This window comes from Sebastes fasciatus, chromosome 13 (genome assembly GCF_043250625.1).
Source record: "Sebastes fasciatus isolate fSebFas1 chromosome 13, fSebFas1.pri, whole genome shotgun sequence".
In the NCBI taxonomy this organism is placed as follows: domain Eukaryota; kingdom Metazoa; phylum Chordata; class Actinopteri; order Perciformes; family Sebastidae; genus Sebastes; species Sebastes fasciatus.
The window spans coordinates 6,676,899-6,737,427 of NC_133807.1; the positions used below are offsets into that span (position 1 = coordinate 6,676,899).

At 39.4% G+C, this 60,529-nt stretch overlaps 3 protein-coding genes and 1 non-coding gene across 7 annotated transcripts in view; 1 reads left to right on the forward strand and 3 right to left on the reverse strand.

Moving 5' to 3' along the window:
• The window catches only part of nfe2l1a (nfe2 like bZIP transcription factor 1a), a 20,191-nt gene extending 13,290 nt beyond the window's left edge, over positions 1 to 6,901 (reverse strand). The window contains exons 1-3 of the mRNA XM_074655122.1: positions 6,790 to 6,901; positions 3,443 to 4,142; positions 2,275 to 2,460 (exon numbers count right to left, since the gene is read on the reverse strand). Coding sequence (XP_074511223.1) covers positions 2,275 to 2,460; positions 3,443 to 3,724 — 468 coding nt within the window. The 5' untranslated portion in view covers positions 3,725 to 4,142; positions 6,790 to 6,901. The remainder of the gene's footprint in view (positions 1 to 2,274; positions 2,461 to 3,442; positions 4,143 to 6,789) is intronic.
• Positions 6,902 to 13,027: 6,126 nt separating this feature from the next.
• praf2 (PRA1 domain family, member 2) lies at positions 13,028 to 18,236 on the reverse strand. Its single transcript, XM_074655123.1, has 3 exons — positions 18,031 to 18,236; positions 15,666 to 15,883; positions 13,028 to 14,445 (listed from the first exon to the last, which is right to left on the reverse strand). The coding sequence occupies exons 1-3, from the start codon at positions 18,207 to 18,209 to the stop codon at positions 14,306 to 14,308; spliced, it is 537 nt and encodes a 178-aa protein (XP_074511224.1). The 5' UTR covers positions 18,210 to 18,236; the 3' UTR covers positions 13,028 to 14,305.
• A 3,989-nt stretch (positions 18,237 to 22,225) lies between these two features.
• Positions 22,226 to 42,613, forward strand: copz2 (COPI coat complex subunit zeta 2). 4 transcript variants are annotated; one of them, XR_012596546.1, is made up of 11 exons: positions 22,226 to 22,380; positions 27,466 to 27,534; positions 28,526 to 28,610; positions 29,673 to 29,764; positions 34,131 to 34,186; positions 36,289 to 36,366; positions 36,631 to 36,682; positions 36,887 to 37,015; positions 37,995 to 38,033; positions 38,715 to 38,747; positions 41,407 to 42,613. XR_012596546.1 is itself a non-coding variant. In XM_074655190.1 (10 exons), the coding sequence occupies exons 1-10, from the start codon at positions 22,363 to 22,365 to the stop codon at positions 41,452 to 41,454; spliced, it is 570 nt and encodes a 189-aa protein (XP_074511291.1). In that variant the 5' UTR covers positions 22,226 to 22,362; the 3' UTR covers positions 41,455 to 42,613. The 4 variants fall into 4 exon arrangements, 2 of the variants coding, with proteins under 2 accessions (XP_074511291.1, XP_074511292.1); XR_012596545.1 differs by lacking the exon at positions 38,715 to 38,747; XM_074655190.1 differs by lacking the exon at positions 36,887 to 37,015.
• A 2,664-nt stretch (positions 42,614 to 45,277) lies between these two features.
• On the reverse strand, positions 45,278 to 45,350 carry trnak-cuu (transfer RNA lysine (anticodon CUU)). The gene has a single exon. It is a non-coding gene; the product is annotated as a tRNA-Lys (tRNA).
• Positions 45,351 to 60,529: the final 15,179 nt, after the last annotated feature.

The window sequence follows — 60,529 nt, forward strand, 5'->3', positions numbered from 1 at the left end:
ATAATCCAAAACCCAATGGAACAATCCCATTGGCTGCTAGCGGAGGGAACCAGGTAGATGATCACTTCCTGTTAGTGGAGGGAACCATGGAGATGATCACTTCCTGGTTGGACTACAAAAATAACGTCATCCCTGGAGCACTCTATGACCCGCTTGCTGTACATTGTCCTGCTTATTACACGGCTACTTTACTGAAGAAATCAATAATTTGACACAAAAATTGTTTCCGCCACAGTACGATATCAGAACTGCGCCCATAGCAACGGTTTGTTATACATAGCAACGGTCTGTTATACATAGCAACGGTCTGCTATAAAGAAATAACAGACCATAGAACACTGTGATTGACCAATCATAATTGAGTATTCAACAACGCCGTGTAATAATGGTCAACAATGGTCTAATTAAGCAGTAAGAGAGCATGTTTTTTTAACACTGTATGAATGTGCTTACATTTTAGAATTAGTTTACTGTTCAGCTGTGGAACACTTATTGCAATCTGTTCTTATTCTGTTAATGTTTGCATACAGTTTTGAAGGAACAAGGTTACTGCATACACCCAGCAGTTACCAGGTTACTGAGGTGTGGGAAAGGTCTGTGACTCTCAGGCTACTGTTCCTGTTTATGTGTGTTTATTTAAAAGCTGTATTCTCTCCAGCAGGGTGTTCCTACTGTATTTCAACTGCACTGACTGCATTGCTTCATTTTCCTGGTGAGGTCATCTGTGGTTCGTTGAGGTTTCATGCTGACTCATCTAGCTCTGACTCATCATATCACATGACAGGACGCTCAGTTTTGGTGACAGCCAAAACAAAAACAGCACTGTTGTCCACATAATGTAATTTGATTTATATAATTTATAACTCTATTTATACTGCTACTTCTGTGGCTTCTCTTGGGTAGGGCAGTAGTCTTCTAACAGACTTCTTGAGTGTTTGAATTCCGGCTGTGGAAACTAAATGACTTCCTGGAGCAGCTGTATCACATTTTAGAATCAGATCCAGTTGTAATCGGGCCGCATGTGAGCTCTAGTAAAAACGTAGAAATGCCGTTACAACACGTTAGTACAAACTAGTTTGTATCAAGCCTGCCCCAGCCTTTAGACCTACTGGCTGGAAACACTTTCATGAGCTTAAAGGCAACAACTTTTGTCTTTAAGCTCTCGCAGCAGTTGTGTAACCCGTCATACTGTGCATGATCAGGGCTTTTGCTCTCGATCCCACAGGATTATTATGGCATGGACAAAGGTCAACAGAGAGTGCTGATCTGAAATAAACGTCACCATGTCAACCCTTGTACCTGAACTGAACTCTGAAGTCTCCTCTGACATAGTAACATCATAAATAAGGCTGTCTTAGTTAACACGATAATAACGCATTAACGCAACTTGTGATTTTTAGGTTCTAGCGGCTCAGTTTAAAAGCTAGAGTGAAGATACTGGTCTCATATGAAACTAGAAAACCTAATGAAGCCATTGGTACCAACCATGTCATACTAGCTTGTCTCGAAGGAGGCTAAATAACTTACGCTATAATTTAGCGGGGAAAAACTGTCATCCATTTTCAAAGAGGTCCCTTGACCTCTGACCTCCAGATATATGAATGTAAATGGGTTCTATGGGTACCCACAAGTCTCCCCTTTACAGACATGCCCACTTTATGATAATCACATGAAGTTTGGGGCAAGTCATAGTCAAGTCAGCACACTGACACACTGACAGCTGTTGTTGCCTGTTGGGCTGCAGTTTGCCATGTTTTGATTTGAGCATATTTGTTTATGCTAAATGCAGTACCTGAGAGGGTTTCTGGACAATATCTGTCATTGTTTTGTGTCGTTAACTGATTTCCAATAATAAATATATACATACATTTGCATAAAGCAGCATATTTGTCCACTCCCATGTTGATAAGAGTATTAAATACTTGACAAATCTCCCTTTAAGGTACATTTTGAACAAATAAAAATGTGTGATTAATTTGTGATTGATTGCAATTAAATATTTTAATCGATTGACGGCCCTAATTACAACATAACCCTTTCTGCATAAATATATATTTCTTCTTGTGGGAATTAAAACTATACTGCATTAGCAGGCTACAATATGTAAAGGTTCCTATATTGATTAAATATTATTAAATATGGGAGATAGTCGTATCAGTTTCAGTCTTGTCTGAACGGTGAAGATTCTTGACCAAGTGCTCCAATCCTGACGAAAGAACAAGCTAAAACACAAATCCTTAATGTTTTTTAATAGTGTGAATGAAACAGCTGTACCTCTTTCTCCTCCTCTTCTTCCTGCAGGGTACCGAGGCCAGCTCTGGATTCCACAGGCGGGGCGGTTCGGTCTCGTTCTACCCCAGCAGGTGCTCTCTCCAGTGGGGAGGACTGGTCTGGACGTCCCATGGGGAGAGGATCTGGCTCCCGCTGCACCAGCCATGTCTCCAGTTCTGCCTGAGGAACCTGTGGAGAAAGGTATGAAGGGGGGAGATTTGTAAGAGCCTCTGTTAAAGGGGACATATACTACTCATTTCCAGGTTCATACTTGTATTTGGGGTATCTACTAGAGCATGTTTACATACTTTAATGTTCAAAGAACACATTATTTTTCTCATCCTGTCTGTCTGAATATACCTGTATTCACCCTCTGTCTAAAACGCTCCGTTTTAGCGCCTGTCTCTTTAAGAACCCCCTCCTGAAAAAGCCCAGTCTGCTCTGATTGGCTGGAGAGAAAAACATGGTGCACCTTTTCAAAGGTAGTTCTCAGGCTGTGGGCGATATATAGAGAGGTGAAGTCCCTCCCCTTCGACCTTATTTCGGAAAAAAAGACAAATATTTACTTAATCCCGTTTGAATTTCTCCATGAATTACACATATGATGTTTGTACATTTAAAAGATAATTTTGCAAGAGTCGCTGAATAAAACACGTTAAGATAACGTTACATTTGTGTGTGAAACATAGCTTTATAAGTTTGCTAGCGCTAGCTAGTGTTGCTAACATATGCTGTGTGAGACAACAGTTCACTAACTAAACTAAATGATACGAGAACAAACTGAGACTTTCTTCACTTGCAAAATTATCTTTTAAATGAACAAACATCATATGTGTGATTAAAAAAAACACTTGTCTCTCTCTGTTGACTACCAGGGGACTTAGGCTCTCTATTCTAATGAGCCTGCATGTGACATAGGAAGGGGAGCCAGATCTGATTGTCTTGTTGAATCACATGTTTTCTGATCTAGACAGCTCACAAAAAACTGACTGGGTGGTCTTATTTCACAGTTTGTGGGTCTGAGGAACTCCAGAGTTCATCATGATATGTCCCCTTTAAATAAAAACTATATTGTAGCAGCTAAAATGCTATAACCTTTAGTACCATATAGTTCTAATTCCATGTCAGTGAGACCATGTAGATAAAGATGGAAATAGACGTGTTTTCCTACCTGTAGTCTGTCCAGAGAGCGGACAAAGCCCAGCAGCCTTCGTGCCGTGAAGAACCCGTCCAGGTCCACACTCTTGGGGTGCAGGTCTTGGCCGTCCTCCATGCGGTTGCGGAGGTTGTGAAACTGCGTCTGGGTCAGCGCCGAGGTCGGACCCAGGATCATCTCGTGCAAGGAGGGAGGCAGGTAAGGCTCCAGTCCCACGTCGACCCTCACTCCAACCAGGCTGAGCAGGATGGCCATCTGGATGAGGCCCTCCGTGAAGTATTTCTTTAGGTACAGCATTGTCTTTTGGTACGTCCGAGGACGTGCAGAGTGTCCAGAGGTCAGCTCAGTCACCACCACAACAAGTGTCTCCTCTGTCTTAGTGGCAAGTCCCTAGAGGATCTGCTGATCTCCCTGTGGAAGGAGAGGGGCTCGAAAAAACCCTCTGGGTCCAACAACAAAAAAGTCTTAAAAATATCCTCGGTACTCTAAAAATAACCGGGTTTCCCCTTTTAAATTATAATGTAAAACTGCTCTGACAGAGAAGAACAAGACACTACACAGTTTCACACAACTGCTCCATTTGAGTTGCTCAGAGTCCAAGTGTAGAAGAAGGAACTTAAATCCCCAAATCTAAAAACAAAGATTGACGGTGAAACTTCCTCAGGTTCATCTAAAAACCTGTCGCTCTTCACGGAAACTCCAAGAATGTCTCTTCCTGCGAATGTAAGAGAGCAGCTTACTTCAGAGCAGAGGACTGACAACACAGGTCAAATATTTCACAAGTTAGAGCAAATATCATTTGTGATGTTAATATACTTAAAGGGACAGTGTGTAGGGTTTAGTGGCATCTAGAGGTGTGGTTGCAGATTGCAACCAACTTAGTACCCCTAAGTTTTACTGTGTTAATGCATTAAAAAAGTTAAAACTAATTTGCGTTACTATCAGGTTAACTTTTACAGCCCTTATTATATTGCAGTTCTGATAATAGAAATGTTACACACTGTTCCTTTAATGTTTTGAACTATGTATATAGGGCTGCAATTAACTATCATTGTGCTCTTTGTTATAACCACAATAATAGTTAAAAAAAGTAACCCTAACTTCTGCTACGACAGCTGTACTAGAGATAATAATAACGACACTAAAGTTATCAGAACTAATCTTCCATTGTCAGCGCAGCCTGACCTGCAGAGAGGAAGCAGTTAGTCAGGAGGTGTGAGGAGATAAGGCTCACAGACTATGGTATCACCGCTCTCTCTCTCTCTCTCTCTCTCTCTCTCTCTCTCTCTGTCAGAAACTTCTACCTCCTTCTAGAAAGGGTTTGGTAACCACCTGCCTGCTCCACACTGCCTTGCTTACTCACTGCAGCCACATGATGTAATTGCCAGTGTTTGCCTGGAAATCCCTTTCCCTCCCTTCCTCCTCCCTCCCTTCCTCCTCCCTCCCTTCATGCTATGCAAACCTGTTTACAGACGCTGCAGTGGAACAGCTGACGGGAACTTTTCAGCACCACCTTAAAACCGAGGGAAATAAAGACTAACTATATTCTATAGTTCAGTGTTGTGTACTGTTATCCTCTCATACATGATGTAGTCAAGTATAATCTTGTACTGTACGGTCTGGAGGAAATAGAGTCTATTGTAACATTTAGGTGCTACATATAAGCAGTGATTTATCTCCCTGACATGTTCGATTCTTAAAGACTTCACTTTAATCGGTTTCTGTTGTTTTCTTCGGTTGTTGTTTTCATCCGCTTTCCTTTAGTGTATTCTATTCCTGTCAGTGTTGTTGTGTTTTAATGAACTGTCAGATGGACAAAGGCAATCTTTCATCTTGGTTGACAGTAAAGTTTTATTCTATTAGTGTTAAACCTGCAGTAGGCAGAATGTTTTTGGCATCATTGGGCAAGTTAGCATCGCCCTGGTTCCCTCCACTAACAGGAAGTGATCATCTCCATGCTTCCCTCCACTAACAGCCAATTGGATTGTTCCGTTCGGTTTGGGATTATTGCAGAAAATCAGCTCTGTGGCAAATACACGTTTATGATACTGACACATTTTGTTCAGCAAGATAATCTCCACAAATGAACACCACTTTATGATTTATGAAGTGTGAATGCAATCACCAGAAGTAAAAAGCTAACGTTAGGATATAAACGAACTACACCACGGTCGCGTGAGCGCGAGTATACACAACGAGGCTGTAAAGGAGGACGAGTCGGCGTGATGATGTTTAGTAGCCTCATTTAGACACTTGTTAGCAACCGCTTTTTTTAGACACACAAAGAGTTAATAATTCACCAGTGAGGTATTTACTGATGTATTTTGTGTCGTAGAACAAAACGTTAAAATCTCTTCAGCTTGTGTTAACCGCAGACCTTATTTCAGACATCTAACTAAAAACCCATTCCTGTAGCACTCTATTTGGTGTCCCAAAGTGTCCCGACCGACCCCGCTCTCCCCTATTTACAGCTGTCAGATAAGTGTAGTGGAGTAAAAGTACAATGTTTTGTAGTGGAGTAGAAGTAGAATAACATTAGAGTACTCAAGAAAATACAAGTATCACAAAGTAGTACTGTCATACACGCCCCATAGCTCGGATTAACATTAAGCTAATGTAAACATTAATACACTGTGTAGCAGCTGATTGTCCTCTATTTTATTATTATTATTATTATCTTTATATGATCATGTGTCCTGATGTTGTCCTGTATATTATTATTATTATGTGTCCTGATGTTGCCCTGTAGTATTATTATTAGCGTTATATGATCATGTGTCCTGATGTTGTCCTGTAGTATTATTATTATTATGTGTCCTGATGTTGTCCTGTAGTATTATTATTAGCATTATATGATCATGTGTCCTGATGTTGCCCTGTAGTATTATTATTAGCATTATATGATCACGTGTCCTGATGTTGTCCTGTATATTATCATTATTATTATTTTTGTGGTGGTGATCACGTGTCCTGGCTCTCTGCGTGGTGTGAATATGAGCAACAGGTTACACAATGTTTTCATCTCTCGCCCTCTGATAAACTGAACTCATGTAACTCCACATTTATGACCAGGAAGCTTCACAGAAAAATATTTATCACGCGACGTTTTCACTACATATTTCTAAAACGAACGAACTGACAGTAAAAACACAGTCAGACTATTATAATAATATATTATTATAATAATAATAATAGGAGCATTACGGGGATATTGTAGTGATTCCACTAAGATCAGCTGCTACTGAACAAACAGCACCTTGGGGAGCGGATCTGTTGGTTATTAGGTTAATAACAAAGTCATGTTAGTTCATTCAGCTGACTGTACTTCAGAATACTGAGAGAATAATATGAGCGTGTCTTACCGGCAGAGAGAGTCCAGCAGTGTGCTGCTGGTTCACCGTCCCGGCTTCTTTCTGTTCTGCCTCACTGAGAGGAGAGAGGACCTAGTTAAACACACCCAGTGATGACGTAGACAACTCCTCCCTGTGTGTGTGTGTGTGTGTGTGTGTGCAGGAAGTATTTATTAACCACCTAGGCTAGTGAAAGTGCCAATATCACCATGTAAAAATACTCCATTACAAGTAAAATGTTCTCTATGGAGGACAAAACCTGCCAAAAAAACAAAAAAAAAGTAATTAAATGTAGCAAAAATAATATAAAAAATAAATGTAGATAATGTTGATAAAATGTGACATAAATTGATTACATTTTTTATTCATTTATGTTTGTATTAAAGCAGCAGTGGGTAGAATTGGAGTAAATATGATTAAAAAAAAATATTTTTATAAAACGGACACTATATCCTGACAGTCTCTGACTCTCCTCAGATGTTTTCAGAAACATCTTGTTGTGTACTGCTTAGCTGTAAAATGAGAAAGTGTGCTTTGGCTGGTGGGTGGTGCTTGGTATTTCCTCAACTGTTCTCAACATGGCTGCCGGGTCAAACACTTTCTTATTATACAGCTAAACAGTACACTACAAGATGTTTCTGAGAACATCTGAGGAGAGAAATAGGCATTACAGTAACAAAATATTTATTCATATTTGATCAGCGCTGCCTAGTTTGACTGTCTGATCGGAGTTGGCGAGTGATGGACAGCTGCCTCCGTTGAATGGATAGCCAATAGGAACTCACTCTCTCTCTCTGAAATGACCTGTGATTGGCCAAAGTCTTCCTTCACGGGCTAAATTTTCTAAAGCCTGAAAACAGAGACATGAGGAGGTGCAGATCTCTAGTTTTCTCTCAGAACACTTGAATTACAAAATGCTGAAAGGTTATTATGGAATTTTTACCCAATGATGCCAAAAACATTCTGCCTACTGCAGCATTAAATTTGGCAAAAATAATATAGCTATTAATTAATTGATAAAATGTCACATACATTGATATTTCTGTTTTAACTTGCTTATTTTTTATTTATCTTTGTATTAATTCCCTTATTTATTTACTGTTTAATTCCCCCTTTTATTTATTTATGTATTTATTCTTTATTAATTGATATAAATATATTCACATTTATTTTTCATTTTTTTAAATGTGTGTATTTATTTATGTTTTTATGTATTTCTTTCTTTATCTATTTATTTATTTTTGATTTTGGCAGGTTCTGTCTTCTATAGCGAACATGTTACTGCGAAATCACCTTTTACTGTTGACACTTTAACTATATGAAGCTAATAATACCTCTTCCCTGACTGGTATCTGATTTGATGTGACATTCTTGCGATATCAAAATGATTCCAGAAAGCAAAAGACAGAAGGAGAGAAAGAGCAGAAAGATTCTATTGTTACTGTACTAGCTGTTCATGAGATTTGTGTGCATGTCAGAGTTTGTTGCTGTGTGTGTGACTGAGAGAGAGCACCACCTGCTGTTGAGGCAGTAACCCCTCCAATCCTCAATCCTTCAGATATTTTAGTAGTGAAGCAGCAGGTAGCTGCTTTATAAATCTCGTCATTTTCATTCCCAGAATTCGCAGCATGTCAGTCTTCATTCAGCGAAAGGAACTGGCTCTGGTGTCATCATGTGACCTAAGTGACCTCAGTTTTAACTCTAACCACCACATATATTATAAAAGTTCAGTGAATCCTACATAGAGCAGAATGTCTTGCTGCTGAGGAGGAGGATAGAGACCATGTACAGTTCATAGTGTGGACCAAAACAAAATACAGCATTCTTGTTTTATTTAGAAAAAATGTTTTAAATAAATGTAATTACCAGCTTTTGGCAAAACAATCAAAGGTGAGTCAAAAATCAAACATTTTGCTGAATGGAAGGCAACACGGAACATTCAGAATCATCACCTGTTAAATTAGTCATACAGAAATATTCTCCTATACATTCTAGTAATTCAGCGAATCCTTATGAGTTACAAAGTGGACCAAAAAGCATTTATTTATGCTCTGATTTAAGTGTTTTTTCCTGACTTGTGTTTACAGATGCAGGGCCAAACCAAAGCGGCTATAGAGAGCCGTAACAGATAGGTCACATGTTCAAGTCCCATAACAGCCGTGTTCCGTGCTTCGCTCTGGTTAAGTACATCAGCTAAATGTCTAAAACATAATCGTACAAGGCAAATATCAAAACTGCAATGGCACATATACAGTAAGAAAATTGAAACCACTTAACATAATTCGTTTCTGCAGGGCCCTGAAGCTAACAAAGTTTTCAGCTGTCAACAATATGAAATGAATATCAAAAATGCACACATAAAAAAATAGGTTTAACCAAAGCAATACAATGCACAGTCCAAACAACAATTAGTCAGATCCCTTCACTCAGCTTTTAGTGTACAAAATGATTTCCTATAAAACTGCTAACGAACCCTTTTTACATAATAGTGTTTTCTAAATGTTTGTTAGCTCACGAGAACAACACAAGGGTGACTTCTTTTTAATCTTTCTTCAAAGAACAGCTGTCCTACATCATGTCTATATATTACAATGATGGACCACCTATTTCATGTAAACACTGTGGTCTAATGTGTTGACGTTTATGGAATGGAGGTGAAGGTTTAAATCCCATTTTGATACTGGTTTAGTTAGTGGTGATTGTGGACTTTTCAGACACTTAATAGATAAATAATAATTAACAAATACTAAGAGTCTTCAGCCATGCTAGCGATGCTGTGAGGTTGTATTTCAGCCTTGTCTCCTAAAAGAACGTTCCCATGAAACAAAACTGCTTTATTGATTTGTCGTTTCGAGGGAATGTTTTTTTCTCCCAGATTACGATTGTATTTGACGCATCACAAATACGTTTAATCAAAGTACGTGGAAGTCTGCGGTGGGAGGAGGTGGAGACCGGTGTTTCTGTCCCGTGTGAAACCAAAAGTAGCGCACTCACTTTAAGCCAAAACACGATATTTTACTAAATCTAACCAAGTAGTTTTGTAGCCTAAACCTAAATTGAGAATGCAGTTTGGAAACGGCAAAAGCACCACGAGCAGTTAAAACACTATAACACTGATATACACCAATGTATAGAAATGTTGATATGGATATTTTTTGTTCAGAAATGTCAAGTTTCAACGTCGTAGGCTATCTGTGGTTTGTAAAATTGTACAATGCCAACATTTTATTCTGGGTTGTGTATTTATAGGCATAGCGGTGCTGTGAGCTCAATGCTAATGTCAGAATGCTAACATGCTAATCACTAGCAGATCATTTTCAGCGTGTTCATTATCTTAGTTTAGCACGTTAGTACATAGAGTTGTTCCGATACCGATACCAGTATCGGAAATGCATCTGATACTGGGCAAAATTTGGGATCGGGTATCATCTAGTACGGCAGTCAATTCACCGATCCCTTACCATAATTTATTAACCCCGAAAAAAATCTACTTGTTTAACCGGAAATCAATTCTTCGTCTGCTCCAAAACAGTAGCCTTTAGCCTGGATGTATCATGACTGCCACTGGCTACTACTGACCACTATCCATACATGGTCAGTAGCAATCAGCTGTCTAATAATAATAATAATATGAACTATATATATTTTTTTATCGGATCGGTACTCTATATCGGTATCGGGAAGGAAAAAATGGTATCAGAACATCTCCATTAGTATAGTTATATAACATGACCAGACGATTGCACTAGAAATATTTTTGCCAATCCTCCCAGTAGATGTTGAAATATTTCAATGGATGGTTGGAAACTCTGAACTAATGGTGTCGCTAGAGGACAAGTCAAGAGGATCAGTAATGTCAGTAGGCTTCTTCTTCCTCTGGGCACCATAAATGTCTGTAACAAATTTTTGGAGATAGTTCAGTTTGGGCCAAAGTGCAAACACTGCCGTCCCTATAGCGCCACACCGCTAGCATGGCTAAAAACAGAGAAAATTACAAGGAGAAAATTGCAAACTGCAATTACCACAAGTGTTGGCACGGCAACCAACACACTTTATTGGTGAATGGCTATTTATGGTAACAAGGATTTAAGTTATAAAGGAATTAAGGGTGAATGCAAAGTTATTCATTTGTGGAGCCTCTCCCAGTTGCCAGCACTGGAAGAGCACCAGTGGAGGACTGGAATGGGACGCTTTTTTTATTCTGGATAAATACAGGCTTAGAAATGTGGTAACTGAAATGATTCACATAAAACAGAGGATGTGTTTCCTTCACATATCTGCTCCTGTTGGTCCTATATCAACTCTCTATTACTGTATGCTCAACAAAGAGTCTTAGATTAAAGGAGCTGATTCCATTTGTTCTTCATATAAAACCTCCCGTTTCCTTCGAACTTCACCTCATTTAAGCACTTCAGTAACTTTTCGATGCACAACATAAATAAAGACTTTCCGTAAACAATAAATGAAAAAGGAATTAATTTGAATTCAGTTAATGAAGAGTCAGGTTACTTCAATTAATACCACAAGAATGTCATGATTCTGGTCCTGCCTGTTACTGTTTCACCTCCATCTGCTCTGCTAAGTATGTCCATCTACACTAGTCATTGGATCACAAATCAAATGAAGAGTCTTCCAGTGAGGTGAGTTCATTATTTCAAATGCTGTTGGATGATTTTAGTGACAAAATCCTGAAATGGATGATAAAAATGATCCTTTTCAAATTAAGATGAAAAAGATCGTATATATATACGCCTTCCTGTGAGACTATATACCACGGTATAAATACCACGACATTACACGGACATTCCGCGTGTCATCAGTACGCATTTTTGCATGTCATTTGTACGCCGCTTTGTGCATGCCATTTGTACGCCACGCAAACGTCCACAGTTAGGTTCAGGCAAGAAGACCACTTAGTTAGGTTAAGGCAGGGGTCAGCAACCTTTACTATCTAAAGAGCCATTTTAGGCAAAGAAAAAAGAAAAAATCTGTCTGGAGCCGCAAAACATTTGAGCATTGTGATGAAGGTAACACAGTTTATAGTCTTAGTATATAGTATATAAGTCTAATGCAGTGAGGGCCCAAGTGCAAATGTACTACGGAGTATTAGGGCCACATTGAGGGAAAAAAATCGGAGATTTCCAGATTAAAGTCATAATATTATGAGAAAAAATTTCATAACATTACGAGAATAAAGTCATAACTTTACAAGAAGAAAAGAAAATAACACGTAAAATTACTACTTTATAATATTATGACTTTATTCTCATAATATTACGACTTTTTTTCTCGTTAACCTCCGACTTTATTCTCGTAATATTACGACGTTATTCTCAAAATCTCCGATTTATTTTTTTTCCTCAATGTGGCCCATCACAAACGTCAACAAAACACGTGACATTTGTCACGGTCTCGAACTCACACAGGTCACCTGGTTAAAAGTCCAGTGTTTGTTGGACCCATATATCTCCTGCCCACCATAAGTGGTCTAAATCTCTTTTTATTCTACGTCACTGACTCTTACCGTAGCATTTATACACGGAATCGTTTACATTGCAGTCAATCTAGGATACGTGGCGTACAAATAACACGCAGAAATCAAGAAAGGCGTACGCTAAACACCTTGCGCATTATTGTGGCATTTATAGGCCTTTTTGTGTGAATGGGATGTGGAGGGATGTAGCTAGAACACATACATGTGCAGCAGTCTGTAGCCATAATGGGTTGTGAGATACTTTGGTACTTTGTTGGACTTGTTGTTTTGCTCTGTATTTACAGTGTGGACATATTTCCTTGCCTGTCACACTGTGGTTCCACAGGAATAATATTCTGTTTCTCTTCACACTTGCTATGATGAGACAATGAAAAGGCTAATTACTACTACAGCTACCACATCCATGGCACAGTATCAATACTTTGGTTTTTCCCATTGTACATACGAAGTGTACGGAAGACAATTTGCTGAATCAGGCCACTGTGTATTAGGGGTACGGGAAATCAGTGATTTTAAGAAAAAAAAAAAGTCAAATAATTCCTAGAAAAGCGCCGTAACATTACGAAAATAAAGTTGTCATTTTGATGGGGAAAAAATGCTTATATTAGAATAAAGTCATACTACTCAAAAGAAAATATTTTGAGAGTAGAGTCAGAATTTTCGGAGAAAGATAAGTAATATTTCAAGAATTAAGTTGTATTTTTACATAAAAAGGAATAACATAAGATGTTGTAATTCTGCAGGAACATATTTAAAAAAATAAAATTGTAACTTGACAAGAAAAAGCTGCAATCGTATGACATAAAGTCAGAATACTGTTGTGCTTTCACAAGAGGAAGAGTTGTAAGATTAGAATAGTTACATAATAATGTGACGTATGAGTCCATAACCGGATGCGTCAGCTTAATAAAATAAAATTATGACTTCTTTCTTTCTTTCTTTCTTTTGACTTTTTCTGGCATAATTATAACGTTATCAACGTCGTAGCTCCACAGGCGCTGAGACGGAGCGCAGATCAATGTTTAGATAAGAGTACATAAGCACGAATCACTGAGACACCAATAGAGCACAAGTCAATGTGTATATACACAATGAATCTGCCACATTAAAGGGTGTTTCCAAGTCGGGTTGTATGAGGTACTTATCCATAGTAGGTGTATTACCTACAGTAGATGACAGTCGGTGTGTCCCCAGTTTGAAGAAACAGACAGGAACACAGCAAAGCAATGTACTGCTGTGGACGGGGCAACAGCTAAACGTATTTTAGACACCTAAAAGAATGGCTCGCCTAAAAAAAAAAAAAAAAAATCAATATCCGTTTAAGTGTGCGCTATTTTTAGAATATTTTCACCACTTTATCTTGCCATCAGACAGCCCTTTCCTTCTCCTTTCTGACGGGGAACTGAACTGAAAGTGAGACTTATCGATGCTCTCTCCTAAGCCGGCAGGCTCAGATGACAAAAACAGAAGAAATATGTTTCACTTTCAGTTCAGTTTGCCTTCGTAAAAATATTCTAAGTATAGCGTACACTTTAACAGATAGACATTTTTTTTCAGGTAAAATATATTTTATGCGTCATCTACTGTAAGTGATTCTCTGACTATGGAGAAAGTACCTCATACAACCCTTTAAGGTTCAATGTGACTCAATGTGAATACGCCCATACGGCTACGACACTGCACACTTGCATTAAACACAGAAATGTATCATGAAATGAAATAAATGAAACAAAATAATGTGCGCTTAAAGTGCAAAAGCAGATCAGGGATGATTCGATCACATGATGATTTCTATTATTTTTCTTATTGGACCACAGAATCTCCAATTAGTTCTTTTTGACAAACCAAACCACCCCTTTTGTTCCTGACTCTTTCTTTCTACTTCATTCCTCTTTCCCTGCAGTAATTCTCTCCTTCTCCTACGCTTTTCCTCTCCTCTTCCCACTTCACGTCCACTTCTCTTGCCATTACCCTCAGATGGCACCCAAACTATCCTCCCCACCTCTGCAGAGCTCCTCTTCCTGTTTGGTCTCTCTAGGATCCAGCCTCCTGTTCCTGCCCCAGGGCCTCCAACAGGAGTCCCATGGGTGTCCTCTTCAGACCGATGCTCTCCAGTTTGTTCTCCAGCTTGTTCTTCAGGCTGCGCAGTCTCACCGAGGCATGGACCAGAACCACTGTGAAGGAGCGACACACACACACATAGAGAGAGGGATGAAGGAATCACTTCAGCGAGGTTAACTGAGCTGACGCAGGTTGGCTCGTCTCAAATTACGACATTTCTCAACACTGCATGGCTGAGCCTTTATTTACCTCAACCGCAGTAAGAACAAGGCCTCTGAAACAAGCTTATATTAGAGACAGGCCTTTATTTCAAAATGTTGTATGAATATATTTCATCATATTTTAGGGAGAGGCTCCCTGGTGTGTGACCTGCTCCAGTTTTAATATGATGTTAATGCACTGACTGTACTTCAACAGCACTAATTCCATCAGTACATGTGACACTCACTGCTCTGCTGCTGTTTCTCTTCTCTAACAGAACAAATACTGTTTTCATTCTCAAATGATTTCCAATCGCTTCCACTTAGCTACAGCATATTCCATTTGGATATTCTGAATTAGGCCTCGTTCCGATTGGCGAATTTTCCAATGAAGACATGCGAGATGTACTGATATAATTCAGGTTTTAGGAGCATGCTTTGAACATGTGTACAGCACATTCAGAATATGCATCTCGATTGAGGATTTTTACAGCAGTTTGCGACACACTGACTCTTGCTTGTTTACAGTCAGCTCTGAGCGTCGTTCACAAACTAAGCAGTCAACGGTTTGAGAGGCTGCCCAAAAAAAAACACAACTACACAGGAGGAACATGATTTCAGTTGGAAAAGGAGGGAAATGTAAGTTATTCTTGGACGTACACCATTGGGGCGTTCTAAGTTAATCGCAGTATGCACAGCTGCATGTGAACGGGAATATTAGTGGAATATTCATTTTCATTAGCCATGTAAACAGCTTAATAGGAATATTTTCTTTTTCGGAGTAAAGGCAAAAAACGTAATATTTTGTGCATGTAAGCGTGATACGGCGGCATGTAAGGGCCATTGTAGGTAAAAAATAAATAAAAATGATGGAGCCGGGGGAGGGGGGTAATATTCCGAGAAAAAACTCAGAATTTCAGAGATTAAAGTCATAAATTTACGATAAAAAAAACTTGGCTATTCTCTGAGATTAATAAACCATAAATTTGCGAAAACAAAAAACATTTGAACACGAGATTATAAAGTTGGAAATTTACAAGAAAAAAACTTGGAAAAAGTATGTATGTATGTTAGGTGTTAATGTGTGTGTGTGTGTGTGTGTATGTGTATGTGTGTGTGTGTTCCTGACTTACTCAGTATAGGGAAGGCTATCCCGAACAGGAACACGGCCACATCTCCCAGCACCGATACGAAGAGGTAACTGGCCAAAAGAATTGCCAACACAGCGACCGATGGGTGGTTTCTACGGAAACGACGAATGGGAGCTTGGTTCTCGGCGACCCAGACAAAGCCCAGGAATAACACGGTAACCACCACCGCCCCGACAAACAACTGGACGGGCTGGAAATACCTGAGAGAAGAAGACACATTTACCAACACACAGGAAGTGTTATATCACCAGGTGACATACAGTAAGTGCAGAGGGGGAAGGTGCCGGGGGTATTCTGTATTTTTCTTATTGTCACCAGATCCCACATGCAGATCCAAAATAACAATCAGTGTATCTTTGAAACACTTCTGCAGAAACAGTCTCAGGCTTCTGCAGGCACGCTACTCTCCATGCGAAGCAACACGGGGTGAGTGATCGATATACAAATGGTCATTTTGGAGGGTGAAATACTCCTTTAAATCGCGAAACTAGTTCTCGTCCAAGTACACTAGTATTTTAGTGTCAGCTTCTCCGCATCTAGCATGAAAACAGTATATGGCCAACGGATAGCTAAGTCTGGAGACTCCCCTTTGATCGTACTTAAAGGCGGGCCTTCACAGACGGAGGAAGTAGCTACAGCTTGTATCGTCCAAAACAGGTTTCTGCGTTCCGCCAGATGCCACGTTTTTTTTAAAATTTTTTTGTGCATCTGGAAGCAGAGAGATAATATTAATACATGGCAGACAGAGGGGAGTTTAATGTCATTCATATGTTTTTAAAGACTTACGTCGTCAGTAGGAACCAATGAGCCACAGTCTAACATTAGTGGTGGAAAGTGACCAATTATATTTACTCAAGTACTGTACTTAAGTACAATTTTGAGGTACTTGTACTTTACTTGAGTGGGTCTATTTATGCTACATTATACACTACATCTCAGAGGTAAACACTCAACTTTCTACTACACTACTTTGTTTGATAGATTTAGTTACTAGTTACTTTTGAGATTCAGATTACTAGTACAAAATATATTCAACAAATAAATGATGATGTATTATTATGGATAAAGATAAGACATTATTGATCCCTCTGTGAAATCCGCAAGCTACCCAGCAGTATATACTGTATGATAAAATATAAGCCCCACCTTTACCAGCTGCAACATTAAATGGACGATGAACACATTAATGCATCAATAGTTATTATTATATAAATATATATGCAAATATTTGTACATATTTCTTATATTCTTATTTATAATTTTATTACTTACTTATATGTCTTTACATATATTGTAGCATTACATACATAATTTACATGTTACATACTCCTTCATTAATATCATTTTCATGTTTTTTTTTATTATAAAGCAGGCTTAAGTCCTATATAAATACTGTGGAAGTATCAAAACACTCAATCCACAGGGAAATACACACAGCCCGTATTCAAAAACTCTGCATTTGAAACAAGCTGTCAGGATTTCTGCCCATTCGTGATGTCACGAATATACAATATTTAGACCCTTTACACAGATTTAAATGTAAACATTCTAAATGTGTCCCAGTTTATTTCCTGGTTGCAGTGTATGTGAATGTCATCAGCTGACAGGAAGTACACATGCACCCAAGCTGTTGCCTAGCAACGCAATTCTGTTGCAATTCCCTCAAAATGCGCTAAAACGGAGCGTTTCAGACAGACGGTAAATATAGGCATATTCAGGCAGACACTATGAGGAAAATAAAGGTTTTTTTTTAACATTACAGCATGTAAACATGTTCTAGTAGAAACACAAAATACAAGCAAGAACCTGAAAATGAGCACGATATGGGACCTTTAACGCCAAAATCCGGGGGATTTCCGGGGATCAATAAAGTATTTTTGATTCTGATATATAATTCTTAAAAAAGGCCATTCTGCATAGTGACTATTTTTTACTTTCGGTACTTTAAGTATATTTTGATGTTAGTAATTTTACTTTTACCTAAACATTTGAAAGCAGGACAGAGTATTTCTACACTGTTGTATTAGGCTACTATACTAGGCTAGAATACTTCTTCCACCATCTCACAGACACTCAGTTTACTCTACAGAGGGGAATATGAACATTTATGAACCATCATTAGCAGAAAGTAGTGTACATGCCATGAACACTACTGTCTTTTGTTGCATTGTGTGAATGTCTGTGGGCTCTATACTGTAGTTTATAGAGCATCTATGTTACGTTCAGTATGTAATTACAGTCTCTACAGTGTGTGAGTTGTCAGTGTTTCCTGCAGATCTCCAGTACGTTAGAGACGGTATAGTGAAGGTCTGGAGGACCACGTCAGAGTAACGGGACTCGGACTCACCCCACCAGCAGTAGGAGGCCGAGCATCGCCACCAGGTAGTTGCTCTGGTAGTACAGCAGGTTGTTGATGATGCGGTTGTTCCAGCGGTCCAGGTCGCGCACATCGGGCACGGCGAACCGGGCCGAGCTCAGGAGGAAATCATCCAGGCTCCGGAGGGGTGGCGGCTGCACGCCTGCCATCTTTCCTCAACGATAATAAACTCAATTTACCAGAATGCAACGCGGGGGGACGGGACGTAAGCTAGGGATGTGTGTGTGTGTGTGTGTGTGTGTGTGCGTGTGTGTGTGTGTGTGTGTGTGTGTGTGTGTGTCGCTCGCTCAGTTTCTGGCGAGGCGCGTGCCCGCGCATCGAGAACGCGCGTTCGATCCCGCAGTAATGGGGGAATAGTACTGAAATATTTGTACCACTATATCTCTTAATATTACTCATTCATAGCGGGTTAAGTAAATAATAAATAAATAAATGAATAATTAAAAAAATTAATGAATAAAAAAAAATATATAAATAGAAATAAATACTAAAAACTAAATAAATAAATATTAAATAATAAATAGAATTGAAGATAATTATAAAAGAAAATAACTACTGCCTACAAACTGTATTCCAGAGAAAAACTGTATTTCAATTGTTTGAATAATTAGTCAATCTTCATAATAAAGAATACATGTTCAGGTCCATGATGTCATGGCTTATTTCACATTGAGCTTGAACCTTCAAATGTTTAATAGAAAGTGGGTGTTAAAAACAGGAAGTGTGGAATCTGAAAGTCAATTGTTCGTTAACATCAGCGCCCAGCAGCAGAGCTACGCTTCCGCCATTTTGGACTGAAAGCGACCAGCGGACGCCAGTAAAACAAAACAAAAAAAATAACAAAAACAAAAGTAAAACAACACGATTTCTATTCTATTCTATTCATATTCTACCAAAATGGTCTATGTTGAACAGTAAAATACTATAATTATAATAAGCATTTTCAGTCCAAACCACCCAACTGACATTTATCGTTTACTGCATGCAATTTTTGTTGCTTCCGCCTAACGAAAAAAAACAAAAAACATGCCACTCAGTGACCCGCTCTACTCTCGTCTTTGTTTGTCAGTGGGCGTGGGTTTTGATTTACATTTTGGGCGGAAGACAGAAAAATTGCGTTGTGAATGATGAGGTGAACAATCCACAGTTGATTATCAGAGCGACACTGTTTCAGATAAAATGTCAATCAAGTTCATCAAATCAATTGACAATTTATCGCTTTTTTCTTCACTTCACAATTTTCGATTCACATGCATTTTCATCACCTCCATTTTTATAAATGAATTTATTGTTATTTCCACCCCTCATAACCCAAAGCCATTGGTTTCTATACTGAAGATATGAATCTTTAAAAATGCCTCAGAATTTCTTTAAAATAAGCAAACAAACAGATGATCACTGTGGTTTCTAACACAACTCAAACAGGAAGAAATAGTTGCATTTGCTGGGGACTATATGTTCAGAGGCGGATTAAAACACGCTAGTGACATTTATGGCAGATGTACTGTATGTGGGATTGAATCAAAAATAAACTACAGTGCCCACGTTCATCGTAATGAAAGAACATGTGTGGCTTACTGATATATTTTTAGTAATAGGCTAATAATAATTAGCTATAGGGAATGGGAATGTGACGTCGAGGATAAAGGGTACTGTATACGGTGCCATCCGCTGGCTGTTTACTGTCAAAAGATGACACATATCACTGCACAGTGAATAAGATTCAAAAGCTAAATTGTAGTATATATAGTATACAGTCAGACACAATGGTAAGCTGTCAAGGATCAATATCATTAACTTATCTATTCTTAATATATGGCTCCTTTGTCTCAGTTAGCTTCTCTTTACATCGTTATTTGTGTGCACTTTACATTTACATTTCTGATGATGAACGATTGACAGCTGACAGATGAATAGACCGGTGACAGATAATGACAGTCCACCGTAGCTCTGTAGGCTACTCTCCAAAAATGGCGGCGCAACCCAGTATGCTTTGGTGCTACAGGAATGAGTCCTAAAACCCAGAAATTAGCATTTTAGCACTTCCAGTTCCCTTGTCTGGATGTCAGTGGGTTTTTAGTTGGATGCCTGAAATAAGGTCTGTGGTTAACACCAGCTGAAGAGATTTTAATGTTTTGTTCTATGACATAAAATACATCAATATACTGGATACTCCACTCATGAATTTTGAAGCCTTTTTGTGTCTTAAAAAAGGTTAACAAGCGGCTAAATGAGACTACTAAATGTCATCACACCGACTTGTCCTCCTTTACAGCCTCGCTGTGTATACTCGCGTTCATGTGACCGTGGTGGAGTTCTTCTGGTGATTACATTCACATTTCATAAATTATAAAGTGGTGTTTGGTGATTTGTGAAGATTATCTTGCTGAACAAAACGTCAGAATCATAACGTTTATTTGCCACAGAGTTTATTTTCTGCAATAATCCAAAACCCAATGGAACAATCCCATTGGCTTTTAGTGGAGGGAACCAGGGAGCTGATCACTTCCTGTTAGTGGAGGGAACCCATGGATGTATTAAAAGAACTGGATATAGCGTTGGAGATGGGGCCCCGGTCATTCCTATGAGAGTTGCTCATTGGCGCATGAAGCCTAAATGGCTCGACTTCCGTCTGGAAAAGTACCCGGATCTTGGCGGAGTAGCGTCCGAGATGATTGCCGGAGTAGCGTCCGCTCGGTCACATGACTTGGTCACGGGGTCCTAACGTCACGCCGTCGTCACGGCTTGCGCTCGAGCCTCGCTCTCGGTCTCACTCAAATGAGCGAAGGAAGGGAAATAACTCTGGATTCGGCTGTTAGTGTGTTTTACAACTTTAAAAACATATTTTTTTAAATAAGGGCTATTAAAGTGTTCGTACTGGGGAGTTGATTCACCTCAAAAAAATTATCCGTTGAGTTACAGACGTCTATTTCCCAATGTAAGTCTATGGGAAAAAGTATTTTTGGGCCCAATGCCTCACGTGACTGACACAGAAGTTGCAGTACCGCCGTTTTGCCACTACGAAAGTCGGTATCGACGACCGCCGCTCTTCCTGGGGGCTTGAGGGAACCAGGGAGATGATCACTTCCTTTTTGGCCTACAAAGAGTCGTGATTTTGTTCTTTTTATGGAATTTGTTGAAAATGTGAAAAATACAGAATGTAACAGCCTTATCCTTTAACATTATTAACCTATTCATTAACATTATTAGCCTGTCCTTAAACATTATTAACCTATTCATTAATATTATTAACCTATCCACTAACATTATTAACCTATTCATTAACATTATTAACCTGTCCTTTAACATTATTAACCTATTCATTAACATTATTAACCTATCCACTAACATTATTAACCTATTCATTAACATTATTAACCTATCCACTAACATTATTAACCTATTCATTAACATTATTAACCTATTCATTAACATTATTAACCTGTCCTTTAACATTATTAACATATTTATTAACATTATTAGCCTATCCTTTAACATTATTAACATACCCTTTAGCATTATTAGTCTGTCCTTTACCATTATTAACCTATCCTTTATCATTATTAACCTATCCTTTAACATTATGAGCCTATCCTTTACCATTATTAACCTATCCTTTATCATTATTAACCTATCCTGTATCATTATTAACCTATCCTTTATCAGTATTAACCTATCCTTTAACATTATTAACCTATCCTTTAACATTATTAACCTATCCTTTATCATTATGAGCCTATCCTTTACCATTATTAACCTATCCTTTATCATTATTAACCTATCCTTTATCATTATGAGCCTATCCTTTACCATTATTAACCTATCCTTTATCATTATTAACCTATCCTTTATCATTATTAACCTATCCTTTATCATTATTAACCTATCCTTTATCAGTATTAACCTATCCTTTAACATTATTAACCTATCCTTTAACATTATTAACCTATCCTTTATCATTATGAGCCTATCCTTTACCATTATTAACCTATCCTTTATCATTATTAACCTATCCTTTATCATTATTAACCTATCCTTTATCAGTATTAACCTATCCTTTAACATTATTAACCTATCCTTTAACATTATTAACCTATCCACTAACAAGACTTTTATTGTGAAAGACCAGAGAGCGAGAGGAAGAAGGCTGTCGGGAGCGCGCATCTGCTGCGCTCCTGTGGTTTTATCCGGTTGGCTGCTGCGGGAGCGGGATCGCGCCCGGGCGGCGGTGATGTGTGTGTGTGTGACAGCTCAGAGCTGTCCACGTCAACACACCGAGCGAGCACGGCGGCGGCAGCAGCGATGGACTCCGCGTCTCTGGTGAGCCTCTCCGCCGTTTCACCGGCTCGGAACACCGACACCGTTTAGTTTAGTTAGGGGGACGGGTGTTACGTGCTCGGCAGTCTGTGTATTTATGTCCTGCTTTCATTAGGACAGGGACATTTGTTGCATTATGTCAGTGTCGGTGGTGGGAGGAGGAGTGGTGGTGGTGGTGGTGGTGAGGCTGCAGACTGATCCCAGATCAGGAACAGGTTTGATTTCTTCTCTTAATTCATCACTGTGCTCCTGATCATGTTGTGAGACTGTGGACGTGCAGGCCTGATCTGATCTGGTAACAGTATCACATGCAGCCACAGTAGAACTTCTTCTACTGTTAACTTAACTTCATTACAACAGCTGCTCTCTCTCCACTCATCCAGTCAGAGCAACAGGACACAACTACAGGACACACACAGTCTATATGTCTATTATATGTGTATATGTGAGGACACGAGGACAGGTCGCGTGGCAGTGTCTCTAGTTAAATGTCTGCTTGTGTTCAGCATAATGTGCACGGATCGGTTGACGTGTAGAGCAGAGGAGGTGCCACGTCCACCGTTCTCTCTCTCTCTCTCTCTCTCTCTCTCTCTCTCTCTCTGTCTCTCTCTGTCTCTCTCTCTCTCTCTCTCTCTCTCTCTCTCTCTCTCTCTCTCTCTCTCTCTCTCTCTGTGTGTATGTATGACATGTATGTAAAGTAAACCTGCAGTATGCAGAATATTTTTGGCATCATTGGGCATTATTCCATAATAACCTTTCAGCATATTGTAATAAAAGAGTTCTGAGAGAAAATTAGACTTCTGCTCCTCCTCATGGCTCTGTTTTCAGGCTTTAAAACATCTAGCCCGTGATGGGAGACTTTGACCAATCACAGGTCATTTTAGAGAGAGAGAGCGTTCCTATTGGCTGTTCATTCAACCGAGGCAGCTGTCAATCAATCGCAAACTCCGATCAAACGGTCAAACTAGGCAGCGCTGATCAAATATGATTGATATTCTGTTACTGTAATGCCTTTTTCTCTCCTCAGATGTTCTCAGGAACATCTTGTACTATTGAGCTGTAAAATGAGAAAGTTTGCTCCGACTGGTGGGCGGTGCTTGGTATTTCATCAACTGGTCTCAACATGGCTGCCGGGTCACGGACTTTCTCATTTTACAGCTAAACAGTCGAATTCAACCCATTTCTGTGATGAGTATTTAAACCATCATATGTCATGTGTTTGGTGTTAGTATTGTGATATGGATGCTTTGCCTGTGTTGAACTGGACTTTTGACGGTGACTGTTATTGCGATCCTTGTTTTACATCTTTTTTCTTCATGTCACTATGACCTTGTCCTATGATTTTCTATAGGCATAATTAGGGATGCACCGATACCCGATACCAGTATCGGGTATCGGGTCCGATACTGTGCTCCGATACAACGGACTGGGGCGCACTGAGGACAGTCCGCCCCAGTCGACCTTACTCAGAGCTGGTCGTCCCGACCTAGAGCCGGTCGACCCGACCTAGAGCCGGTCGACCCGACCTAGAGCCGGTCGTCTCGACCTAGAGCCGGTCGACCCGACCTAGAGCCGGTCGTCTCGACCTAGAGCCGGTCGCGGCGCACCGCCTCGTATGCGGGTCGTGTGTCGCTCACACCCTCCAGCTGGCTGTTAACGAGGCTCTTTTGGTACAGAGAAGTACTCGTATCGGTACTCAGTATCGGCGAGTACCCAAATGTAAGTACTTGTACTCGTACTCGTTCTGAAAAAAAGTGGTATCGGTGCATCCTTAGGCATAATAAAGTGTTTCTTGCGTTAACCGTGCAAATATAGTAGACACTTACTCCAGGTGTAACAGTTATAGCTGTTCCCTCCCTCATTTTATATTCATGGGCTCAGATGTATAGATCCCTCCTCTATTTGTTCTGAGCTACATCCTTTTTGATATAGAGACGCCTTTATTCCACTCTAGCCATATAGAAAGTATGACAGCCAATGGCTTGATGTTATTCTTATGTGTTGAGAGGTACTTACCTATATTTAGGGATGCATCGATACCGATACCAGTATCGGGTATCGAGTCCGATACTGTGCTCATGTACTCGTACTCGCAAAACAGCTTCGATACAACGTCACTCCCCAGCCTGTTGTGTGTCGTTCACACCCTCCAGCTGGCTGTTAACAAGGGTCTTTTGGTACAGAGAAGTACTCGTATTGATACTCAGTATCGGCGAGTATCCAAATGTAAGTACTTGTACTTGTACTCGGTCTGAAAAAAAGTGGTATCGGTGCATCCCTACCTATATTATAAGTGTATATAGGAATTTCTGTATATATTTGAGATTTAAGTACTTCTTCCACCACTGCTCTTTCTCAATCTCTTGCTTGTTCTTTTTGGTGCATGTGTCTTTCTCATATTCCTTCTCTCGGCCTCTTTGTACTTTTGACCATTTAGTACAAATATTCCATTACAAGTAAAGGTCATGCATTCAAAACTTCAAATTCATGGATCATAAAGGCAGGGTTGACGATGTTATCCAGTATACACTATTTGTTATATTTGTTGAAATGGTCTTTACACCCCGACAGTGATCCATTACTTATGAGCTCTGAAAAAGGGCTGGAAAAGGGCCGTCACCTGTAGCTGCTGTAATCCTGTACACAGCAAGTGGGTCGCAGGTTCAAACCCCGCTTGGGGTCCTTCTGAGTGGAGTTTACATGTTCTCCCCGTGTTAGCGTGGGTTTTCTCCGGGTTCTCAGGTTTCCTCCCACAGTCCAAAGACATGCACGTTATGTTCATTGTTGACTCTAAATATCCCGTAGATGTGAATGTGAGTGTGAATGGTTGTCTGTCTCTATGTGTCAGTCCTGTGATAGTCTGGAGACCTGTCCAGGGTGTACCCCGCCTTCACCCAATGTCAGCTGGGCTCCACGACTCCAAATGGGATAAGCGGTTACAGATAATGGATGTAATATGCTTTTATGGAGGCTATTGTTGAAGAAACTGAAACAGGTCTCTGCTACCATCTCGTATTCTTTATCTCAGTATCAGCTAAATACCTAGAATGTCCTGGTTGTGCATTGTTTCCATAATGTGGTAAAAATCAAAATTGCAGTTTAGAAAACTGCCAAGTCCAAATTACAAGAAGCTTTGATTTTGTTTATAGTGAGCCGTCTCCAGACATCTAAATTGGTCCTCTGGTTTTGTCTGAATCTGTGACCTCCTTCTAAACATATACACTCCACAGAAAATCATTGTGTTTAAACCAAAAAGGCAATTTTTTACATTTTAGGCATTTAGCTTGTCATGTTGATCCAGAGTGACTAACAGGGAGTAAAACAAGCTCTCTTTTAACTCTCTTAAAGGCCGTGTGAAGGCAATTCAGAGATTTGTTTCTCAACACATTTTAAATGTTGGAAAATAATTACCGAAAACATGTGAAAAGACTGTGAAAATTGTTGTACTGGATTGTGGAGTTAGACCGTTAAACTGTTTTTCAACGGTTTTGTGTTCAGGATTCACATCACTGTTTTTGTATTGTATTTTTATGATTGTAATATCATGTGTATATGTATTCTTTTTCTGTAAAAAAATGTATGGTCTTTAAAAAAAAAGAAAATAACAAAGTGTCAGAGTATGGAGTACCAGGGCCACAAATGTCTTTGAGACTACCAGGACCACAAAAGCAAGCACTTTGTCCGGCGGAGGTGTGCTGTAAAGCTCGCGGCCGCGAAGCTGAGAGCCATCCTTGCCCCGAGCTATCCTCGCCCCGAGCCTTTCCACGCCAACCGACTGCCTCGGATAAAATGCACCCGGCGGGGTCCAGCCAGCACCGGGGAGAGGTCCCGCGAGGGGATCCTCCCACACCGAGTGGCCGTCCCTAACCCGCCGAGTTCAATCATTGAACTCATTTCATTTAGCATTTAGCTCAAAGAACCATCATGCCTAAGTGAAGCATCACAGAGCCGTTAGCGTGGCTGAAGACTCACACTGGACTAAAGTCTGAGATACTGAGTTCATGTTCTGTGATCTCTAGGCAGGTAGTTAAGGTCACTATGAATGAAGAACACAAAATAATTATTTCTCTATCACAAAAAGTGATTGTATACCCACGTAAACACTGTTTAGCCAATATAAGACCTGAAACGAAAGGTGATTAATCCAAATACGTCTTTGTCCTCATCATCTTCATCCTCCTGTAACCATGGTAATGCGAGTTGGGAAAATTGGACAGTGGATTTTGTAAGTTCCTGGTCTAAGTTCTGTGATACACTCTGACTGTGAATCTATGCTAGTCAGTGCATAACAGAACTTTGTCTCGGGTCTGAAAAGTCTTCGCAGGGACGGAAAAATGGATGGATGGACGGATGGATGGACGAATGGACGGATGGATGAATGGACGAACGGATGAACGGATTGACGGACGGATGAATGGATGGACGGGTGGATGGATGAATGAAGGGTTGGATGAATGGACGGATTGATGGACGGACAGACGAATGGATGGACGGATGGACGAATGGATGAACGGGTGGATGGATGGACGTATGAATGGATGGATTGACGGATAGATGAACATACGGACGGATGGACAGACAGACGGATGGACGGACGGATAGATGGAAGGATAGACAGATAGATGGATGATTGGATGGACAGACGGATGGACGGACGGATAGATGGATGGGTAGACGGATAGATGGACGGATGGCTGGATGGATAGACGGATGGATGGATGAATGGATGGATGAATGGATGGATGGATGTTATGAGCAGGAGAATGGATAATGTCTTTGGTCATTTCCATATCTGGAATGAGAGTGTAAAACAGAGCTGGATGACCAAACAAAAGAAAAGCACAAAAGTCTTTAGAGATAATACATGAATGTGGAAACTGGTTGGACTGGGCGTCTCATGTGTGTTCAGGGTGTTGCTGGAAAAGCCGGCTTTATCTGGATAGTTAAGGTTGATTCAACTCACTGGTGAGGTGTGGGAGGAGTGGCTTTGACTGTAGCTGGGGCGTTATGAAGTAGACCTCTAGGTGTTCTCCCGAGGCGACTCGGCAAAGCTCAGATATTTAAGATGTTCTGTGTTTCTTGTTGCAGGAACCCTCCCTCTACACAGTCAAAGCTCTTTTCATTCTTGACAATGATGGAAACAGACTTCTGTCAAAGGTAAGGTTAAAGCACCACACCAGTGATCTCATAGTTTTAGCCCATTAACTGCACATTAACCCTATAGCTTAATTTACTGCTGACCATCCAGAGCAAACGTCTAGCCCTTTTAGTGGCCCATGGCGGCCTCCAGAACCCTAACCCTAGCCCCGTAAACCGCAACACACATCAGACATCACAATGGTATTAAGACTGTATTTATTATAATATGAATAAACAATTGGTCCCTGATATTGTTGGCTTAAAAGTGTTTCGTCAGTCTTTCTACAATTTATTTATTTGTTCATTTGTTATCTCAATGCAGAAAATGAGGAAGGGCGTCCATCGGAATTTCTTTTTTGCTTGTTTTTAGTTTCAGTTTTTCAGAAAGGGTTAGTTTATTTTTATTTTTAGTTTGTTTTTGTTCGGGCCAGGTATAATGTCTCAGAAGTATGTAGCTACATATAGCCTATAACACATGGTTGGAGAACTGTGTAGGAACGGCCATAATGTTTAAATCTTTTGATTTGGGAATCAACTTGAGTCCTCTTTCACTACGACACTCAGAAGAAAACTTGTCAACTAGGGCTGCGATAATAACACAATAACGCAAATTTGTTTTGGTGCCACTAACGCATTTATTTAGATACGCATTTATGCGCATTTAATGCATATTTTTTATGCTAAATGCAGTACCTGTGAGGGTTTCTGGACAATATCTGTCATTGTTTTGTGTTGTTAATTGATTTCCAATAATAAATATATACATACATTTGCATAAAGCAAGCATATTTGTCCACTCCCATATTGATAAGAGTATTAAATAATTGACAAATCTCCCTTGAAGGTACATTTTGAACAGAGAAAAAAATGTGCGATTAAATATTTGAATTGATTGACAGCCCCTTTTATCAGTACCTCCTTACAGTACCATCAGTTCTAGTAGGAACAGCCCTGAAAGGAATGAAAGCCAGCTGATTCATCCAGCGTCTGATGTCTGTGTCTGTTTCAGTACTATGACCCTGAGCTCTACCCCTCCATGAAGGAACAGAAGAACTTTGAGAAGAACATTTTCAACAAGACACACAAAGGCGACAGTAAGTAGCTCTGCTCTGTGTTTCGGTTGTGGTGGCCCTCCCTCTCTATTGTACTGAACACTCACACACGTCTCCTGTGTCACCTGGTACACAGTCTACCTCCCAGTAGCCCAACACCTGTATGTGATACCAGCCTGAAGCGGGTTTTATAGCCTGGTCTCCGCTAATGGAGCCAAACCATGCTACAGTAAAAGTTAGTGTGGAAATCTTTAACATTGTGACTTTTGTATTTTCTATTAATGTTTAAACCAACAGCACATTTATTATATAGAAACATGACGAACACCTTTCTGCACTGCAGAATAAGTTTGATTTTCAGGATTTGTAGGAGTCAGCCAGCTGATACCTGAGTCTCTGACCCCGGCCTCCTTATCACCCACCCAGTATACTCCTCCTTTTGTTCTAAACTCCTCCTTCATTCCTCCTTTTCTCCTCTTCTTTCTTCTCTCATGTCATGCTATATCCCCTCTCCTTCCCTCCCACCTCATCCTCCCTTTGTCCTGCTCTTCCCTTCCTTAAAGCATCCCTTCACTCCCTCTGTTTCTCTCAACCTTCCTCACCTCCTTCTCTCCCTCTTTCCTCATTCTACAACTTCTACTCACTTTCTTTTTTCCTCTTTCCCCTCATTTCCTTCCTCCCTCTCTCTCAGGTTTATATCTTATTCTTCTCTCCTATCATCGTATCCTTTCCTTCCTTCAGCTCCCTCCTTGCCTTTCTTCATCCCCGTCTGTCCTTTCTCTATTGCATCCTCTCTTTGTCACCTTCTCTCATCCTCCCTTTCTCCTTCCCCATTCCCTCCTCCTTCTACCATTCATCCATTCACCCTTCATCCTTCTCTATCTTTATCCTTTTCTCTTTTCTGCCCTTCTGCTTAATCTTTTTTTTCCTTCTAGCCTCCCTGAATGAATGAAGGTCACTATAAATCTTTGTCATGTTTTTTGTTGGCCGTTCTATTAAATCTACTTTTGGATTCTGTTTGAACAGTGAAATGAAATAAGTGGAAGATGTGAATAAAAGAGAGGTACGCCTGAACTCATCCCTCTCTCCTTCTCCTCTCTGTAGATGAGATAGCGTTCCTGGAGGGGATGACCATCGTCTATAAGAGCAGCATAGATCTCTTCTTCTACGTGGTGGGAAGCCCTCAGGAGAACGAGGTGAGGTGAATTTAGATTTCTCTGCCAAAACAATATCTGTTCATCTGCAGATTGTTTTAGTAAAGGCTCAGTCATTTCCTAAAGCAGCTGGTCAGTGTAGATTTTACCGAACAAAAAGGAAATAGTTTACGTGTTGGTCACTGTTCTCAGCGGCGAATTAATACACATTTGGTGCAGCCGGATGGTGTATGTGGGACTGAGACAAAATTAAGTACAGTTTTTGGACAATAAGAAAAAAGAATAGATCATCACCAGCTAGGGGTCAGGGGCGTGTCCAGACATTTTTGATAGGGGTGGCACCAGTGGGGCACTGACTTATGCAGGGGTGGCATGAAGTGTGAGCAGGAGCGCCTGCGCACAGACATATACACTCACGTATGCACGCACGCACACACACACACACACACACACACACACACACACACACACACACAAGAAAATACACACCCACACCCAGGTGTCGGCATAGCATTAATTTACCATTTTTGTCTCCACAACCCATATCTACTTCATTTACTAACACTGCAAGCAAGAATAGACCTACTAGTCACAACATTCAGGAAAAGGCAACATACAAATGTGATTGAAAACTACCATACTTTATTCTAACCTCAAAACAACCTTCCAAGGTATGATATACAGTACATAAAAAAAAGACAATGCACTTTCTGTATAAAGTGCACTGTATAAAGTGCCAACAAAATTACAATAAATAAGCCTGTTTGGGCAAATCATTTACTTGACAAAACTTGTCACATGTGCCACAGTGTAGTAAGTTACTGTAGTATTCTCAGCAACAGAGAAACCTGAACTCCCAGGTATAAACAAAAGTCACATCCCTCCTCACATACCAACAAATCTTGTTTTAACATTGTAAAGTGAACTGTTAAATAATGCCAAAATAATTTGTAAATTCCCAAAGTAGGTTACATACAAAAGAAAATCCTTATTCTAAAACAGTCACTTTATAAAGTGCCAACAAAATTAAAATAAATAAGACTCTTTGGGCAAAATATTTACTTGACAAAACTGTGCAAAACGTTGCATGTGCAACAATGTAAATGGTTGGAGGTACAGACCGTGTAGAATATTTTATCAACAGAGATAGCTGACCTTACCAGAGCTTATGTGTGCATAAAAAAAGCTTACATCACTTGTAACAAATCTTGTTTCAACACTGATTTGTTACAGTAATAATGCTACAAAATAACCTGTGACTCCAAAAGCCAACATAAGAAAACAATGCACATTAAAAAACACAGTCACTCTCCGCCTATAAAGTGCAAACATATTTAGAATACATACGCCTCTTTGAACAAATTGTTTAACCAAACAAATTATAAGCTTTACATGTGCTACAGTGTTGGTTACTCTAGTATTACCTAGTATTACCATTCAAGAGACACAATCTATTTTGACAGTTCCTTCCTTCCTTGCTTCCTTCCTCCCTCCCTTCTTCCTGTCCTTCTCTCTTTCTTTCCTCCCTCTGTCCTTCCTCTGTTCTTCATTCCGTCCTTCCTCCCTCCCTTCTTCCTTCCTTGACCTGAGGAAAACAGGAGGGTTAAAACAGTGCAATTCGCCTGTTCTTGTGTTTGCTTGTAAACACTTTGATGTCTAGCATGGTTGTCCTCAAATGAGTTTTAATGAGCTTTAGAGCTGAAAAACTCCGCTCACATGCAGCACTGCTGACTGGGAGGGCTAGATGGCTAAATAGTAGCTTTAGCATCGTTGACAGTCAAAACAGTGTTTGCTAATGAGATGAGATGATGACAGCCTTGTGCCAATTACAATAAAAAGAAATAAAACAAGACAGGGTAAATGTTTAGCTTATTACCGTTACAGCTTTTAACTACAGGCACAGTAAGTGTAGTAAAATGTAGGCTACTCACATCTTTCACGACGACGCTCCAGAGACGTGTTGCTTCGATAGACTGAGTTTGTTTCACCTGTAGGTTCACCTGCTCAAACTTCTTCTTCTTCGCGCCTTTTTTTTTGCAGGCTACATACTACTTTAGTGCATCTCTGCCTCTCAGGTTTGAGAAGGAACTGCAACTCTAAACAAGAGCGCAGTTTACATTCAGTGCCGTGGCCCGCCTCTGACTGGGCATATAGCCAATCATATTTCAAGATATTGGGGTGGCACTTGGGGTGGCCAATCAGATTTCAGGGGTGGCCCGTGCCACCCTAGGCCACTCCCTGAACACGCCAGTGCTAGGGGTGTGACGAAATATCGCGATATAAAAACGTGACGAAAAACTGAATCGGGATATCAGGGCATAATAGGTTCTACGTACATACGGGCTCCGTGGCTAAAGCAAAGCTGCAGCCTCTTCCTCTGCAGTAACAGCTGCTCTAGAGACTGCTCGGCTCTGATTGGTTGTTTTCCTTCGGTGCTGTGAAATCTTGCAAATGCCATTAGGAGATATCAGAGGACACCGAAGCATTTTTTTTACAGATTATCTGTCTCATGGACTACTGTCAGGATATAGTGACCATTTCATAAAAAAATATATTTTATAAAAATATTTGCTCAAAGTTACCAACTTCAGCTTTAATGTTTTTTTAGGGGTAATGATCCACGATCCATGATCCACGCAGAAAACGAATTAAAAACCCTCAATAGATAAAAATCTTTTATTTCATTAATTAATTAACCCCCAAATTAGGAGTACACCTATTAAAATACCTGAATACTGAGTAAGAATCCCTTAGAGTAACATCAACAACCCGTAATGTAAACTATAGTGAAGTCCCAACATTAATAACCCCTTCAGTTGATAATTAATACACATGTCAAACATTTTAAATGAATGAGGAATAAAATTAAGGGGAAAGTCAGTATTTTTGAAATGAAGGGTTTGGTGTCACCTTTTAAAATTCATCGACCAATTACTGCCCTCTTTACCACAGCAAACTACTTGAGATGGAGGTGCTTAGTGCATCTTCAGGGGTGAATTAAGAATTAATTAAGGGTATTTTAAAGGATAGTTCTTGTTACAGTGTGTAGATGTGAAGATAGTCAACCTTTTAAAGTAAAAAAAACAACTAATAAACTTAAATGACCGGCAGGTGGCATTTATAAGCTCATAGGCAATCAAAGGACTGCCTCTTGAAGGCTAAATTATCCCAGTAAGACATACAGTATTTATTGGAGTATTTTCCCCCTATGAAGAGATGCTCTCGCTACATGAGATTAGAGGGATTGAAAATGTGACTTTAAGTAGCCTGGCAGTGATGCTAAATATAGCTGAAGAAGAAAAGTGGTAGGGCTTTTCTAGACTTCATGCAAAAACACGACTTGGCAGCTTCGCCTGTTAAGAAATTCTTAAAGCCAGCTGTTTTCAATGAAAGAGCTCTGATGAACCCCTGTAGTCCATGAGCCTGACCCCCACCCTACCGTACAATATCTGCCCAGCACAGAACAGCAGACTGACAAATGGAGCATTTAGCAGTTAAAGGGACAGATATTTCCCTCAGGAGTTGGTGGAGACCAAAACAGAGCTGGAATGAGTGTGCTAGCATGTTAGCCGTTACTACTGATAATATGTCAGTGTTGTATTTGTGTTCAATTTTCCCTTTTATTTATTTATGTATTTATTTTATTGTTTTTTACATTTATTTATTTAGTTTTGCATTTATTTATTTTTTATTTTTTTATTTTTTTATTTTTATTTTTATTTATTTTTGGATTTATGTTATATTTATTTTTTTATTAATTAATTATTAAATGTATTTATTTATGGACCCTGACCCATGACACAAGTTGAGTGACAGCCCCCTCATTTTGCATAATGAGACAGAAATGCATGAAGAAATGTGTGAAGAAATGTATAAAGAAAAGTATACAGAAATAAATAAGGGGTGGAATGCAAAGGGAAAATTGTGCATAAATAAATAAATGCAAAAATTAATAAATAAATGAAAAATAAACAAATGCAAAATAATAAAAAAAATAAAAGCAAAAATAAGTAAATAAAAAATAAATAAATATTAAATGAACAGAAGAGTAAATAAATAAGGGAATTAATACAAAGATAAATAAATAAAGAAGCAAATTAAAACAGATATCAATTTATGTCACATATTTTAATGACATATTTATTTATTTATCATTTAATCAGAGTAATTTATTAAAATTATTCATTTATTTTGTATTTTGGTTGGTTCTGTCCTCCATAAATGTTGCTCTGTGTGCTGGATATGTATACAGGCAATGGTTTGCTAACACGCCATATCAAATTATGGGTGTAATTTTTAGCTTGTTTTTTTTTTTTTTACTTTGAATTTTGCCCCCAAGTGACCATGATGAAACGGATTAATGCACCTTCAAAATCAAATGCTATTTTTTTTTTGTTATTCTTTCTAGCTCATGCTGATGTCGGTACTGAACTGCCTGTTTGAGTCCCTCAGTCAGATCCTCAGGTATGTTCTCTCATCGAGTCTCAAAAGGGACATGCTGTATCCTGTTGCCTCCTTGTTGAATCACATGTTTTCTGATCTAGACAGCCCTCTATAAACTGACAGGTTGTCTGATTTCACAGTTTGTCGGTTGGTAGGAACTCCAGATAGCCAGATGTATGAGCACAAGCACCTAGACAGTGAGTTTTTCACGACATGTCCCCTTTTAAAAAAGGTTACAGGAGATATGATATTAAAGTATTGTCATGCATACAGCCTCAGTGTCATCAGCGCTAATGGTAATCCACACTAACGCTACCATCCCTCCACCAGAGCCTCTCAGGTTACCTTAAAGGGAATCAGGAACAATAATGTTTGACAAACCAGGCAGGTGAATGATGACATGAAGACACCTAGTCCTCATTTTTCGATAATTATTTAACATTTCAGAAAGATTAGTTTACAAAGCCATCTGTGCGCGTGCGTGTGTGTGTGTGTGTGTGTGTTGCAGACCAGGATCCCTCATTGTTGACTGCAACATTATCAGCCAAACCGCGGCGGATGTGGTTGCTATGGGAACCGATGCAGTAGTAATGCAGAGTGTGAGCGACAGAGACATTGAGAGATTATATTATTATACAGTATGAGAGATTATAGGCTATTCTAAATTGTAAATGGAAATGTCCAGATCACAGCGGTGCAGTAGAACATCAGTGAAGGTTCTCCATGTAGGCCTGTTAATAATGGTAGACCTATTGTTTCCACATGGTGTACTCTTTACAAATTCTTAGGAAACAGGCATTGTTGTAACCTATTAAAGTAGACGTTACATTTTAATTACAATTTTTGTTCAATTGGGGACCTGATGGATGGACTGTGATATTAAAGGAACAGTTTGATATTCTGGGAAATACAGTGCTGCAGAAATGAGTCCTAAAACCCAGAAATTAGTTAGAATTTTAGCACTTCCTGCCTTAAGAAGTGAAAATCAACTGGTCGTTATATTGCAACATCAGCACCCAGCTTCCACCATTCTGGACTGAAAGCTAGCCTGGGTTTATCCATAGTCAACAGAAAATCTAGGGATGCACCGATTTGTCGCCCGAACATCGGTAAATCGACTTCGGAGACTGATCGGCAAATAAAATGACATTCTCCGATGGCAGTGGCCAGTGTTTGTGTTGTGTTGAGTTCATTTTGTGCCGGCTAAATGTTGTGTCGTAAGCTGATTTAATTACATTTATTTTATTTGTTGGGCTAGGTAATAAATTCCTCTCATTGAGTTGTATACAGGCTAAAGGGGCTTTTGAAGCAGTTATTTTTTTTTTATGTGAAAAAAGGTTATTTTAAAGCTTGTTTCATAAATTTGTAGGATTTAATTTGTGTTCATTCAAGATATGAATGAAGGGCTGAATCACTTTTAAAGTGAAGACGGTTCAGTATTTTTTTTTTTTATAATGAAGATGTCTTTGTTTCCCTAGCACCAAAGGGGGAATAAACAACAACAAAATATCGGTATTTTTGCATCGATTTTGCAATCGGTGCATCCTGAATATAATCCTTGCCAACACCTGCAATTTTTTCTAATTAATATGTTGTTTGTCCTTATTTAATCTGTACATAAACAGACCTGTAAAATGACAATTTGTGGTTTTAAAGGGAGTTGCATATTGGATCTGTTTCTTGCACTCATCTGACTTTTTCTCCAATGATTTCCAATACCCAAACTCAAGGAATGAGCCGATACTGAGTATCAATCCAGTACTAACCGACACTTTTCTTTTCCCCTTTGTGTAAAATCTGTAAAGTAGAATTAGTTCCACCAAATCCCACTAAAACCATAAATCATAATGTTTTCATTTGTAAAACAAACAGGATAAGAGCTGTTCATTCCTGGTATTTAGAGGTGTATCTTTGACTTTTGGAGTCCGGCTAGCTTGTTCCCCTCTGCCTTTAGTCTTTTTGCTAAGCTACGCTAACCGTCTCCCGGCTCCAGCATCGATCTTCTCATCTAATTTGAGACAAGACTAAAAGGGAATAACCGCATTTCCCAAAATGTCAAAATGCTCCTTTAAGTAAATGTAGAAATTGTGATTATTTATGGAGTGTTGTCTTTTTGTCTGCAGGAAAAATGTTGAGCGGAGGTGTTTACTGGACAACATGGAAGGAGTGTTCCTGGTTGTGGATGAAATCATTGATGGCGGGTAAGAGAGAATTAAGAAGAACAATATGTGCACATTTTTCCATCTATAAGATCAACTGCAACCCAAACTTTGTGTCAATTAACAGTCCATTCAAACTAGTTTACATATGAACTAGCTCACAGTTGTTCTTAGTCTTGATAAATCTGTTATTAATTTTTTTTTAATAATTGTTTAGTCTATAAAATGTCAGAAAATAATCCCAGAAATATCCTGCTTGTGCTGTACTCAATCCTGATTGGATGTTTTTTTTCCTCCTGTTGCCAGGGTGATTCTGGAGAGTGACCCCCAGCAGGTCCTACAGAAGGTCAACTACAGGGTAAGATGACTGTCAGTCAGTCATTCCCAATCATCATTGATTTGAATCATTGGAAAACAAATGTTATATTGTGAAGCGGCTGTTTGGCCTGTTGAGAACGATACTGTAGCCTCCCACAGCTTTTCTCATCAGCATCCTGCCTACTCTTACCTGCTTTACCTTTCTTTCTCTCCTCTCTGTTTCTCCTCTTCTGATTGGTGTCAGCTAATGTCAGAGCAAGCCTATGGCTTCGTCCTGTTTGATTACATCACCGGTAATGTAGAGGGACAAGCAGACAAGAGCCAGCTGCTGTAGACAGACAGACAGACAGACAGACAGACAGACAAACTGAGGGTGAGAGAGAGATGAGGAGAAAGATTGTGAAAGAGAGAGAGAATGAATGAGTGAGATAGAGACAGTGAAGGGACGGAGGAGGGATGGGCGAGACAGATGAGGTAAATGCATGGTGATAGAGCATGCTGACTAACAGAGAGGCTTAAAGTATAACGCTGGCATTGTTCTATATTTTAAAACTATGACCTGCTGGTGGCACTAGGAGGAAAAGTCGGGATCACCAAAGTCATTTTACGGCATCCTCTGGGGACCACAGTTGTGTGTACAAAATGTCACGGCAGACCATCCAATAGTTGTCCAGGTCTAAGTAAGCTGCAGAGCTCCAGGTTTGGCCCCAGCTCCTCCTTGGAGCTTGGAAAAGGAAGTGACGTCTGAAATTGTGTACACCAGAGACGATCATCGTGATACGATCAATGATCAGGTTACGATCAATCATCATGACACGATCAATCATCAGGATACGATCAATCATCAGGATACAAAAGCATGTCATGTCAAAGTATTGAGGTTGTATTGTTGACCTCGATGTTATTGGTGGAAGTCATGCGGCGTGGATGTGATACGACGTATTAAATATATGCTCAGTAGACCACTTTGTTTATCAACGATAAGCGTGATAAAACAGGTGATTTGGCAATGGAGATGGGTCCTCAGCACCAGAGCTGCCGGAGCCTCCGAAGCCTCCGAGCCTGGAGCTCTGTGTTACTATTGGAGGGACTGACAGACAGACCAACATTTCCAGCCCTAGAGCCACCAGCATGGCTATAAATCTAATATGAGTTGTGATTGGCTGAGCTAATCAGTTAACCAGCGTGTACTGAATGTCACTTATCTACATTATACAGATCCATTGGTGTTTGCAGTGCTCTGCTTTTGTATTGTGTGTGTGTGTGTGTGTGTGTGTGTGTGTATATTAAGTAGTTTGCATGATTTAAGCATTCTTCACTTGACAACTCAATGATGTCATTTTGTTTTACAGGCGGATGACAACCCATTATCTGAACAAAGCGTGGCCCAGGTAACGCACACGTACACTTAAATGACACTGAATGTGTGCACGCGTGCATGTTTCATACGCACATACATACATGTACAGAGACACACAGATTGTAGATAGCAATACTTTATGCACCTTATTATGTTTCATAATACATAACAACATTTAACACAAACATAATCGTATGGATACCTGCAGGTACAGTTATACACCACCACTCATACAGACCCACAATGCTGGTTGCACATGTTGCACATGTTAAGGTAGCAGCCAAGCCAGCTGCTACCTTAACATGCATACTAACGCTTTAGCTCTCCTCGCATGTTAAGGTAGCAGCTAGCCTGGCTTCAGCTCCAAAGCACTGTACAGCACTAACAGGCTCAACTGTGAATGAATGGATTGATGGATAAATAAATGCATTAACATCCTCTAAAGCACCGTAGCTCTCTAAATACTGGACAGATGTAAAACTACATCGCTGATCAGAGATGGATGGATGGATGGATGATCAGAGAGCTCTCCTGACATACAGATTGGATTTATTTTAACAGCATTCTAAAACAGGAGTGTTTTCTGATTTCTTCTTTAGCTGCTTCTTGCTTGTGTGCAGGAATGAACATGTTGGACGTGTGTCTGTGTGTGTGTGTCTACTCACGCTCATGCTCTAAGCTTTTCTTTTTCTGCTGCTTTAACCCCTGACAGCACATAACAGAGAAACTGGCGCTGACCACTAACGTAAGTCTCTACTACTAACTGTTCTAACACCAGCCCTACACGGCACCACACAGCTTATTCTACTGTAGCACTGTGAGAATAGTCTACCATAACATGATATAGTCAACACTGGAGCACTGCACTGCACTGTCAGAACGTTACAAAGGTCAAGGAAATTGATTTTAGAATTGTATTCCTTCCATATCTATATGTACATGTCACACAAAACATCAGATACAAGCTAAAAAGTGGTCATTTATTAGTCATGTTTGCTCCCGATATGTAATTAGACTGATCAAGATCAAGACTTTTTCAATTTACTGTACAGCAGTGCTCGAAGCTGTACAATAAGGCTGTAATTTATCAATACAACATTCACGTCCTTTTTGTAAAATAATTAGTAAACTGTTCATCATAACTTTTTTCTGTGAACAAATATAATTATTGAAACATTTAAATGTTTTCTGAATCTGCTCTTTAACTGCAAACATTTCCAGAATACTTAAATGCTCAGACAAAGGCTGTGATCTGTGTAAATAATAAAATAATTATTTAACTAGTAATAATAATGGTTCATAATGTTGGCAGACACTTATGATAACAATCTGAGCCTGAGTCAGTGGCCAAAACAAGCACTTTTAGTTTACATATCGTTGTATACGTTAGCGTTTTCCCTCAATACCGAATCAATTTCAGAAATTGTTGTCCCTATTGGTCCCTTGGAAAATAGGGCCCAGGTTGAAAAATACCGAAGTTACCCTTTAAGCAAAAAGAAAAAAAATACTCCATTACAAGTACAGTTCTTCATTCGATATGTCCCTTTAGTAAAGTATTATCAGCAAAATGTCAAAAGTAAAAGTAGTATCCATAATGAAGAAAAATATATATCATCATATTATACTACAACACTGTGTGCACCTGTTATACAGTAAGAGGCACAAGCAGCAGTAGAACACTCCATATGGGGCTGATATGACTGCATTTCCCAGGATCCCACTGCAGTGACCGTTATCTGAGCTCCATGTGCCCCCTGCAGTTAAGATGAGGAACTACAACCTCAGTGCAGAAGTGAAGTCTTGATTGATGTTGGAGGGATGGAGGACTATACAAACTGTAATGTTGATCATGAAAAGACCAACGGGGAGGAAACAAACACACGACACATTTTAACACTAAAAGAAAACACAAGGCTCCTCTGCTACGTTCATAATGAGCTCAAAAGTCTTCTTTGTATTTTAGATATTTTTCATTCCATGTCAAAAATCGATCCGTCTTTCATTTCACACATCATGTCACTTTGCTGTGTAAAAAAAACGTGAATGTTGATATCAGAACACACTTGTGTGACCACTGGTTCAGAAAAAAATAGATAAAACTTTATTTAATCCCGTAGGGAACTTCACTCAGATGAAAGAATTCAGCCGTTAAAAGTGTAAAAATAGATTCTTCTCTCCTACGATTGTTTTTTTTACTTGTTTCTGTGTGACATGTAAGCAAATGATTTGCTTTCAGAATGGGGTTAGTCTGTACACGTGTAGTCGTTGATCAAATGATCATTTTAATGATCAACGTACATAAACACGAGGCTGACAATTGGACGTCAATTTGGCCCATAATTACAGAGTTTTTGATAAATAGTTCCTGTAAACATTTCACAAACAATATATTGTGTTGTGTTTTAATTAGGGCTGTCAAAGTTAACCCAATAATAACGCTAATTTCACTAATTTCTTTAACGCATTAACGCAACTTGCGACTTTTAGGTGGTTTCAAAGCTAGAGTGAAGATACTGGTATCATGAAACTAGAGAACCTAATGAATCCATTGGTACCAACCACGTCATAATAGCTTGTCATGAAGGAGGTTAAATAACACTCTAAGGGGTCCCTTGTCCTCTGACCTCCAGATATGTGAATAAAAATGGGTTCTATGGGTACCCACAAGTCTCCCCTTTACAGACATGCCCACTTTATGATAATCACATGCAGTTTGGGGTAAGTCATAGTCAAGTCAGCACACTGACACACTGACAGCTGTTGTTGCCTGTTGGGCTGCAGTGTGCCATGTTATGATCTGAGCATATTTTTAATGCTAAATGCAGTACCTGTGAGGGTTTCTGGACAATATTTGTCTTTGGTTTGTGTTTTTAATTGATATACATTAATAAATATATACACATATATATGCATAAATCCATGCGATTAATCGTGAATGAATCTTTCATTCGATTGACAGCCCTAGTTTTAACACGGCCCCTATCCCTCTTTCAACATGGCGCCATGGAGCTCCACACAGAGGCTCAGTTGTCTGAACATGTGCTCAGTCTGACACCTAGTGGGTGAACGGTGGTACTGCAGCACTATACAAGAAATGACAGCACTGACTCCAAACATTTATTTTTTATCATCAAAATGATTATCACAGAAAAAAACAATCAATAAAACAAACATTTATTTCAGTTTTTCTGAGCTGAGCATGAAGGGTCTTCAAAACAAAAAGCAGGTTTTAATGAGTTACTGTACATGGCCTCACGATGATATAAGGCTAAAATATAAGTAAATATACTGTATTTTATTTCATATTTAATGGGGTTTATGTGTTCTTAATGTTTTATATTTTTGACTTCTGTTTTTGCTTCATTACATCACGCTAAATCTTGTTATTTTTTTCTGTTTTCCAGGTTCTGCAGTCGGCCAAGGAGCAGATCAAATGGTCCATACTGAAATGACTCTGACCAGACTCATTTAGGATTCTCAAGAAGAACATCTAGAGAACATTACTATTTTTTTTTTATATAGTAACAGACTAAAGGGAGAGTCATTACAATCTAGGCTGCTTTATATAGCAATTAATCAGCCAGTAATAGGATTTTATTTCTATGTGTAATGGCATTTTGTTACATTGCAATTAATTTATTTGGTTTTGAGAGTGATGCTATAATTCATATTCATATAGATTTGACATTTAACAGGCCAAATGACATCAGGAAAATTAAGGTAATTAAGAACCAAACTATGAAAATACTGGAAAACTGATTAGTGATTAATAATCTATTGCTTTTATTTTGGTGGAGCAGGATCTTCCACTCTTATTTACCGTAAACCGAATCTGACTGTGGGATTTATTTTTGCATATTGCTGATGTGTCAAATTTGAAAATTACACTGTTTTATAGATGAAGAACTTTTCCCCAAAAAAACGTTACATTATGCTAATCATTTTTGAAAAAAATATTTTAGGAAATTTACATTCATGTCATATCAGAAAATGAGACACAGAAAAACACACACTGCTGCAGCAAATATCTGCTAATTAAAGCTAAAAAACTGAATATGACATAACAAGAAAATGGAGTTATCATTTAAACCATGTCAGTTAACAAGGGTGGTTTTAAATTCACACACTGACATTTGTGCACTGAATTGCTCAGTTTAATAAAGTTTTTTCAGACTGTGCTCCTTAAATGAAGTACCTGGTACATGTGTGTTGTAAAGCTTATTTAAAGGAATGTAATGGCACCTTATGACACTAAACAATGTTAGCACCATGTGTAAGAAGAGGTGTAAGATGTTACGTCTGCACTGTCAGTAAAACCCTTATTTTCCTTAAAGTGGAATTGTCTCATGAAGGTTAAATTAGTATCTGTACATATAATTTGATTTTAGGAGTCAAAGGGACCTTGAAGATTATGAAATATTATAAAGAATAATGTCTATTTTCTGAGAGTTAAAGATGTTAATAGATATTAAATATTTTCTTAGTTTAAAAGATGAAAAAGCCAAAGACATTTTGTTTACATTTGGATGTTGTTTAAAACATTTAGCCTGATGTGGGACGTTTTGTCTGTCCAACATTTTGTGAAACTGATAATAAAACATTTGTCCTTGATTTTTTTGAGATTCCTGATTTTTTATTATTTATTTATTTTATTTATTATTTTTTATTTTTTATTAATCAAAAAACTTAAAAAAGACTAATAATGTCAAAGGTATAATCCATTTGCCCTCTGTGCGTCTTTTATCCAATCAGGATTCAGGTCTGTGACCCTACTGAATATTAATGAGCTCTACTGAGACAACTCAAAGTCGTGGGTGTGGTCAGGGATGTTATTGGTGGAGATCAAGCGACGTCATGAGACACGTGCCTCTACTCGTCCAGCCAATGGTTCGTTCTGGTTTTACTCCGGAGTAATGTGATTGGTTGGCTGCCTCATCCTCTTACAACTGATGCCTGAACAGCCCGAAATACATGAACTCAGAATAGAAATGAGGATTATCTTTATTTATAACTTTGAGAAGAGCAGAGAAAAGAACAGTGGCTGCTAAATTATTATTTATGTATTCATATTTATTCATAAAATATTAAAATAATTACAATATATATAAGTTACATTAATAATAATATAATACGTTTTATTACTAATAATATTATATATTTAATATATATATATGTTATATATTTAATTTATTAATAATAAGTATTATTAAATACTATTATATAAATTATGTTTGACTGAGTCAGTGATAATATATTAGAAGTAGGGCTCGAATTTTAAAAGAGAGGTCCTCTGTTCCTGATATCAATATTCAATCTTTGTTTTAAAGGTTTTTTTTCTGGTGGGACCATTTTGATGTTATGTGTAAGCTAATAATTATTAAAATAATAATAAATGGATAATTCTAATCAAGACATTAACATCGACCTATCGTTGATGACATCCAGTGGTATGCTATGAATGCTTTACTACTACACTATGTTCATACATGATGCCTATATGATAACTTATAGGTATAAATCTATCATTTATTTGAGTCGTGCAGCTTTTCTTTCTTCCATGTTTTCACAACGTGTGGTTTATTTGTCAGCCATTTTATTCCCTGTTCAGTCCAGATGTGGAAGTTAGTCTACACATCTGGAAGAAAAAGACTAAATATAGTCAAAGAGGTATCTAAGAAACTCAAACTGATCATTTATCTGACGATGTAGATGTTCAGAGGAGAAACTGGAATATAAGGGGGGGAGTTATGGCAAGATATTTGTAGATTTATTATTATCTCTGACTTTGAACTTTTTTTAAGTTTTGTAAGGTTCAACACAGTATATGAGAGAGAATATTTTCTAATCAATCTCATTATAATTGTCCCAAAAATTTACATTCACTCATTTTAATGTTTTTAAGAAAGAAATGGAACTTTATATTAAGACTATATCTTCTTTAAAAAACAAAAAGGCTACTAAAACGACGAGTTTGTGCTCCCATTTAAATGTGTTTACTTAAGTTACTATTATTTTATTTACATAACCCCCTGGCTTGTTTTGTGTTTTATTTTATTTATTTATTTTAGTTTTATGTTTTTGTTTTTATTTGTATTTATCCATTTATTTCCTCTATATGTATTGTTTATGTATGTATTGTTTCAATTGTTCTTTGTATTGTCTACAAATATAGAACAAAGACTTTTGAAAAAAAAATACAAAATGTATATATATATATATATATATATACATTTTTGTATTTTTTTTATATTATTATATATATATACATATATATATATATATATATATATATATATATATGTATATATATGTATATATATATACATTTTTGTATTTTTTTTATATTATTATATATATATATACATATATATATATATATATATATATATATATATATGTATATATATACATATATTTATGTATTTATATAAGGGGAAGTAAGTTGAAGGAAAAAAAGATAAACAAACTCGTTTCTCATATGTGATCATTGAGAGGGAGGTGAAGTCCCGCCCCTTCCTGTGGACCACCATGGGACCTACAATAATTTAAGTCCAGAAAGTCTCATTTTGTAGTAAAACTGTTGAAGTATCAGGCTGTGAAAATACATAATCAGAAAGACTACACCTGGACAACACAGCTTAAAGTGTGGTAGTGACGTCTCTCTCTCTGAAGCTACTGTGTCTGTGTGTTTCCTACTGAGATGAACTCACACCAGCAACAGGTCTGATCCTTCTTTCTCTTCCTGACTGATAGATTGATAAAACACATCAGGTCAGATAACGCTTCATCTGGGACTGGAACAGAGCTAAGTTAGCTGGCTATGTTCACGTTGGGCGCATATTTATGATCGATAAAAAGAGGTCCTAACATCACTACTGCATCGACCCCCATCAGTGGCACTGGAGTGCGTTATTGCATATGGAACAGCGAAATACCCGCATACTTTACCAATATTGTTCACACTGTGAGCACACTAGTATTACTATCTGCGTTATTTTGTATGGAATATTGGCGTTTGTGTGTTGTTGCTGGTGTGGCACGTTGCAAATGGAGGATTAATAGCCGCCTAAAGAGGCAGAAGAGCATGCGCCCACCAGTCTGCCTGACCTGTTCAGGTAAATATCACTATAATATGATAATATAATAATATAATGCACCTCCGTGTGGGATCCAGCCTCTCTCCTCTTGTCTCACCATTATCCTCTATGTGTGAATAAGGATAGAGGGTGTCGTATGCTGTGCAGATTGTAAAACTCTCAAATCAAAAATGATCATCGCCCAACGTGGGGCTCGAACCCACGACCCTGAGATTAAGAGTCTCATGCTCTACCGACTGAGCTAGCCGGGCATGCTCACTGCCCTCTGGTGGTGGCTTTTAATAGTTGTCCTTTCATGCAGTAGTACTGACAGTGGGACCTGTGATAAATATTGGTAGCCTACTTACTGTGAGTATGGCATGAAAGAATGTAGAATTAAAGAAATGAATAGGCCCTAAATGACGATTTGTATAAATGTATAAATAACTCCCAGATGTTGACAATGGTAGATGCATCAAAAAATAAAATAGGATTTGCATGGTAATATGAAGTGATGAATGTATGTGAGTATTTGGATGTATTGGCCACTTGTTTATTTTTCAGCTGTCAGGTATATAATCTACAACCTGCCACCCTTCAGATTATATCCAGACAGATATCTGCAGATTTGAGGAGGGAAATTATCATGTCGCCCTCTGGTGGTCATTAGCTGTCATAGCATCAACTAATGAGAAGCCATAAGGAGTTCATTTGAGTGTATTTGTCATTTCTACAGTAAAGATGGACTAACCTCTAATATATATAGCAAACTGTCTGTGAAGGAAAGCCCCCAGGACATTAACATTGTTGTCTTGAAGCCATTCCTATAGCTCTGGCTTCATGAATAGGGTGAAAAATCTTAAATGCACAACTAAAAATGTGTGAATCTGCGGTGAATGGCAAAGTTAAAATGTTAAAATGTTTTCATTTCACTATACAGGGAACACAGACAACTGTAACAGGCAGAAGGCCTATTAGAAGCCAATACATGAAACCTGGAGGATTGTTTTATTTATAAGAAATTGATACCCTTAATATTAAGTTTGTCTAAACACTGTGGAATAAGATACGGGCCGATACACGCGGCAACATGTGAATAAGGGGAGTACTGCCACTTCAAGCCCTGAATATTTATAGTTAGTTCAGATCACTTGATAGATATCTGTTCTCACTTGACACTAAAGTACAATAACATTAAATCTACTTTTTGGTGGTTTTGTTAATTGGGGGGGGGGGTCACGTTTTATATAACAGCCACTGCTGAGATGAGACACAGAGTCCTGCAGAAATACAGAAAAATGGAAAATATATGTTCATAAAAACTGGTGAGAGGTGGGATGACGTTAGTGTAATGATTGGATTTTGAATTGGTGCTGACTCAACAGAAAGAAATAGGTCACCATCATCATCATCATCATCATCACCATCATCACCATCATCTCTCTCAGGTGGTCTGGCTTTCATCAGAGCAGGTGTATGTTTTATAGGTCGGCTTGTGTGTCATGGTTAAAATGACTCACCCTGTTTGATTTGGCATTCACTGCTGAAGTGTGTGTGTGCGTTTGTGTGTGTGTGTCTCATTGAGAAGTCATCACCACAGCAGTCAGTAGGAAAAGATTTGTAAAACAAAAAGTATATTTGTGTGAATGCTGTGTACAACAAAAAGAAGTCAGGTAGTACCGAAATACTACTTTCTGTGTAACAACTTATAGTTTTAAAGGTATATTCCACCCAGATCCTACTTTCTAGAACTCTATTCCGGATTTCCGCATTAAGATTTCTGTATTTTCAGCAATGCTTTGCAATTAATTTCAGCCGCAATCATCTAATTTTCCTTTCTCTCTTGTTGTTCCTCTACTTCCTCTTCCTCTTGCCCTGCCTTTCCCCGAGACGACCTGTCAATCACATGTCATGGGCGGGACATCTCCTTTTATTTATGAAAACATAAAGTTATCAGTTATCAGGTTTTCTTGCTGTCCTGTTGTGTCCTGGTTTATATATGGCACTAACAGAGCCACGCTCACTGCCATTGGCTGGCGGGGGAGGGGTTAGCATACGGCAGCTGATTGGCCAGGGCTTTGACAGTGACAAAGTGGCCGCCTGGTGATTGGGTAATTAAATTGTGATGTCACTGAACGTGGGCTGGGCGAGAGAGGATGAAAAAGAGAGAGAAGTGGGAGGGATGGAAATGGTAAAGAGACCCAGCTCTTACATATGAGAGAGAGAGAGAGAGAGAGAGAGAGAGAGAGAGAGAGAGAGAGAGAGAGAGAGAGAGAGAGAGAGAGAGAGAGAGAGAGAGAGAGAGAGAGTGTATTTCCAGTCATCTACAGCTCTAAAGCAGAGTCATTATTCTGCTGGAGCATAAATGAAGTGATTGAATTACTGTTTACTGGCTGGTTGCACTTTGTTTGATTTTAAGTGAAAAATGGTGGTCAAATATCCACAGGCTCTCTCTCATTTATTTTCTTTAAATAAAAAAAAAGAATCTATCTAATTCCCCGTAAAGTTTATAACATTACAGCTATTTTATTCAATATGGTCAAATTTAGCTTTTGCTGTGTGGAAACAGTTCTCCCTGACGCCTTTATTATTGTAATATCCTGATATTATTCTCAGATAATAGTTTAAAACAGAGGACGGAATCGCTGCTTGGTTCTGGTGGTTCACATGACCGGTGACTTCTGGACATACATGTACATATAATTGTTTGTCTCTCTCCTTGTATATACTTATTTCTTCACTGAAATTCATTGAATGCTTTATAGACTTTGCTCCATACAGTATATTTGAGGCATGAATATTTGTTTTGTTAACTTATTCTATGTTGTTTTCCTTTTTTCAGTTTTCTGAACATTACTCATTAGTATTCGTTGGGTATTTTCAGTATCTTTTGATTTTATATTGACATCATATCAGCAACATTACTGCAGTTTCAATGTCTGTATCTGTAGAATATGTCACGAACATAAAAAAAAGTAAAGATTTATTTTTAAATCAACACTTCCTGCTTTCATTTCAAAATAAAAGCCCTCAAGCGTTTTTTTTTCTGTTGACATAATTCCTTCATTGTTAACACAAGGCTTTTATTCTGAAATATTTGCAGGACAGTGTTGTAGAACATGCAGTGACTTGCAGGGCTCCATGAATGAATATAGTACAGGGTTTTAATTGTGGATTATTACTATTATTTACAAATTACCACATGTTTATTAACCTTTTTCTGTCTAAAATAAATATAAATGACATTCATAATGAAATGAAATGGCCATTATGAAAGGGAAACTCTATCTAGAAAGAAAGGGCTGACAGCAGCAGAGACGCTGCCGGTATGGACGCCACACGTGTGAGACACGTAGCCGTTCAGCGATGCAGCTGCCACGCGCTGCTCACGTGTGTCCCAGCCGTTAGGTTTTCTAGCTTCACTCAAGCTTTAAAACTGAGCCGCTACAACCTAAAAATCGCAAGTTGCGTTAATGCGTTAAAGAAATGAATGGCGTTAAAACGAATTTGCGTTAACGCGTTATTATTGCGTTAACTTTGACAGCTCTAATTGAATAATTCTATTTTTTTGTATACTGATATCTCTCTGACACACTATATGCATGCACAAGGCCCTTGATAACGCTTTAGCACTTGGTTATATACAAGGCCTTATGAATGCCACCCACAGCTGGTATATAATCCTGACTGATTAGTTGTTTGTCAGACCCTGAAGAAGATCTAGAGTCGATACGTGTTGGTTTGTTTTATTGTCTATTCTCAGAAAACAAAATCACTATATATTTTTACACTTGAAGACTTGTGTGAGTGCCTTCGTCTTTTTCATGGTTGTCTGCACTACTTTGAGGACGATTTATCCAGCAAGACTTCCTGGATTCTGTATTATTATTCTAACCTAATCTTGGTTTTTATGTCTGTAGCACAGTTACCACATAGCTCCAATGTCCAAATGTCCAAATGTCCAAATGTCCAAAACCAACAATTTGTTAGTCCGTCTCTTCATACTTTCTGACTTCCCTACCCAGTCTGTGCATGGCTCTCAGGTCCAAGCCCGTCGGTTCGTGTTAAAGATGTAAATCTTTTAATCTGGGGGTCCATTTGTTTGCTGTCTTGCCGGGAGTTTGATGGAGGGTTGATATCAGGGTTGTACATGTTAGCTTGGCCAGGCTATAGAGACGTGGGGAGACAGCTAGCATCTACCATAAGAGGAGAAATGTGACTCCTGGTATTAAAAAATGTAACTCATGTTACATAAAAATGACATGTTGTGTCTACCAAGCTGTCTTGCTGTCTAAGTTAGCCACTGCCAAGCCTACATTTGGCCTCTCTCAGCACGACTACATGTTCTGGCCTGTTCAAAGATAGTTTGTGTCTCTGTTGCTGGGATATTGTGATGTCTTGCAGCATGAAATAAGCTTTATTCCTAAAGCAGTGGTGTACCATTACAGTGTCTAGGTGACGTTTCAGCTTTCCATTAGGCTTGTCTTTGCGTGGCCAAATGTTCTGCCTGCAAACCGTCACCTTTAATGTGATGTGGAAATGTAATTATGCTATTTTTCTACAGCAGGCTCCAGCTGGAAGCCTGGCTGTAAAAATTAATTAGCGCCTTCAAAACGCCAAGCCACCGACGCCATAAGGAGTCAAGTGACAGCAGAAGAGTCACTGCCAACGACAGCCGGCAGCCGCGGCCTCCGCAGACCTCCAGAGATCTCCAGAGAGACTCAGACACCCCAGAAAAATCTGAAAACCCCCCAGAGACCCCCAGAAGTATATCCACTAAAACAAATACTCCTTAAAGGAATAGTTAGACATTTTGGCAAATATCCTTAATTACTTTTTTTTTTTTACTGAGAGTTAGATGAGAAGGTTGACGCCACTCTCATGTTTGTGGTAATTATGGAGCTGGAGCCAGCAGACGGTTAGCTTAGCATAGCTTAGCATAACCTGGTTCTGTCCTACCAGCACCAAAGCTCACTAATGAACACTTTTTATCTTGCTTGTTTAATCTAATCCAGTAATTTCCTGGAGTCTCCACTGGTTGCCTGGCAACTCTTCCTGGGACTATAAACCAAGCCCCCAGGAAGAGCGCCGGCTTTGAAGGCAGTTTTACATAGTGGCCAAACCATGGAGAAATGACAACCTCCATGTCCGTGACATGATGCCATTGGGCCCAAAAAGACTTTTTCCCATAGACTTACATTGGGAAAGAGATGTCTGGAGCTCAGCGGATCTTTTTTTTTTTTTTTAGGTAAATGAACTTCCCAGTACGAACACTTAAATAGTCTTTATTTAAATCATTAGGTCCTTAAAGTTGTAAAATGCACTAATGGCTGAATACAGAGTTTATGTGAATGAGCCTCAGACCGATGCTCGACCGAAAATCTTTTGGAGGATCTTTTTGAAAGTTCAAACAGAATACAACAAAGCTTCGAACTAGTGACCTCCAAAAAGGTTTGACAGACAGAGAACATTTCTGAAACCTCTGACAACCTACGGAACAGAAATCTCCTTGTATCCAGAAACCTTTTAAAACTTCCAGAGATCTCCACTGAGTTCTAGAGATCTCAAGATCAGATCCTATAAACTGTTTAACTCTTCAACCCAGTATCACGCCAAAGTGTGTAATAGACCCACCTGTCCACCAGGGGATAGCGTGCCAGTGCCTCGCCGAGGAGTGAAATTTGCATGTGTGTATGAAGGTGCAGTACCAGTTTAGGTTGACTTAGGTTTAGGAAAAACGTCATGGTTGGCCCTAAAATAAGTACATAAACTAAGTAAAATACGTACGGAAACAATGTAACATAAGTACGGAAAACACGTCATAAACTAAGTAATGTAGTTTATAAAACAACGCCGGTCTCCTGATTGAATGTCCTGTGTTTTTTTGGCATATTTACGCAGATGCGTTAACATTGCAGTCAGTACAGACTACATGGCGTACAAATGACACGCTAAAAGCAAGACCGGCGTTCTTATTGCTTGTTTTTGCCTTGCGCATTCATACGCCTTTTTCGTGCAACCGGGCTGAACTCTTTCACAAACCTCCACCACGGATGACTCGCTGTCGGAGTCGGATCAGATCGTTCTAGATCAGATTGTACCCGGTCTCGTCACTCTTCCAGCGATGCTGTAAGAATCGGGCCTCATCGCCAAACTCCCATCATTCCTCATTCAGCAGTGAAAAGAGAAACACAACACATGGCCTTTATACCGCTGGGCCGCACGCCTCCTCTTCAAATAAAGACTGAGTAAATAAACAGAACCCAGGTCTGGGCCGGAGCAAACCAAGGGGCCTCTTATGCCACCATCTGGCCAAAGATCATCTACAAGATGAATCACTCGATATTAAAACGCCATCCCACCTTCCCGTGTGCACACCAACGTCTCTCCTTGGCTTCAAACAGCGACACACCTACTGTACTTAACCCCACACTGTAAACGTCTTTGTGTGGATGTCCCCCCTGACTTTAAAGTACTTAAGATAAAGCTTTAGGTACCTTCTGGGTTCAAGAGTTTAAACTAAACAACCTGGTACATACAGTATACCTGAAGTCTAAACTTAATGTAATTATAACCTCATATGTATATGAGGTCTAGAAAATAGTGGTAATTCTTCAGGATCTGCTGTACTTGGTGGGACATTTTAGACCCACGAGACAGCAAAAATGGGTCTCACACACACACACTCATTATAAATGATGCCCCTGTGCTTGGAAAAACAAACGGGTTCCATGCAGGATCTCAGAGCTCTGATTGGAGAAACACAAAACCAGCCAACAGAAAAACACGCAGCCGCAATTAGCAACAGAAAAACCATTTATCCCAGAGCGAGGGTAAACATATAGAGACAAGTTAGTGAAAATAGAGGAGAGGGAAGGTGGGGCGGGCCAGAAAGCAGGGTAGTCTCTCAGTCCTACAAAACCAAGTCCCCACAGCTCCTACCGTTCTTTGCCAGCCGTGACAGCGTGCGATAGTGTCACAACCGTACAAGACGCAGTCACGAAACTCTGCAGGTGTGTAGTTGAGATCAAAATCAAGGCTGAGACAGGGTTGACTAGCTCTGTTGTATTTCTATACTGTATTAGTGTTTTTCAGGTCATTGTGTAATGAGTGACAGCGTGTTTCTGTTGGGAGACCAATGTTGTACAAGAGTTGATCATCAAGTGATCTGTTGCATTAGTGATTGGCTGGTTGACTAGTTCTGTATCTGTAGCTGTCCTTTACTGAGTTCACTTTACCAACATGTAGCCCAACTCTGGTCCCAGAACACTGACCACGTCAGAACATCTGTCTCTCAACAGAAACACTTACCCAGTGTTTTAGTCATTTAAGCACTTCCTCCTTTTAACCACTGGGTGGTGCAGAAAGCCAGTCCACAGTCACCAGAGTCACAGAAGCTGTGTGTTCTACTACCTGTGTTCTACAGGGTTTCTATTACAACCTGAGTTATATGAACCAGATAAATCTAATCTAGATAACAGTTTTGTGGTGGACGTCTATAAATATGGTTTCAATCACTCCCCCTTTATCCAATATGCATTTTATTTGCTCAACAAAATAGCAAATTGAGGTTTCTGTTGGGCGATGTTCTCTAAAACCAAACTGCATTGGGTTCAGTAATCGAGTGATTTAGAATTTCACTAACACAAAGTGGGATGACTCACAGGGGATGGTCAAAGAAGCAGAGGCCGAGATGTTCTTACCCCTAGGCCCAACTCCAATCCGGTCCCTCCACCCTCCCACACACAGTGAACGCTGTCTGTAGTCACACTCACAGCTCAATGAAGCTCCTTCTTTAAGGTGGAGGGTAGAAATACAGCGGCCACTTCGGGACAAACTTCCCTCTCTCCGGCAAGGAAATAAATATCAGAATCAGAAATACTTTATTGATCCCCGGGGGGGAAATTGAGTTACGTTTAGCTCCCAATCTAGAATATAAATATATAAAAATAACAAAATCATGAGAAAAATATAAATAAGAAATATATATAACAAAAGTGCAAATAATAATGCTGAAAAATAGGATCTATGCAAATAACATAAATACATGCATTTATAAAATTGCAAGACTAGTGTAAAATAAGAATATTAGCTTAGGGGGGGGAAAGATATACAATATGTATATATATATATATACTGTATATATATATAATACACACACAGGAAGCTAGCAAACACCTTTTTTAAGACACATATAGGCTTCAAAATTCACCAGTGGCATATTTATTGATGTATTTACATCTTTTGTTAACCACAGACTTTATTTCAGGCATCTAACTAAAAACCCATTGTGCGTGCGTGCGTGCGTGTACGCGTTAAGGGAGGGGGGAGTGGTTTGTGAAAAATTGGTAGAATTAATCATTGCAGTGGTGTTACCATGATGTTGCTATGTGTTGTTGAGACAGCCGTGGCGCCTTGGTCAGCTTTGATCAAATGGTGACCACTCTCTGTCACACACACACACTCCCAGTCGTCTGGATGGCTGTCAGTTCTGCCTGTCTAAAATGACCAAAGGGTGTCCAGTACAATGGGGGAGTGACGAGCCTCTCTGATTGGTCGTGGCAGACTGTGACTGACATGTGATGGCAGCTGGGTGGAGTGTGTGGGAGCCGCCTCAGAGTTCAGTCTGGTGTGTGTGTGTGTGTGTGTGTGTGTCTGGGTGTGTGTGTGTGTGTGTGCGTGTGTGTTGCATTGTTTTTACTGAGCAGCACAGACCAATATAAAAGAAAGTGTAATATCAAATAGTTTTCATTTGATTTTACTCTGATATTGTCTCTGTGTATTCTGAATGAAGGGCCTTCCTTCCTGTGTGACACTGAGCTCTGTGTTGAGATGTCCAGACAGCTGTTGAACAGCTGTGGAACAACACATTCTCACTCCCAACTCGTCAAATACCGTTGCTTGGTCAGTGACCCTGTTCTTCAAACTATCACACCATAGATTCCCCTCTAGCATCAGTTTTGGACGTGTCAGGGACGGGATGTCAGTTTCCGCTTGTTACATAGAGTGTCTTTTCAAAATAAGGTTCCGTGTTCACAGGAATATACAGTTTCCGCTCATTACATGCAGCGTCTTTTCAAAATAAGCTTACGTGTTCACTGGAAATATACAGTTTCCGCTCGTTACATGCAGTGTCTTTTCAAAATAAGCTCATGTGTTCACTGGAACGACATAGTTTCCACTTGTTATATACATACAATCTCTTTTCAAAATAAACTTCCAACGTAGGTTTACTTAGTTTTTAGGTTTACTTCCACAATAAAACTACTTGCTATGGTTTAGGATAAGATCGTGGTCTGGGTTAAAATACGTACGTTTGTTATATGAAATAAGTAAGTAAATTTTTTACATAACTGGTGTTGCTTAAGTAACGTATTAAGACTACAGTACAGTAAAAAAAAGTCAACGCTGACTTGGTTTCACACGGGACACAAACAGCGGTCTCCTGGGAGAAAGTCCTATGTTAGTTTGACTGGCTGAAGTTTTCTTCTACACTAGACGGGGTAACAATGAAACAATGACACAAGTTGTGATAAGTCTCTGAAACAGATTCAGGTTTATGATCAAAGTTAAATCAATATTAACAAATTAAAACAACAAAATATACAAAAATAACAAATGTGCACACCTGCAAACTTGTCGGCTTTTAGTGACAATCGCTGTTTTTAGTGTCAGCCAGGTCATTCAGGTGAATCGTGTAGATCATCCGAAGGGGTTTCTAAAATGAGGGGGTGGGGTGCTGAGTGACTCCTTGGCGAATGTGTCATGAGGTAAGCTTTTATTTTTGTAGCGAGCATTAATGTGCGTTATTACTCTTGTCATGTTTGGACTTGTCATGGAGGCTCCTGTGCAGCACTTTATTTGCTCAGGCTAAGTGAATTATGCAAGAATGATTGTCCATGGCATGTGAGAGTTACCTGCGGCCTGAGCAAATAAAGTGTAGCTGCTGCCTTACAGAACATCCATCCATCCATTATCTGTAACCGTTTATCCTATTCAGGGTCATGAGGGGGCTGGAGCCAATCCCAGTCGACATCGGGTGAAGGCGGGATACACCCTGGACAGGTCGCCAGACTATCACAGGGTTGACACATAGAGACAGACGACAGTTCACACTCACATTCACACCTATGCGACATTTAGAGTCAACAATGAACCTAACCTGCATTTCTTTGGACTGTGGGAGGAAACCGGAGCACCCGGAGAAAACCCACGCTAACATGGGGAGAATATGCAAACTCCACACAATCGCTTGGTCAGTGGCCTTACGCTTCAAATTATGGTGCTCTAGGTACCCCTCTAGTGCTACTTTTGGACGTGTCGGGGACGGCGTGTCAGTTTTCCCTCGTTACATGCGTACTGTCTTTTCAAAATAAACCTCTGTGTTCACAGGAAATATACAGTTTCTGCATTCCACATTCATAAAGTCTCAAAGTGTCAAAATACATTTCCAACGCAGGTTTACTTAGTTTTTAGGTTTACTTGGATAGGTTTAGGAAAAGATTGTGGTTTGGTTTAAAATAAGTACGTTTGTTACGTAACTGGCATTAGTAAACTCTGGAAGTTGCGTAACAAAACTACGGTAAAATAAGTCAACGTTTACTTGGTTTCACACGGGACATGAACAGCGGTCTCCTGGGGGAAAGATCAGTGTTTAGTTTGACCCATCCAGCTTCCCCTCCCACTGGACTTTCTTGCTCTTACTACTAACTTTCTTGCTCTTATTATTAACTTTCTTGCTCTTACTTCTAACTACGTCAGTTGCTCTGACCGTTCTGATGAATTGGGAGTGACAGCAGGTTGGTTCGAGACCTTGTTTCTATTTCTTGAACTCTAATCTATACTAATCCTCCTCCCCAGCTACATGGCCTCACACACTGTGGGCGTTACTATACAGAACAACACAATTCATCCATCCGTATTCAGCATGAAACATCTAATCTTGATGAAATTAAAGGATGATAATGATGATGATGATGATGATGTGCAATGAAGATAATCGTGTATTTACACTGGACCTTTCCTAACAAAGTTACAAATTATAAATTAATAACTTCTTTTGATACATAGGCATATTATAAACTAACTACACAGAAACAAATAGTAACCTGAGCAGGTCCAATTGATGATGATGATGATGATGATGATTGTAGTGATAATGGTGGCTCTTGACGGTGTGATTGACAAATCTGTGCATACTGTGTGTGCACTTGTGCATGTGTCTGTGTGTGTGTGTATGAGTGTGTAATTTATGAGCAGAATACAGCTAATTGCAACCACTTGTTAAAGGCTGAGGTCTGCATCTCTTCTCGTGTCATATTACACACACACACACACACACACACACACACACACACACACACACACACACACACACACACACACACACAGTAAGTCATTATTCCCAGCATAGAGCCAATCATTAACCTACAACTCTTTGAGAGGCATATATCACACACACACACACACACACATACACACACACCATCATGTTCAAGCTAATCATGAGCCAGTGTTCATTTATAATCAATCTCAGACGCCCGACACTCGCTGTAAATAAACAGACCTATGTGTGTGTGTGTGTGTGTGTGTGTGTGTGTGTGTGTGTGCGTGTGTGTGCGTGCAATTTCCATATGTCTGGTGCGGAATGGGAAGCAGGGAAGTATTCCCGGGATCTATCCATCACTTTGACCGTGCCGCAATCCACGTGCCGTGATTTGCCTACTCAATCTGTGTGTGTGTGTGTGTGTGTGTGTGTGTGTGCGCGCATCACCCTTGATTGGTTGTAATGTTTAACACATGTCTGTATGGTGAAGCTCACTTTCCCACCAACACACACACTCACACACAGTTATGTTAAAGTTTTTGCTTGTCACAAAGCTTCACATTCAAAAATATCTGACTATAATCAGGCATCCACAACTGGTCACTGAGCAGTTAGATGTTAAGGTGCCTTGCTCAGGGGCAGTCACAAGCAGTCTTCAAACCTGCAACCTTCCAGTCCAATGCAGTCTCTACATAATGCAAAATCCCATGCATACAGAATTCAAGTTGAAATCGTGTCAAATTCCGATCACAGGCACTTTTACAACAAGTTTTTTCACACTTTCAGCGCAGGAGGCTCGGTAAATCGTTCCTCCCCCCTGATGTTAATGCTCCAGAGGTAAAACTTCCTGATGGTCTAGAAACTATAGCTTGTAGCCAATACATCAGACCGGCACATACGGGTATACTTCTCTAAAAGTTAAGGCCGCGCCCCCTTTTGGGGGAAAGAAAACAGAAGATCCCATAGACTTCAATGTGATCTGACGTATGTTTGGATTGTAATTTTGACAAGTTCATATGCATTCATCTTAAAAGAAAAGTCAATGAAGAGATACTCTCCAGTTCTGATAGAACTGATGATCTACGCTTATCTCTTCAGGAGCCGCCATTGTTGTCGCCTCACACACGCCTAGCGCGTGGCGGCTGGATTACCTGTTGTTTTTTATTTCGGCGTCCATGTTAACAGGTTAAAGCAGCCCCACAGCCCACGTGGCGCAGCGCGGCTCGGCTGTGTGTCAGCTGCGTCTCTTCTAGAGATTCGAGGTCTTGCCTATTTTTACCGCAAGCCGCGCGGTTCACAGCAACAACAGACAGTGAAAATGATCTATTGACTTTATATTTACATCATATCAGCAACATTACTACAGTTTCAATGTCTGTATCTGTAGAATATGTCACGGACATGAAAAAAGTAAAGATTTATTTTTAAATGAACACTTCCTGCTTTCATTTCAAAATAAAAGCCCTCAAGTGTTTTGTGGACAAAATTCCTTTATTTGTTAATGCAAGGCTTTTATTCTGAAATATTTGCAGGACAGTGTTAGAGAACATGCAGTGACTTGCACGGCTCCATGAATAAATAAAGTACGGGGTTTTAATTGTGGATTATGACTATTATTTACAAATTACCACACGCATCTTAACCTTTCTCTGTCTAAAATAAATATAAATGACATTTATAATGAAATGAAATGGCCATTATGAAAGACAAACTCTATGTAGAAAGAAAGGGCTGGCAGCAGCAGCAGCCTCCCAGCAGCAGAAGCGCTGCCAGTATGGACGCCACACATGTGATACACACAGCTGTTCAGTGAGGTATCCGTTCGGCGAAGTAGCCGTCACGCGCTGCTGAGAGTGAACCAGTAAAGTTGTGGGACGCACATCCAAAACAATGAGCTGAAAGATGCTAAAATGCTGGTGTTTATTAAGACATTCAGCTGAGGTTGGTGTTTTAAAGTTAGTTTAAAGTTAGCCTCAGAAATGGAACTACTTTCTCTCTCTTTCTGTCTCGATGTCTCTCTCTCTTTAACTCTCTCTTTCTCTCCCTCTCTTCATTTTCTCCTCCATCCATTCATTCCCAGATGGACAGATTGTCTTGGTGTTCGCCCTCCGGTCACATTTGACCTGGAAGTGCTGTGATTGGTCCAAAGGTCACACGGCCAGCTTCTCATTGGTGGAGAGGTCACTCTATTGGCCTCCGTAGCTCCCACCCCAATCCATCACTGTCACCTTGGCTTCTGTTGACAGTATCACTGCGTGTGTGTGTGTGTGTGTGTGTGTGTGCGTGTGTGTGTGTGTGTGTGTGTGTGTGTGTGTCTGAATTCCTGCATGAATGTGCATCTGTGTGTATGTATATACTGTGTATGTATATATATATATATATATAGCCTGAGATCTAAGATTTATGTTACTGTTGTGCATATGTCTTAATACTTTAAGCTACTACTTTAGCTAATTTTGTGTTGATTTAGGCGGACCCTGTGGACAAAAGCATTAGTGTTTCTGAGCACCAGAGTCCCTTTAGAAAACCTCTCATTCAAGGCAAAATAAGTCAAGGTTGACTTGTTGACACACCAACACCAACAGCGGTCTCTTGACCCATCCAATCTCCCATCCCACCCGCCCTACGCAGACTTTCTCCCTATTTAAACTATGTCAGTTACTCTGACCGTCTAATAATAATGTGGATGGGTTTGCATTGCAGTTAGTTGAAAGCCTGGTGCGCCTCAGTGCGTCGGTATCAGACAAGACCAAGCGGCGATACTTGCTGCGTTGGGAGTGAGACCGGAATTTTTAATGATATATAGATAAAAACTCATTTCATTTCATGTTTGGAGTCCAGTATCCTTGGATTCACGTCCATATTGGACGGTTGTGCGGGATGATGTCTTCGTCAGCCGGAGTCTCATTAAATGAGACAGAAACAGAGCAAACCCACCGCTGAGGGAGCAGAGACAGTTCTTCTGCATCCAGGGAATTAACGGCTAATTAAACTGGCGGCCTTCTGTCTGTGTGTACTGTGTGTGTGTGTGTATACAATCATTTTGTATATGGGTGTGTCTACATACAGGAATGACTGTACTCCCTCACTGTGTCTATGTGTGTTTACGACCATATCCTCTCAGTTTGTGTGTTTGTCCAGCATTGTGTGTGTGGTTGAGCTTTTTTCGTGGCGACTATAACATAAACCAGAGGCTCTGCAACCTGGGGTTGGGACCCCCAAGGGGTCCAAAGATATATCTACAGGATCACAAGGCAATTAACATGATAAGAAAAACACATTTTTGCTACAAAAAAGTTAGATTTATGTTTTTCAAACGTTTCTCTAATCGTTCTACTTGTTTCTACTTGCAAACAAAACCAGTCACAGTTCTCTAAAAGCATGGAGCTTAAAGTCATTCATGACGGAAACAAACACAAGACTTTCAACCAGGAGACCGGTGTTCGTGTCCCGTGTGAAATTAAAAGTAACGATGACTTATTTTGTCACGTCAGTCTTTAGTCACAGGACTCATCGGTATTGTCAGCTCCGTGAGTCGTGTGAGCTGTTAGTCAGGGAAGTTAACGTAAACCACGACCATTTCCTAACCCTACCTAAGTGGTTGTGTTGCCTGAACCTAACTTCCTGTGAAAACGGAAGTTTATTTTGAAAGGACACTATGCATGTAACGAGCGTATATTGACACGCCGTCCCTTTTTACATCCAAAAGTAATGCAAGACGGGTCTCCGATGCCGAGGAGCACTGACCAAACTGCGGTATTTGATGAGTTAATAGTGAGAATGTGTTGTGTAATCAGGTCAAATCCTACCTGCCTATCATCAGCCTACCAACACTGGAGGGCTACAGACGATAACAAAATAGTTCCTTTATTTTAGGTTTGTCTTACTTACTAACTATGGGGTACATTTGTGTTTTTACTTTGGAAGGTCCAGGGAACAGAGTATTGTAAGGAGTGTAGGCCTATAGCCTATATGTTACTGTGTATGTTGTATAGTAGGCCTACTTATAGGGTACAACATTGTACTAAAGTGTTACAGTTCTTTCTTTGGTAGTATAGGACAGGCACAGTTTGCAGAAATGTGCTGATGAGCCACAGAATAAGTTGAGGATCCTTCAGTGGTTGT

Bases quoted from the DNA above. Each gene is read 5' to 3' on its own strand.
- praf2 (XM_074655123.1), bottom strand. From the start codon at position 18,209: ATGGCAGGCGTGCAGCCGCCACCCCTCCGGAGCCTGGATGATTTCCTC. The intron at 15,884-18,030 runs GTGAGTCCGAGT...TTCTTCTCTCAG, and splicing joins GGCCTCCTACTGCTGGTGGG to GTATTTCCAGCCCGTCCAGT. The intron at 14,446-15,665 runs GTAAGTCAGGAA...GCTCCTTCACAG, and splicing joins GATAGCCTTCCCTATACTGA to TGGTTCTGGTCCATGCCTCG.
- copz2 (XM_074655190.1), top strand. The intron at 29,765-34,130 runs GTGAGGTGAATT...TATTCTTTCTAG, and splicing joins GAAGCCCTCAGGAGAACGAG to CTCATGCTGATGTCGGTACT. The intron at 36,367-36,630 runs GTAAGAGAGAAT...TCCTGTTGCCAG, and splicing joins GATGAAATCATTGATGGCGG to GGTGATTCTGGAGAGTGACC.